The 72,089-nt window shown below is 36.0% G+C and overlaps 1 protein-coding gene and 1 pseudogene across 2 annotated transcripts; one reads left to right on the top strand and one right to left on the bottom strand.

Annotated features, from left to right (window-relative positions):
* Positions 1-36,280: 36,280 nt before the first annotated feature.
* LOC308693002 (uncharacterized protein) lies at positions 36,281-39,987 on the bottom strand. The gene is made up of 6 exons (XM_081369684.1): positions 38,971-39,987; positions 38,823-38,886; positions 37,613-37,689; positions 37,344-37,403; positions 36,798-36,961; positions 36,281-36,675 (listed from the first exon to the last, which is right to left on the bottom strand). The coding sequence occupies exons 1-2, from the start codon at positions 39,876-39,878 to the stop codon at positions 38,877-38,879; spliced, it is 918 nt and encodes a 305-aa protein (XP_081225810.1). The 5' UTR covers positions 39,879-39,987; the 3' UTR covers positions 36,281-36,675; positions 36,798-36,961; positions 37,344-37,403; positions 37,613-37,689; positions 38,823-38,876.
* An 11-nt stretch (positions 39,988-39,998) lies between these two features.
* Positions 39,999-59,716, top strand: LOC308693001 (NACHT, LRR and PYD domains-containing protein 3-like; annotated as a pseudogene). Its single transcript, XR_014032248.1, has 11 exons — positions 39,999-40,217; positions 40,742-40,819; positions 41,130-41,237; positions 44,768-44,875; positions 45,292-45,369; positions 45,585-47,412; positions 50,528-50,701; positions 53,153-53,326; positions 55,592-55,765; positions 57,746-57,919; positions 59,204-59,716. The product of XR_014032248.1 is annotated as an NACHT, LRR and PYD domains-containing protein 3-like (transcript).
* Positions 59,717-72,089: the final 12,373 nt, after the last annotated feature.

A 72,089-nucleotide genomic window follows, 5' to 3' on the forward strand; every position in this document is an offset into this window, starting at 1 on the left:
TTTTAAAAAGTGTTTCAAACACAATCACAATATTAAAAACTGACTTACGTATTTACATTCCCGTTTTGTTGTTGTTGAAAGGAGAACAAGGTGGAGAGAGAGAGAGGTTAGAGTGCGACATCCATCAAACTGACAGTTTTATGACCCTTAAGCCCCGCCCCCTTTTTGACCGTGGGAATTTTCCCACGCTTGCCCCGCCCCTTTCTACCCCCTCCCTCCCACCTCCGGACAGGTCACGTGACCGTGAGAATATTACCACGCTTGCTCCTCCCATATGGGCGTGATCAGAACCAGGGATATATTATAAATTAAATTATATATTAAATTATATATTTAATAATATAAAACGTTGTATAAAGTTAAAATACACATGTGTTCTCACACATTTGTAAAACACATTAGTTGCACATTAAAAACTTTAAAATGTCAATGAAAAACATCTAAAACAACATTTTATGTTAAAACATAAACCGTGGGAAATTTTCATACGATCCACATTAAAATATTGAAAATAAATCATGGTTCAGTCATTTACAGGAGAGTATAACAAGTTAAGAGTTTTTTCATTACAAAAAGATAATTTTTTAAAAATGTAGATCCATAATCATTTAACTTTCACACATTATTTATAAAATGTTACATTTTACATAAAATATCTTTAAAAGTGTGTATTTTCTTAAAGATATAAAAAATGCGTTAGCATTAAAACATCTAAAACAGCATTTTATGTTAAAACATAAATGTTAAAACATTGAAAAATCAATGTTCAGCTCCGGACCGTGGGAATTTTCCCATGATCCCCTTCCCTACAAACACCCCTACCCCTCCCCACATTTTTTAAAAATGTTGATCCATAAGCATTTAACTTTCACACATTATTTATAAAATGTTACATTTTACATGAAGTATCTTTAAAAGTTTAAATTGCATTTTCTTAAAGATATCAAAATGTGTTAGAATTAAAACATCTAAAACAACATTAAACAAATATTAAAACATATCAAATGCGTAAACACATACGTACATTTAAAAACTGACTTACGTTTTTACAATTTCACTTGTTGAAAGAAGTACAAAAGTCTCATTATCTCCAAAGATATATCCAGTTACAATAATGTTTAAACATCATATTGTTTAACAAATAACATTATGACAATATATATTAAAACTTTTTTAAGAAATGTACAATAAAGACATGATCAGGGATGAGATCAGTGTTTTTTATTTATTAAAGAAGGCAGATGTAATTTCATTACATGAAGTGTCCATCACTTTTAAAACATTAATGAAATAAGTTAAAATTGCATTTTTCTCTAAAAGAGTTATGAAAAATGAGTTAGCGTTATTTTAAGATGTTAAAATCAATAATTTACAGAAAGGTAAATGTATCCATCCACACATTATGTGTAAAATGCTACATTTAACATAAAATATCTTTAAAAAGTGTCTCAAACACATAATATTAAAACCACACCATGTTAAAAATCACAGTATCTAAAAAATAGCCTTACGTTATTGTAAATCCGTTTGTTGAAAGAGAGCCAAAAGATATATCCAATGGTGTATTCCACATCAAAGGTATATCCAATGTGTATCCAAAAGGTATATCCAAAACACGAAAGAATAATCCAACACCAAAGTAATATCCTGGGAGCTCAATGAAACATGTCCGAACAGTTACACCCCAAAAGTTAGACTGACCTGTGTGACATCTGCCCAGTAGCCACAGGTAGACCACTCCCACCCTAGACACCTCCCACCCCTAGACACCTCCCACCCCTAGACACCTCCCACACCAAGACCCCCTCCCAAGCCACCTATGTATCTAGTAACAGATCAGTGAGTTGTTTTAATTAAAGAAGAGTTTTGTTTCACCTAATCATTTAAAAACTTTTTTAAAACAATGTATGTATAAAGTTAAAATACAACGGTTTAGTATTCGTACGTTTACAACGTTATCTGAAAAAGCTAGAATTAATAGCTAGATTTTAGTTAAAATTAATAGTTTAAATTATTAGTTAAGTTAGAGTTAATTCATGCTTTAGTTGAGTTATATTCACTAATTTACTGATTTATTCACTACAGCCCAATGGAGAAATCTAATTATTGTTTGAGAATGTGTATTTGGAATAAAAATAACGATTCTGTTCAAAACTATGTCCTTTTAACTTTAAACCGTGAAACGTAAGCGCTAGGCAAACATTTTCCACACACATGTGACACTTTCACATACAATTTTAATAATAAAATAACTTTAACTTTAATAAAATGATACAGACCTTTAAAATACAAAGGTGTATAGGGTAGTATTTAAAACGTTAGGCCTATCAGAAAAATGTAAACAATGTCTTCTTACATATACAGATTTTAAAACACTGTTAAAAACAAAAAGTCAACGTTAAATCATTTAAAACAAGTTATAGAATGTCTTTCACTAACAACTTTTAAAGATAGCAGAAAAATGGTAAATTATGTTTTAAACGTGAACATCATATCAGACATATCAAACAACAGTTAAAAAATAATACATGAAGTGAATCGTTTTTAAGCAAAACTTTTATACATTACAATTCACTATAAACTTTTGTTTAGTTTTTAGCTAAAATATATATCTTTCACTGTCTCACAAAAGCATCCATGCGCTCGGAAAGCAAAACATGAATGAGAAATCCGGTCTGTGAAGCCAAGTCTACGTTGGTAAAAAATACTTAATCAAAACATTGTTTTAAATTTTGTACGTTTTATTTAATTTAGTTATTAATTCAGTATTAGATCTTTTTACTTATGTCTCATTGGAGGCCTCCGGATGACACAGATGTGACGTGACATCACAGTGTTTTCATTAAAGAAGACATATGTGCATTAATTACACTCATTACATATTAAACGTTAAAACAACAGTGAAATTAGTTAAAATTGCATTTTCTCTAAAAGAGTTATAAAAAAAAAAATAGTTAGTGTTATTTTAAGATGTTAAAACATTAAAAATACAACCTTCAGTCATATACAGAAAAGTAAAAACAACTTAAGAGAGTTTTTTTCATTAAAAAAAAAAAAAAAAAAAAAGATCTAACTTCCATACAGTAGGCTATTTGTAAAACTTTTACATAAAACTAAAAGCTTACGTTTTTACATAACCAATTGTTAAAGACTCAGAGTTTAAAAGATATAAAAGTGTTTCCTCAGAAGTCACCGTGGGAATTTCCCACGCCCCCCTTCGAGCTCCCAAATAGAAAAAGCGACCGCGCAGCTCCTTGGCCGGACTTGAATGGCCATAGAAAACCGGTGTAGCGGCTCAAAGAGACCACACCCCCTAACACACCCCTCTCAAAGCTGAGAGGTTATTTTCGATTTAAGAACATCCCTAAAATGACATCACTCACGGGAATCCCCCTCCCACAGCGTCACAGTCACATGACATGAGGTGTTTAAAAAGGAGCGCAAACATGACCCGAGATAGGCTACTTGTGGTTTTATTCAAGTAGCCTAGAACACTATGACTACGTCAGACGATGAGACAACCTATGGAGGATTCGACCTTAGCGCCGTTAAACAAGGTCCATGTGCATCTTTTTTTTTTTCCTTGTCTGGAGGACGTGCGTGTAGGCTACGTATGTTTATGACTAAATCAATAGAGAAGTCAGATTGGTTAACTTGGATAACGACGAGCGATACAGCACAAAATCAACGGACGATCCCAATTTGTTTGTTTTTTTTACGGAAAGGAATTGGATTTTATTTTATACAGGAGTATGGAGAGATGACGGAATGGATATGCCTCTCTTTATTGGCGAGTGGGCTGGATTAACCACGGCTACACGAAACCGATTTCTCGTGGATTACGTTTACATACTTTTTTGGAATGGATGTACCCGAATGTTCGTGGTCTATTTCTGAGGATGAGCACTTATAGCCTACTACGATTTAAAATTCGTGTTTCAATGGAAGGTTTACCTGTGTTGGAACAGATTTTTTCTAAAATCACGTAGGTTTTTTAAATGGAGCGACACATTTGGATCTGTTGATGGATATACGCACCAATAGGATTAACGGCTGCAACGAATGGATACCCACAGAAAAGCATCGATTGGCTGAATACATTTTTGTGATTATTTAATCCTTTCTACTTTGAATTGCCAGTGTATAAATTGTGTTATATAAATAAATTTGCTATGCTTTGCTTCGTCTATGTCACAGGAGAAATTATATTTAATTTACAACTCTGTACACTCAAACACCCACCCCACCCCACCTCACTTTTGGACTGAGCCCTCCAATGTGGGAAAATTCCCATGGTCCACATTTAAAGTTGTACTTTTCACAATCACATACAAAAAAGACATTAAAACAATGTTTATCACTAAAATACAAAGGGTGGTAAACACACATTTGTAAAATGTTAAAAAAGTTTGAATTGCAAACATGTTCTAGAATTAAAACATCTAAAACAACATGTATTAAAATTATATCAAGCAAATAGTTCTATTTTCTAACATACATTTGAAGAAAAGTTGTACTTTCACAATTACATAGTGTTTAAAGGCATTAAAACGTTGTATAAGTTGAAAATACATTTGTAAAACGTTAAAAAGGATCAGGATGTTGAAGTGTTAGTTAAAAAAGGTATTAGTTAATAACAAACAAACAAACATTAAAACAACATGGAACCATGATATTAATACATAAAATATGGTATAATTACATTGAAGCATAGCCCACTCACAGTTTGAAAATGACTTCCATAATATTTTCTTTTAGTAAAGCTATGTGTGGATCACCCAACACAAAGTTTTGCGTTTGTGAGTGAGATCTCACAAAGATTACACCAATATTAGCTTTCTCGAACATTGGATGTTTGCATTATGTCTGAAACTTAGAAATCAACATGCATTTCCTGTGGTTGTTAAATGGCTCAGGTAATTCATATGAAATGTAAGTTGTTCAGAAGAAAAATGGGTTCAGTCATACATTTAAAAAAAAAAGTCTTCTAAGTGAAGATGACGTGTTTGTCACAAACACATCTGAGTTTTTATACGTGTTAGGAAACCTCTCGCAATATTACTAATCAAGTAATCACAGAAATAATGCAGGTCACCAGATTGTTTTAAAGAAATTAAAGTATAAATAAAGGTGAATCTTTATTTAAAGAAAATAGGCTTCTGCTTTTGCAACACACAAATGTATAAATGTTTAAGTCGTTTGTGTCTTTGGTAATTTACTTCCAATCCATACTTTGAAGCATCATGATTTTAGGTCTGTAAAAATAAATAAATAACTATATGCCCACTTTAGGGGTAAATGAAATATTAAATTTTGTGCCTTGTTTTAGTGTAATACCAGTTTTTGTAAAGCAAGAGTTGTATTAATGTTTTTAAAAATAGTTTGAGACATATTTTAACTACTTTTGCATGATATGTTTAATGCCAAAAGTTTAGTGTGATTTGTAATGTTAAAAGGTTTTGCTTAAAAACTATTCGTTTTACGTATTTTTTAACTGTTGTTGTCTGGTATGTTAAATGCTCACATTTGAAACATTGCTTAAAAACATAATTTTCCATTTTTTCTGGTAGGCTATCTTTAAAAGTCGTTCGTGAAAGACATTCTATAACTTGTTTTAAATGATTTAACGTTGACTTTTTTAGTTTTTAACAGGTTTTTAAATCTGTATGTGAAGGACCACATTGTAACTTTTTTCAGATAACGCTGTAAAATGTACAAATACTAAACAATTGCATTTTAACTTTAAACAGTGTTTTTAAAAAAGTTTTACGTATATATGGAAAACAAAACTTTTCTTTCATTAAAAACAAGTCGCTGATCTGTTACCCAATACATTGCTTCACTTTTTAAAAAGTTTAAAGCACATCCTTTTTAACGTTTTACAAATGTATTTTCAACTTATACAACGTTTTAATGCCTTTAAACACTATGTAATTGTGAAAGTACAACTTTTCTTCAAATGTATGTTAGAAAATAGAACTATTTGCTTGATATAATTTTAATACATGTTGTTTTAGATGTTTTAATTCTAGAACATGTTTGCAATTCAAACTTTTTTAACATTTTACAAATGTGTGTTTACCACCCTTTGTATTTTAGTGATAAACATTGTTTTAATGTCTTTTTTGTATGTGATTGTGAAAAGTACAACTTTAAATGTGGACCATGGGAATTTTCCCACATTGGAGGGCTCAGTCCAAAAGTGAGGTGGGGTGGGGTGGGTGTTTGAGTGTACAGAGTTGTAAATTAAATATAATTTCTCCTGTGACATAGACGAAGCAAAGCATAGCAAATTTATTTATATAACACAATTTATACACTGGCAATTCAAAGTAGAAAGGATTAAATAATCACAAAAATGTATTCAGCCAATCGATGCTTTTCTGTGGGTATCCATTCGTTGCAGCCGTTAATCCTATTGGTGCGTATATCCATCAACAGATCCAAATGTGTCGCTCCATTTAAAAAACCTACGTGATTTTAGAAAAAATCTGTTCCAACACAGGTAAACCTTCCATTGAAACACGAATTTTAAATCGTAGTAGGCTATAAGTGCTCATCCTCAGAAATAGACCACGAACATTCGGGTACATCCATTCCAAAAAAGTATGTAAACGTAATCCACGAGAAATCGGTTTCGTGTAGCCGTGGTTAATCCAGCCCACTCGCCAATAAAGAGAGGCATATCCATTCCGTCATCTCTCCATACTCCTGTATAAAATAAAATCCAATTCCTTTCCGTAAAAAAAAAAAACAAATTGGGATCGTCCGTTGATTTTGTGCTGTATCGCTCGTCGTTATCCAAGTTAACCAATCTGACTTCTCTATTGATTTAGTCATAAACATACGTAGCCTACACGCACGTCCTCCAGACAAGGAAAAAAAAAAAGATGCACATGGACCTTGTTTAACGGCGCTAAGGTCGAATCCTCCATAGGTTGTCTCATCGTCTGACGTAGTCATAGTGTTCTAGGCTACTTGAATAAAACCACAAGTAGCCTATCTCGGGTCATGTTTGCGCTCCTTTTTAAACACCTCATGTCATGTGACTGTGACGCTGTGGGAGGGGGATTCCCGTGAGTGATGTCATTTTAGGGATGTTCTTAAATCGAAAATAACCTCTCAGCTTTGAGAGGGGTGTGTTAGGGGGTGTGGTCTCTTTGAGCCGCTACACCGGTTTTCTATGGCCATTCAAGTCCGGCCAAGGAGCTGCGCGGTCGCTTTTTCTATTTGGGAGCTCGAAGGGGGGCGTGGGAAATTCCCACGGTGACTTCTGAGGAAACACTTTTATATCTTTTAAACTCTGAGTCTTTAACAATTGGTTATGTAAAAACGTAAGCTTTTAGTTTTATGTAAAAGTTTTACAAATAGCCTACTGTATGGAAGTTAGATCTTTTTTTTTTTTTTTTTAAATGAAAAAAACTCTCTTAAGTTGTTTTTACTTTTCTGTATATGACTGAAGGTTGTATTTTTAATGTTTTAACATCTTAAAATAACACTAACTATTTTTTTTTATAACTCTTTTAGAGAAAATGCAATTTTAACTAATTTCACTGTTGTTTTAACGTTTAATATGTAATGAGTGTAATTAATGCACATATGTCTTCTTTAATGAAAACACTGTGATGTCACGTCACATCTGTGTCATCCGGAGGCCTCCAATGAGACATAAGTAAAAAGATCTAATACTGAATTAATAACTAAATTAAATAAAACGTACAAAATTTAAAACAATGTTTTGATTAAGTATTTTTTACCAACGTAGACTTGGCTTCACAGACCGGATTTCTCATTCATGTTTTGCTTTCCGAGCGCATGGATGCTTTTGTGAGACAGTGAAAGATATATATTTTAGCTAAAAACTAAACAAAAGTTTATAGTGAATTGTAATGTATAAAAGTTTTGCTTAAAAACGATTCACTTCATGTATTATTTTTTAACTGTTGTTTGATATGTCTGATATGATGTTCACGTTTAAAACATAATTTACCATTTTTCTGCTATCTTTAAAAGTTGTTAGTGAAAGACATTCTATAACTTGTTTTAAATGATTTAACGTTGACTTTTTGTTTTTAACAGTGTTTTAAAATCTGTATATGTAAGAAGACATTGTTTACATTTTTCTGATAGGCCTAACGTTTTAAATACTACCCTATACACCTTTGTATTTTAAAGGTCTGTATCATTTTATTAAAGTTAAAGTTATTTTATTATTAAAATTGTATGTGAAAGTGTCACATGTGTGTGGAAAATGTTTGCCTAGCGCTTACGTTTCACGGTTTAAAGTTAAAAGGACATAGTTTTGAACAGAATCGTTATTTTTATTCCAAATACACATTCTCAAACAATAATTAGATTTCTCCATTGGGCTGTAGTGAATAAATCAGTAAATTAGTGAATATAACTCAACTAAAGCATGAATTAACTCTAACTTAACTAATAATTTAAACTATTAATTTTAACTAAAATCTAGCTATTAATTCTAGCTTTTTCAGATAACGTTGTAAACGTACGAATACTAAACCGTTGTATTTTAACTTTATACATACATTGTTTTAAAAAAGTTTTTAAATGATTAGGTGAAACAAAACTCTTCTTTAATTAAAACAACTCACTGATCTGTTACTAGATACATAGGTGGCTTGGGAGGGGGTCTTGGTGTGGGAGGTGTCTAGGGGTGGGAGGTGTCTAGGGGTGGGAGGTGTCTAGGGTGGGAGTGGTCTACCTGTGGCTACTGGGCAGATGTCACACAGGTCAGTCTAACTTTTGGGGTGTAACTGTTCGGACATGTTTCATTGAGCTCCCAGGATATTACTTTGGTGTTGGATTATTCTTTCGTGTTTTGGATATACCTTTTGGATACACATTGGATATACCTTTGATGTGGAATACACCATTGGATATATCTTTTGGCTCTCTTTCAACAAACGGATTTACAATAACGTAAGGCTATTTTTTAGATACTGTGATTTTTAACATGGTGTGGTTTTAATATTATGTGTTTGAGACACTTTTTAAAGATATTTTATGTTAAATGTAGCATTTTACACATAATGTGTGGATGGATACATTTACCTTTCTGTAAATTATTGATTTTAACATCTTAAAATAACGCTAACTCATTTTTCATAACTCTTTTAGAGAAAAATGCAATTTTAACTTATTTCATTAATGTTTTAAAAGTGATGGACACTTCATGTAATGAAATTACATCTGCCTTCTTTAATAAATAAAAAACACTGATCTCATCCCTGATCATGTCTTTATTGTACATTTCTTAAAAAAGTTTTAATATATATTGTCATAATGTTATTTGTTAAACAATATGATGTTTAAACATTATTGTAACTGGATATATCTTTGGAGATAATGAGACTTTTGTACTTCTTTCAACAAGTGAAATTGTAAAAACGTAAGTCAGTTTTTAAATGTACGTATGTGTTTACGCATTTGATATGTTTTAATATTTGTTTAATGTTGTTTTAGATGTTTTAATTCTAACACATTTTGATATCTTTAAGAAAATGCAATTTAAACTTTTAAAGATACTTCATGTAAAATGTAACATTTTATAAATAATGTGTGAAAGTTAAATGCTTATGGATCAACATTTTTAAAAAATGTGGGGAGGGGTAGGGGTGTTTGTAGGGAAGGGGATCATGGGAAAATTCCCACGGTCCGGAGCTGAACATTGATTTTTCAATGTTTTAACATTTATGTTTTAACATAAAATGCTGTTTTAGATGTTTTAATGCTAACGCATTTTTTATATCTTTAAGAAAATACACACTTTTAAAGATATTTTATGTAAAATGTAACATTTTATAAATAATGTGTGAAAGTTAAATGATTATGGATCTACATTTTTAAAAAATTATCTTTTTGTAATGAAAAAACTCTTAACTTGTTATACTCTCCTGTAAATGACTGAACCATGATTTATTTTCAATATTTTAATGTGGATCGTATGAAAATTTCCCACGGTTTATGTTTTAACATAAAATGTTGTTTTAGATGTTTTTCATTGACATTTTAAAGTTTTTAATGTGCAACTAATGTGTTTTACAAATGTGTGAGAACACATGTGTATTTTAACTTTATACAACGTTTTATATTATTAAATATATAATTTAATATATAATTTAATTTATAATATATCCCTGGTTCTGATCACGCCCATATGGGAGGAGCAAGCGTGGTAATATTCTCACGGTCACGTGACCTGTCCGGAGGTGGGAGGGAGGGGGTAGAAAGGGGCGGGGCAAGCGTGGGAAAATTCCCACGGTCAAAAAGGGGGCGGGGCTTAAGGGTCATAAAACTGTCAGTTTGATGGATGTCGCACTCTAACCTCTCTCTCTCTCCACCTTGTTCTCCTTTCAACAACAACAAAACGGGAATGTAAATACGTAAGTCAGTTTTTAATATTGTGATTGTGTTTGAAACACTTTTTAAAAAAGGATGCTTTATATAAAATACTAAATGTATTTATTTTTTGTAATGGAAAAAAAACTCTTAAACTCAAAAGTCTTTGGGCTGAAAGTTAAAATCATACACTGACAATTCAACAGATTTAGATAGAAAGGAATTAAAAAGAGATAAATGATAGTTATAAAAACGAATTAGAGTAAAATTAATTAAAGTATAAAGATGATACATAGTATAAACTTCTCATTTGACAAAAACACCAGATAAACTTATTTTGCATAGCACTGCTAATGCAGCATGAGGATTTTGAAGCTCTAAACCTTTGGAGATCGTTGAGGTGAATAACTTACCTTGTTCTCCTTTCAACAACAACAAAACGGAAATATAAATACGTAAGTCAGTTTTTAATATTGTGATTGTGTTTGAAACACTTTTTTTAAAGATGCTTTATATAAAATACTAAATGTATCTTTTTAATGGGGAAAAAACTCTTAACTTTTTTACTTCTCCGTAAGTGTGTGTGTGAACGTGTGTGTGTGTGTGTGTGTGTGTGTGTGTGTGTCAGTCTTTAGCGAAGCGTGGGAACTGTTTGTCGTCTTTTCCCACGCCTCTTCACCACCTGACGTGGGAGTGTCTTAGTGTGGGAGGAGTCTAGGGGCGGAGCCTAGGTCTGGCTCCTGTGCAGCGGTAGCTATTGTCAGTCTTGACTCCTTTCTCCCGTGTTCGGACGTGTTTCATTGAGCTCCCAGGATATTACTTTACACAAAGTTGGATAACCTTTGTTCTTCTTTCAACAAGTGAAATTGTAAAAACGTAAGTCAGTTTTTAATTGTACGTGTGTGTTTATGCGTTTGATATGTTTTAATATTTGTTTAATGTCTTAATACTAATACATTTTGATAGCTTTAAGATAATGCAATTTAAACTTTTTCATTAATGTTTTAACATTTTACAAACGCTAAAGACTTGTATTTTAACTTTATACAATGTTTTATACACCTTTAAACACTATGTAATTGTGAATGTACAACTTTTCTTCAAATGTATTAGAAAATAGAACTATTTGCTTGATATAATTTTAATACGTTGTTTTAACGTTTTAATGTGGATCGTGGGAAAATTTTCCCACGGTCACGTGACCTGTTCAGAAGTGGGGCGGGGTGGGGATGTTTTGTAGGGAAGGGTACCGTGGGAAAATTCCCACGGTCACGTGATCTGTCCGGAGGTGGGAGGTATGGGGTAGAAGGGGGCGGGGCAAGCGTGGGAATTTCCCACGGTCAAAAAGGGGGCGGGGCTTAAGGGCAATAAATCACTCAAAGTGACATATAGTGCCCTATATTCTCTCTCTCCTGGCCTAACCATCGTTTCAAAGAATAGTACAACGGCGAGCGCATAAACGCCTCGTCCGTTTGGGGAGGTGCGCGCGCCTTCTGCGGAGACTCGCGCTGCGGAGCCAGGCGAAAGTATAAACAAGGCTTGAATCGTCAGGTAAAGCGCACAGGCTCGCAACTGAAGGAATACATATGCCTACAATTCAAATGCTTTGGTAAATTCACACAAATTAAACATTTTAGTCCATGTTGCACAAAAATAAACACTGAAGTTTATAATTACTATGTTGTTGTTGTTTTTTACAGTGGGTCATAATATATTATATCTTTTAGTATGTCAATGCGTTTTGTGGTGTTAGGAATTGTTTTTCTGCGCATTCCCGCACTCAAAACGTGCGTACACCACCTCCTGAGCTGGCGTAGGATTTGAGCGTGCCGTACGCCAACGTCCATATTGATAAATCTCAAAGTCACCGTGGTTTTGGGTGTACGCCAGGTGTACGCTGGAAATTTGGTGTACGCACTTTTGATAAATGAGGGCCAATGAGTACAAATAGCAATGCAGATTAACACTAGGTGATTTCCTAGGCAAATATTGACTTGGGACTATATTATGGGGAAGCACAGGTGAAGCACTGCTACTTAGGTGAAGCACAACTACTTAGGCGAAGCACTGCTACTTGGGTGCAGAGATATCACACAACACATGAAATCCCACGACTTCCGTCAACATACCGGCGTGAATAGTAACTGCCTGGCTATTTTGGCTATTGGGGGAATATGCCGACTGAAATAGAGTGTCGGTGCTGTGGCGAGTGGGACAAGTTGCTGCCATGAAGATGAGCGTGCCCGCAGTTGTGTAACAGCTACCGAGGATTTCACGGCGCTGATCCATCCGGCAGTACTCGATTTTTTTTTTTCCAGTGTGATAAAGTGAACTGGAAAAAATGCCCCACGCCGAATGGACCAAATGGACAGCTGTCGTGTCCACAGAGTAGGCCTAAGTGATTATTTTAAACATGACACATGTATAGTAAACTGCTTGTAGCCTTCTCCTCTCTAGTAGTTATACTAAAACCCCTGAGTCAAAAGAACCAGGCTAACTCGGTGAGAGAAATATAGCTAACTTAGCCCTCAGTCATTTCATTTTACAGGTAACAATAACAGCGATTTTTATTTTAGTTTGGTTGTTCATGCTAAACAGGTTGAATTCATCAAGAGGTTATACTAGAGGAGGCTAACGTTATTTGAACCGTAGTCTATATACAGCTTCTCAGCATCTATCTTACAACCGAATAAAGACACAGATTAACATAAGGAAGAGTAATAAAAGACAACTTACATGTGCACTTTGTTCTGCCTGTGCTTTGAAAATAGATGGGATGGGACGGCCGTATGTTTCAGACGTAGTACCGTCTTTCTGGACCCATATTCCATTTTTTCAAAGTAACCTAGTCCTCCGGTGCAAAATGCTCTTCGCAAACACGAAACTGTTTGATTTTGCAGAGAGGCGTTGAAGTACAGATCTCCAGAGCAGCTAGCCATTTATTTCTCAGTTCCACATTCGATGGAATTCTGTGAAACATTACATTCGTGTATGTCCTTTGCTTGTTCTCACAACCTTTTGCTACGCAGGTAATTACCATGTTTGCTGTAACTTTTCAAAATAAACAATCCAAAAGCGAAGACACTCGGTGCAGGTCACGCTTGTTGTTCTTCTGTGTTTTGACTCGTTGCACGCCGGTATGTTGACGAAAGTTGTGGAATTTCATGTGTTGCGTGATATCTCTGCGCCCAAGTAGCAGTGCTTCGCCTGTGCTTCCCCATAATATAGTCCCAAGTCAATATTTGCCTAGGAAATCACCTAGTGTTAATCTGCATCGCTATTTGTACTCGTTGTGAATACGCAGGCCACAAGAAGTAATTAGGTGGGTTTCTTTTTTTTTTTTGATCACTTTTACTCAGGACATGCTAGCTGGCAACAAAGGATTCCATTCATTGTGCTAAGCTAAGCTAGCGCCGACCCTGTCAAACTAAAACAATGCATGCACTGAGACAAAAATGCATTTACCCACCAATCTAAATGTAGGAAAGAATGTGAATAAGCCCTATTTCAAAAAATGGTGGAGTGTTCCTTTAAATCTAATTTTCAAGTGCCATTGCATAGGTTACATATCCATGTGCCATCAAATGAACATTTATACTGTTTTTGTTTATATTTATTTTACCTTGCTCTAATGTATTTTCTGCACATAATGGTATTCATAAAGTGTATTGTGTAAGAACAGAGAAACCTCTGGAAAACTACTAAAGGCTGTTCCTGCAAGATCTTCATTTCCTGCTGCAGCAAAGCGTCAGACAGTTCTGTTTGACCCTGGACTGACAGTGTTCATGAGCCATTCCTTCACCAGACCTATGCATGGGTCCAAAAAGTTTGTTCATGTATCACCATAAAAGATTCTTCCAGAACTCCACAGGCCTATCCAAAAAAAAAAAAAAAAAAAAAATGGGATCAATAATTATGACAGCTAAAAAAGCTATTTTTATTACATTACATTATATATTGTCTTTCACTTTCAACTAAACTGAAGTAGAGTTTTTATTTTTAGGGCCCAAGCCCTGAAAGGGCGAAGGCCCTATTGTTTCCGTAAGGATTATTAGGGCCCAAGCCCTGAAAGGGCGAAGGCCCTATTGTTTTCGGTAGGATTATTATTATTATTAGGGCCCAAGCCCTGAAAGGGCGAAGGCCCTATTGTTTTCGTTAGGATTATTTATTATTATTATTTTTTTGTCAACCTTTCGGGCACTTTTGGGGCCCTTAACATGCTCGAAAACTCTTGAAACTTTGCACACGGGTCAGAACCCGCGGCCATCAGGGCTGAGCTGAAGCTGGTACCCGGGCGTGGCAGGGGGGCTCAACAGCGCCCCCTTGAACGAGGTCCGAAAACTTGGTCCATAAATCAGACACTCTTGCATGTAATAATAGGAAACTCAGTACACATATAGATCTCATCGGGCCGAACAACTTTCGTACTTTTACTTTTTACGCCAGCCCAACAGGAAGTCGGCTATTATGGGTTGTTTGGAAACGCATGCTGTGGATTTTGATGTACTCCTCCTAGGGAATTCATCCATTCACCTCCAAACTCAGTCAGCATGAAGTCAAGACATTGAGGATGCTAAATTGCGAACGGATTTTTGATATCTCGAACGGTTTGGCCGTGGCGAGGAAACGTATTTATGGCGAATAATGGAAACAGGAAGTGTGTTATAACTTCTGCATACATTAACTGATCTTGTTGAAACTTCAGCAGTGTGTTCGTTGTAAGAGGCCGATCACATGGATGTGACTATTGTGCGTCAAAGTTATAGCGCCACCAACTGGCAGCAGGAAGTTTGTCACTTTCAAAATGCTTTGAAATCACTGTCTTATTTTTACCCGATTTGCTTCAAACTTTATGTGTATAATGTAGACACACGGCAGATGTAGACCTGTGAAAGGATTATTGATATCTTAGATACTGTTGCCGTGGCAATGCTTCAAACTTTAATATTCTTTTTTTAAGCTTTTGAGACTCTTAACATACTTGAAATTGCATGAAACTCGACAGACACATCACATTTATTATCCAGTAGACATGTGCAAAGTTTCAGAAACGGGCGTGGTGGAATGGCTCAGTAGCGCCACCTTTAGCCAAAAATGGGGGCTTAGTTTTTCCTAGAATCACAAAACTTGGTACGTATATTGTTCTCATCAGGCCGGACAACTTTCTAATTTATTGTCATTAGCTCAGACCAACAGGAAGTCAGATATTTTGGTTTGAATGTGGATTTTCTGGAGAATTTTCTCTCTCTCTGTGTGTGTGTGTGTGTGGAGGGGGTGGGGGGGATTTGTCTGTTGGGTGAGATTTGCTTTTTTGTTTTTCAAGGTTTCAGGGGCTTTTGGGGCCCTTAACGTGCTCGAAAACTCTTGAAACTTTGCACACAGGTCAGAACCAACGGCCATCAGGGCCGGGCTGAAGCTGGTACCCGGGCGTGGCGGGGGGGCTCGACAGCGCCCCCTGGAACGGGATCCGAACACGTGTCCATAAATCAAACACACTTGCATGTATTAATATGAAACTCGGTACACACATAGATCTCCTCGGGCCAAACAACTTTCGTGCTCTAAGTTTTACGCTAGCCCAACAGGAAGTCTGCTATTTAGCGTTGTTTGGAAACACATGCTGTGGAATTTAATGTACTCCTCCTAGGGAATTCATCCATTCGCCTCCAAACTCGGTCAGCATGAAGTCAAGACATTGAGGATGCTAAATTGCGGATGGATTTTTGATAACTCGAACGGTTTGGCCATGGCGAGGAAACGAATTTATGGCAAGAAAAGAGAAACACGAAGTGTTATAACTTCTGCATACATTAACTGATATTGATGAAACTTCAGCAGTGTGTTCGTGGTAAGAGGCCGGTCAGATGGATGTAACTATTGTGAGTCAAAGTTATAGCGCCACCAAATGGTAGTAGGAAGTGTGTCACTTTCAAAATGCTTTTGACAAAAGTGGGGGGGTTACTTTTACCCACAGTTACAAAAATCAGTACGCATATTGGTCTCATCGAGCCAGACAACTTTCTAATTTACAGTCATTAGCTCCGAGCCAAAGGAAGTCAGATATTTTGGTTTGAATGTGGATTTTTTGGATATGTCAGACTCTGAGTTTTTAGCTACTCCTCCTAAGTGGTTTATTTTATTCACACCAAACTTTTCAACATGCTAAAAATACATTAAAGATATATACATATATATATATATATATATATATATATATATATAAATATAGCTGCGAGCAGCGATGAAGGGCCAAAGCTGGGGGCACCGCCACCCCGGTGCCTTTAGGTAACTAAAGGCACCGGGGTGGCGGTGCCACCGGCTTGGGCCCGTAATCGCTGCTCGCAGCTATATTTATTATTATTATTATTATTTTGTCAACCTTTCGGCCACTTTTGGGGCCCTTAACATGCTCGAAAACTCTTGAAATTTTGCACACAGGTCAGAACCCGCGGCCATCAGGGCCGGACTGAAGCTGGTACCCGGGCGTGGCAGGGGGGCTCGACAGCGCCCCCTGGAACGGGATCCGAACACTTGTCCATAAATCAGACACGCTTGCATGTAATAATATGAAACTCGGTACACATATAGAACTCATCGGGCCGAACAACTTTCGTGCTCTAAGTTTTACGCCAGCCCAACAGGAAGTCGGCTATTTAGGGTTGTTTGGAAACGCATGCTGTGGAATTTAATGTACTCCTCCTAGGGAATTCATCGATTCGCCTCCAAACTCGGTGTGCATGAAGTCAAGACATTGAGGATGCTAAATTGCGGACGGATTTTTGATATCTCGAACGGTTTGGCCGTGGCGAGGAAACGAATTTATGGCGAAAAAATGAAACAGGAAGTGTGTTATAACTTCTGCATACATTAACTGATCTTGATGAAACTTCAGCAGTGTGTTCGTTGTAAGAGGCCGATCGCACAGATGTGACTATTGTGAGTCAAAGTTATAGCGCCACCAACAGGCAGCAGGAAGTACATCACTATTAAAATGCTTTGAAATCACTGTCTTATTTTTACCAGATTTGCTTCAAACTTTATGTGTACAATGTAGACACACGCCAGATGTAAACCTGTGAAAGGATTATTGATATCTTAGATACTGTTGCCGTGGCAACGCATCAAACTTTAATATTCTTTTTTTATGCTTTTGAGACTCTTAACATACTTGAAATTGCATGAAACTCGACAGACACATCACATTTATTATCCAGTAGACATGTGCAAAGTTTCAGAAACGGGCGTGGTGAGGGGCTCAGTAGCGCCACCTTTAGTCATAAGTGGGGGGGTTAGTTTTATCAACAGCAACAAAACTTGGTATGTGTATTGTTCTCATCAAGACGGACAACTTTCTAATTTACATGAACCATCTCTGACCAACAGGAAGAGAGATATTTTGGTTTGAATGTGGATTTTCTGAAGAATTTTCTCTCCCTCTCTCTGTGTCTGTGTGTGTGTGAGGGGAGGGGGGGATTTGACTATTGCTTTTATATTGTTAATCAAGGTTTCAGGGGCTTTTGGGGTCCTTAACGTGCTCAAAAACTCTTGAAACTTTGCACACAGGTCAGAACCCACGGCCATCAGGGCCGGGCTGAAGCTGGTACCCGGGCGTGGCTGGGGGGCTCAACAGCGCCCCCTTGAACGGGGTTCTAAAACTTGATCCATATATCAAACACACTAGCATGAATTAATATGAAACTCGGTACACATATAGATCTCATCGGGCCGAACAACTTTACCCCGGTCAAGTTTTACGCCAGCCCAACAGGAAGTCGGCTATTATGGGTTGTTTGTAAAACGCTTGCTGTGGAATGTGAAATACTCCTCCTAGAAAATTCACCGTGTCCCCTTCAAACTCGGTGTGCATGTAGTCAAGACTTTGAGGATGCTAAATTGCGGACGGATTTTTGATATCTCGAACGGTTTGGCTGTGGCGAGGAATCGAATTTATGGCGAGAAAAGAGAAACACGGAAGTGGAATAACTTCTGCATACATTAACCGATCTTGATGAAACTTCAGCAGTGTGTTCGTGGTAAGAGGCCGATCAGATGGATGTAGCTATTGTGAGTCAAAGTTATAGCGCCACCAACTGGCAGCAGGAAGTGTGTCACTTTCAACATGCTTTTGACAAAAGTGGGGGGGTTAGTTTTAACTACAGTAAAGAAAAAATAGTTTGTATATTGTTCTCATCAAGCCGGACAACTTTCTAAGTTACATTCAATAGCTCTGGCCATCAGGAAGTCAGATATTTTGGTCTGAATGTGAATTTTTTTGCAAAATCAGCCTCTGAATTTTTAGCCACTCCTCTTAAACTATTTATTTTATTCGTACCAAACTTTTTCAATATGATGAAACTACATTAAATATGCTAAATTGTGAATGGATAATAAATATCTCAAACGGTTTTGCTATGGCGAGGGATTAAATAATGTCCAAAAAGGAAACACTAAAAATCTTCTAAAAATGTAATCATATACCATTTATTTCTATATAAAAGTATACAAATATCACAACCAAACCCATTTTATTCTGTTTTTGCAATTCAAGAAGAATGAAAAAGTTAAAACAGGCTATTTAGTGCTATTTGGTTCAACAAAAAAAGCAAACATAGGGCTATACTGCCCTCTTGTGTCCAAAAGGACATCAAAATAGTATATAAAACTTTTTACCAGGTAGGCCAATATTGTATTTAAATATACATGTATTAGGTATGTGTCTGAGGATATTTTCCCACCGGTTAATCGACGTGTGACACGAGTGGGTGCTTTTAAATCGCTAATATAATAGTGTAAGAAAAATAATGATAATGTTGCACACACAAATCACACACATGTGGGAAAGAATGATGCTTTTAAACAACACTAAACCGCCATTTTGTGTCGCCAGGCATCCATCTTAATAAGCGAGTCATTGATTCATTCGTTCAAACGATTTGTTCGAATGAGTCGATCATGATTAAGACAGATGTTTATGGATTGATCATTCAATCTTTGAGTCAACCGATTCGTTAAAAATGCTGAATCGTTCAGTTATGAGAAAACACGTGATGCGTGATGGTTCTGCCGTGATCTTTGTTTAACTATTTTCGCTGCTGAAACAGAACAAAAACAGTCAACATTGCATCTAAAATGTAAGTGACTTAATTGTAACTGTTTATTAACCTGTTGTATGAAATCTAGGGGTGGGAGAAAAAAATTATTCTTAGATGCATCGCGATGCGGACGTGGACGATTCTGAATCGATTCACAAATGTCAAAAAATCGATTCTCTAAAAAAATATTTTTCTAATAACGTAATATTGACGGAAGGCAAAAGGCGGAACTCTAAGCGGACGTGCGTGCAGTCTGTGGCGCGCACATAACAGAGAAGTTTCTTCTGCTCACCAAGGCTGCATTTATTTGATTAAAAATACAAACAAAAACAGTAATATTGTAAAATATTATTCCAATTTAAAACAGCTGCTTTCTATTTTAATATATTTTAAACTGTTATTTATTCCTGTGATCAAAGCTGAGTTTTCAGCATCATTACTCCAGTCGTCACTGTCACATGATCCTTCAGAAATTATTCTAATATGATGATTGATACTCAAGAAACATTCATTATTATTTTAAATGTCGAAAACAGTTGTGTACAGTCTTTGATGAATAGAAAGTTCAAAAGAACAGCATTTATCTGAAATCTAAAGCTTTTGTAACGTTAAACACTACCGCTCAAAAGTTTTGGGTTAGTAATAATTAAAATTTTATTTTTTGGGGAAATAAATAAAATAAATCAGTACTTTTATTTATGAAGGATGAGTTAAACTGATCAACAGTTACAGTAAAGACATTTATAATGTTAAAAATATATATATTTGAAATATATGCTGTTCTTTTGAACTTTACATTCATCAAAAAAATCTGTACACAACTGTTTTCAACATTGAAAATAATAATGAATATTTATTGAGCATCAATCATCATATTAGTATGATTTCTGAAGGATCATGTGACACTGAAGACTGGAGTAATGATGCTGAAAACTCAACTTTGATCACAGAAATGAATTACTATGTAAAATATTTAAAAATTGAAAACAGCTGTTTTAAATTGGAATAATATTTCACAATATTACTGTTTTTGTTTGTATTTTTAATCAATAAATGCAGCCTTGGTGAGCAGAAGAGACTTCTCCTAAAAACATTAAAAATCTTACTGACCCCAAACTTTTGAACAATAATATATATATATATATATATATATATACATATATATATATATACACATATATATATATATACATATATATGTATGTGTGTGTATGTATGTATGTATATATATATATATATATATATATATATATATATATATATATACATATATATGTATGTGTGTGTATGTATGTATGTATGTATATATATATATATATATATATATATATATATATAAATATATATATATATATATATATATATATATATATATATATATATATATATAAATATAGCTGCGAGCAGCGATTACGGGCCAAAGCCGGCAGTACCGCCACCACCGGTGCCTGGGGTTGCGGTGCCACCGGCTTGGGCCCGTAATCGCTGCTCGCAGCTATATTTATTATTTTTTTTCTTCATTATTTTTTTTTTTGCCTTTTTGCCACTTTTGGGGCCCTTAACATGCTCAAAAACTCTTGAAATTTTGCACACACGTCAGAACCTGCGGCCATCAGGGCCGGGCTGAAGCTGGTACTGGGGCGTGGCAGGGGGGCTCGACAGCGCCCCCTGGAATGGGGTCCGAAAACTTGGTCCATAAATCAAACACGCTTGCATGTAATAATATGAAACTCAGTACACATATAGATCTCATCGGGCCGAACAACTTTCGTGCTCTAAGTTTTACAAAAGCCCAACAGGAAGTCGGTTATTATACGTTGTTTGGAAAACGCATACAATGGAATGTGAAATACTCCTCCTAGGGATTTCATCCGATCGCCACCAAACTCGGTGAGAATAAAGTCAAGACAATGAGGATGAATTCTTGCGAACGGATTTTTGATATCTCGAACGGTTTGGCCGTGGCGAGGAAACGAATTTATGGCGAATAATGGGACACAGGAAGTGTGTTCTAACTTCTGCATACATTAACTGATCTTGATGAAACTTCAGCAGTGTGTTCGATGTAAGAGGCCGATCACATGGATGTGACTATTGTGAGTCAAAGTTATAGCGCCACCAACTGGCAGCAGGAAGTGTGTCACTTTCAAAATGCTTTGAAGTCACCCTCTTAATTTTACCCGATTTGCTTCAAACTTTCTGTGTATAATGTAAACACAGGGCAGATGTAGACCTGTGAAAGGATTATTGATATCTTAGATACTGTTGCCGTGGCAACGCATCAAGTTTTAATATTCTTTTCGGATGCGTTTGAGACTCTTAACATGCTTGAAATTGGATGAAACTCGACAGACACATAACACTTATTAGCCAGTAGACATGTGAAAAGTTTCAGAAACGGGCGTGAAAGAGGGGGCTCAACAGCGCCCTCTTGAACAGGGTCTGAAAACTTGGTCCATATATCAAATACGCTTGCATGAATTAATATGAAACTCGGTACACATATAGATCTCGTCGGGCCGAACAACTTTCCCTCTGTCAAGTTTCACGCCAGCCCAACAGGAAGTCAGCTATTATGGGTTGTTTGGAAAACGCTTGCTGTGGAATGTGATGTACTCCTCCTAGAGAATTCATTCAATCACCTCCAAACTCAGTCAGCATGAAGTAAAGACATTGAGGATGCTAAATTGTGGACGGATTTTTGATATCTTGAACGGTTTGGCCGTGGTGAGGAAACGAATTTATGGCGAGAAAAGAGAGACACGAAGTGTTATAACTTCTGCATACATTAACTGATCTTGATGAAACTTCAGCAGTGTGTTCGTGGTAAGAGGCCGATCAGATGGATGTGACTATTGTGAGTCAAAGTTATAGCGCCACCAACTGGCAGCAGGAAGTGTGTCACTTTCAACATACTTTTGACAAAAGTGGGGGGGTTAGTTTTAAATACAGTAAAAAAAAAAATGTTTTTATATTGTTCTCATCAAGCCGGACAACTTTCTAATTTACATTCATTAGCTCAGAGCAAAAGGAAGTCAGATATTTTGGTCTGAATGTGGATTTTTTTGCAAAATCAGCCTATGAATTTTTAGCCACTCCTCTTAAACTATTTATTTTATTCCCACCAAACTTTTTCAACATGATGAAAATACATTAAATATGCTAAATTGTGAACGGATAATAAATATCTCAAACGGTTTTGCTATGGCGAGGGATTAAAGTAATGTCCAAAAAGGAAAAACTAAAAGCCTCAAATTTTCTAAAAATGTAATTATATACCATTTATTTCTATATAAAAGTATACAAACATCACAACTAAACATTTTATTATTTTTTTTCAATTTAAGAATGAATTTTAAGTTTAAAAACTGCCAGAATGGTTGTTTAGTCTAAACAATACATAAATAAAGTCAAACATAGTGCTATACTGCCCTCTTGTGTTCAAAATCAGGTAGGCCTATTATATCTATATAAAAATATACTAGGTATGTGACGGTGGGAATATTTTACCACCGGTTAACTGACGTGTGACACCGCTGGGGGCTTTTTTATCGCTAACTTAAAAACGAAAGTAAAATATGTTCGTCCGCACTGACATTTATATTGGTTGAGCGAGCGTTTCAAATGAATTCCTATGGAAGTAGGAATTAACTGTAAAACGTTCACTCTGTTGTGCTCGTTCCTCGCCATGGACGCGCACCATTATGAATGCCCGTGCAGCCATGAGCATTTTAGTTTCATTTTAAAATTAGCGCCTTTCGGGGGGTGGATTGCTTGAAATTATTTTACAAAAGCACAATTTTGTGTTTTATTGCAACTGTACACAAATATAAGTTAACACTTTGCAGTTTGAATGTCGTCCTGTATAATGACGGAGTATGTTTTTATGTGTCTACTGTTCAATCGCGCCCACGCCACACACACACACACACACACACACACACACACACACACACACACACACACACACACACACACACACACACACACACACACACACACACGGTTTACTATCTTTGTGGGTACTCTCCATGGACTTAATGGTTTTTATACTGAACAAACTGTATATTCTATCTCCTCACACTAACCCTACCCCTAAACCTACCTATCCCATAAAACTTTCTGCATTTTTACATTTCCAAAAAAACTCATTCTGTATGATTTATAATCTTGTTTACCCATGGGGACCTCTATTTAGGTCCCCACTGTGACACGAGTCCCCATGAGTCTGTGTGCATTCAGGTTAAAGTCCCCACCGGGATAGAAAAACATGAACACACAAACACACACACACTCCAGCATTACAATCTTGACATCGCAGCCTGTTCATTATAGCCTTAATAAAATATAATAATAAAATAGTCAACCTAACATATAAAAATTACACTGCTCTAAATAGTCAGTAGTACAATTCGTACATTCACAGTAAGCACCGCTCGCTCCACTGTGATGTTTCCAAGCAAATTTTTGCGCATGTGAAGAGGATGATTTTTTCCATCAATATTGGAACACGAGTGAAGAACAAAGCCTATAATAAAGAATAGTTTAGCATCCAAATACATCGCAAATGTTGAAACATTTTGATTCTGATGAGAGGGTTACGTGAGCCCAACACTTCTTACTTTCATTTTTACTTTTACATTAAATTTAAAGGATTTGTTGTGGAATAATTTGAGTGTATCATAAAATCTGAATAATAAAAAAAAAAATAATAATAATAATAATAAAAAAAAAATGAATGAATAAATAAATATATATATGTATGTATATATATATATATATATGTATGTATATATATATATATATATATATATATACATATATATATATATATATATATATATATATATACATATATATATATATATAGCTGCGAGCAGCGATGAAGGGCCAAAGCCGGCGGCACCGCCACCCTGAAGGCACCGGGGTTGCGGTGCCACCGGCTTGGGCCCGTAATCGCTGCTCGCAGCTATATTTTTATTTTATTTTTATCTACTAGATCTACAGAAAAGCTTACATTTGTAGATGTCACGGTTCTGGATTTTGGGGTTATGTTTATTAGCTTTTAACTGATCAGAGGCAAATATCTGTTGCCTGTCCACATTAGGGGTTTCACTGTTTTGTTTTCCCTGTGTTGCCTGCCTGTTTTCTAGTTAGTTTCCTTGGTGGTTGAGTAGTTCTACACACCTGTTCTGTTTTATCTTGATAACTCTCCCAATATATTTAAGTTTATATGTATTCTCAGTTCATATGTCCAGTATCGTCTTTATTTAACATGATTGTGTTAAAGTTTACTCTTACAATTTCCTGAGTGTTTCTTGTGGATTTATTAAAGACTGTTTTTGTTCTCTTTTGTCGTGCGTGTTACTACAATAACCATTCCTGACAATGTAATTTTGCTGTGACAGTTACTCTAAAATATTTGCCTATTAGATTCTCCATCAGTCTTATAGGAATTAAAGACAAAAACAAACTTAGTTTCACTTTCATTATTTGCTTATTTTGGTCACTTGTATTGCTTTTATTAGATATTACAATATGTGCTGTTTTATTTTCACAAGTACTTTTTTAAATATTAAAGGATGTTGTGAAGAACAAAGCATTGAGACTGAGAAACGCAATAAAGTTTTTATTGTTTATCAATTATTACCTGCTGTATGTTGTATAATGTGTTAAGTATACGTTAAATGTTGAAGTGATTTTCCATCACTGTAATGCACTCCCTCTGAATAAAGAAACTTTAAAACATTTATCCATTTAGCAGACCCATAACAATTTAATAATGTGTTTGGCAACAATACCACAGACCCCAGATGTACCAAGCAATTTTTCTGGATTTTGTTTTTAGTTGAGCATGTTTGACTACGCAGTAAAAGCATGTGTGGTTATCAACTGCACAAAATTATATGTTTAAAAGCTAGATAGCATATTCTATAGAAATATCAAAATAAGGTGATTAAAATAAGTTTTTCAATGTTATCATCAATAGTATGGTCTTTTAAAAGATTACATAAATCATATAAAGAACCTTTTCTTCAACATTGTAAGTTTGAAACTGGCTCAAGTAGTTTCCTGATCCTCCTTCCCCAGTTCTCCTAATATTTTCCTGTTATAACTATACTCTTCTCTAGGTAAAGTGTCCAAAATAAGGAAATGATAACAATGAACGTGAAACTTAGTTTGTGGAATTTTAAAGTAGGCTATATTGATGTTACCAAATATTTTTTTTCCTATAAGACTGATGGAGAATCTAATAGGCAAATATTTTACAATAACTGTATATTTCGTTGCTTGCATACTGATGTTAAGTTAAGTAAATGTCTGCCCAGTCTCAGTGTTTGTAGGGTTGGGTCTTTTGTAAGGCACACAGTGTCAGGTAATGAGACAATACCTCACAAAAACATACAAAGCACTTGCCTTTATTCTAGAGGCCCATTCAAAAGCACCACAACCTGTCTTGCTGCTGCAATCCCTTTGGCCAGAATAGCAGATACTGGCTCTGAATAGGCCTCTCTTGTGGTGTGGAAAGGTTGCTGCATCTTACCCAACCAGTCCATGTGCGCTAACACCACTGCACTGCTGTTGTGGTGTACCTGCCCTCACTGTCATTCAGAGAGCAACCCAAATCTACCAAAAAAACCCATCTGGCTAAAAGGAACCAGGTATAAATGGATCTTAAACTGCTCTTTGACATGATAGCTGTGCAATATACATGTATTTTTTACATATTGAATTGTTTTCAGGCGTCATTCAGAACATGGTGTTTTGCATTATGCACTACATTATTTTCCCTGAGTTACCCAGCTTAAATAATTGGTCCCTTGTCAAATAATTGGTCCCTTGTTTAGGTTATTACTATGGAGCTTATAATATGACAAAATGATTTGAATTTGAATTGTATAAATTTGAATTATTGACAAGTGCAATCTAACAAAATTGAATATTATGTGAAATTTTAAATAGTTCTGAATTTGATTTGTTTAAATGAATATTGAACATTTGAAATTTAACGAATTGAAATGTTTTTATGGCTCCATAATAACCCTGTAGTGCTAAAGAGTTAAAAAAAAAAAAAAAAAAAAAAAAAAAAAAAAAAATATATATATATATATATATATATATGTAAAAAGTATATATATATATATATATATATATATATATATATATATATATATATATATATATATATATATATATATATACTAAAACAGATATTATTATTTATGTGCTCAAGAGCGTATTTAAGTAATAAATATTCATATCACTTCTCTGCTGGGTATTTTAAAGGTCCCATGACATGGATTATTTTATTATTTCATAATGTTTCCTGGTGCCCTTATAATGTTAGTATGTTTTTAAGATAAATTTTTTTAATAATTTAGAAATAAAAGGCATATTTCCTAGCCTGATTTTAGCCTCTGTTTTGAACGCTCTGTTTGAAGGGGCGTGTCTGCTGTGAGACTTCAGTGTAAACGCCCACTGCTGTGATTGGCTGACATGCTTGCATATGAAATAGCTAGCATTACATGTGGAACTCTCTCGAATACTTTTACTATTACAGCTATGGCCATGTCCCAAATGGCGCACTACATGCGGACATTCGGTCTCGTGGACTTAAATTGCGCGTGCTCGCCGAGTCTACGAGTCCGGCGTAGGCCGTCCCATTCAGCATTTTAACGCTCTGAAGTGTGCTCAGCAGCGTCCCCTTTGTACCCTTGAAGCGTAGAACCGAATGTCAGGGCTTTACTGAGTCATATGTAAAACATAGTATGAATATTGATACCTGTAAATTCATCTGAAACTCATGCACATTTTCATTATGTGTTAATATTGTAATCTTAGTTCAAATGGAACATTATGTATTATTATGTACAACTGTATACATCATTTAATAAAAGCATGATGTATCTAATGCCCAGGTGGCATGTACAATATCAAAATATAGAACTGTTAAAGGCTGTGTCGTTGACATGGAGATAAGACGTCGGAGCGCAAAAATGTGATTTCTCCTGTCCAACAACAACCAGACCGTTATTTCCGGCGTGACAATCGAGTCTGTCCCAAAAATACCTCTCAATGCGCCCTTGTGGACTTGCGCCAAGGGCCTTAAAGCTCTGCACTACATGACATCACCAAAGTGTGTACTCTGAGGAAGTCCACAAGTCCGGAGCCATTTGGGACAGGGCCTATGTTACGTTTTTACTATTACAGCTATCGAGATAAACAAATCGTGAGACGTTTTTTAAGTATTTAGATCTATTCCCATCACATAAAAGGTTGCAGTGTTGAGCATTGAGCAGATGACAGCCTGTTGATTGCGTGAATGAAGATCTTATCATTGCAACACAGTTTCTACACTCTCACTAATGATTTCATCAATGCAAACATGAGGTAAGTACAGTAAGAGCTTCGTTGTGCAGCGTAACAGCGACATTTATTTCATAACGAGTTTTGGCAAGTGTCCAGATAAACTTGCGCTGTGTGATTGACAGCTTGGGCAATTGGAAAGGGATTGTTCTTTGATCACTTTCTGTATATATTTTAATCACAGTTTAAATAAGATTATTTTCATCCTACCAAGAGAAACGATGTCAAGTTGATATTTTAGTCACCGGCTTTATTTACTGATGCATAAACAGTATTGAACGATTTTGAGAGAAAGATTATCTGTCTGAACTTGAACAATTACACATCAGACTTCACATAACCCACTGGTTCTTCAGAGGCTCGGATGAAGGAACTAAAATAATACTTTTAGTAGTAGTAGTAGCCTTTATTGTCACTTAGTCACAAGTACCAGCGAAATTAGCCATCAACCTGTCCATACAAACATACATACAACATGACAAGGGGGTCATATTTTTGTGTTCATTTGTACATCCAAACACTGAGCAACTGCCATGCTTCACTCAAGCCATGATGTCTCTCGAGGAAAAAACAATATTGCGCTCGCGCAGCTCATTTTCTCATGGGTGGCCAAATTCTCTTTAGAGAAAGGGGAGGTGACCTTTCCCCTTATGACGACATTAAGGGAAGATTCTAGATTTGCCCGTCTGAGCTTTCATTTTCTCAAAAATACCCAATACACCTATCAAAATGTCTAGCCACTGGGGGACCATAGGCAGGCTAGGGGAACTCATATTAATGTTAAAAAACCTCATAAAGTGAAAATTTCATGTCATGGGACCTTTAATAAATTTTTGAAGTAGGCTATTGTTATATTGCACAGATTTACAGCAGTGGTCTTTTTAATAGTTAGGCTACAGCTACAGTATATTAATATTTTAAACTATTTTTATCCCGTTCACGCACATTATAACATAAACACACAATGCGGGGTGGATAAATAAATAATTCGATTTTTAATAACTGATGTCACAGTAACAAATATATATATATATGTATATATATATATATATGTATATATATTTTTTTTTAAAGGTTCAAATGTTCACTTATATCGTACCTTGATGCGATTTTTGTAGCTATAGTGTATTCTTTTTATTATGTACACAAATGAACCATGGTGAACATACAGGTTTTCAACCCTGTTTGAATATAATACCGAATATTGAATAGGCCTATTTAGTCCAGGCGTTTTAAGCCAAAATGGGGGACAAATTGCAACAGAATCAAACTCAACTGATTTTGTATCCTACATATGTCCTGAGTAAGGAAAAAAAAGCCCCGAAAAATCCCGTTATGGGAAAGTTCCGAAAAAGACCCAAATATAGTCTATTCATACGCCTATTCATTCTTTTTCTTACGTGAATAGGGTAAAAAATTTAACCTTTAGATATCACCATGAAAATTACTGTGTTACATCAAGACAAACAAAAAACGTATTACTAGTTTTTTTATATTGTTTGTTAACATGGACAAACGGTGCATAATCTAATTACAGATGTGCTAATTTGCATAAATACCACAACAGATCTAAACATTGGGTCTAGCCAGGAGAAAATGTCTTGTTGAATCTTGTTGACACATAACAGTAAAATACTTGATGTTAAGGTCTGAATGGAACCCATTACGGCTACCCATGAGCATTAAGAGGCAGGAAGAAGTACTTTAGAAACCAGCCTTTATTAATTATTATTGCAGAGATGGGGTTTGGGGCTGGGTCCGTGGGACTGTTTCTGGGGATTCACTTTTTATTTTACTTACCTTTTGTCTTCTGCATTCTCCTTACCATTGTCTCCTGTTCTTCCCTCAGACTCGTCCCCCAGAAACAGTTCCACGGACCCAGCCCCAAACCCAATCTCTTAAAAATTAATAAAGGCTGGTTTCTATAGTACTTCTTCCTGCCTCTATGTATTAATTCTCATGGGTAGCCTAAATTGGTTCCATTCAGACCTTAACATCAAGTATTTTACTGTTATGTGTCAACAAGATTCAACAAGACATTTTCAACTGGCTATACCCAATGTTTAGATCTGTTGTGGTATTTATGCAAATTAGCACATCTGTAATTAGATTATGCACCGTTTGTCCATGTTAACAAACAATTTAAACAAACTTGTAATACATTTTTTGTTTGTCTTGATGTAAGTAATCAACTCAGTAATTTTCATGGTGATAACTGGTTAAAATTTTTACCCTATTCATGTGAGAAAAAGAATGAATAGGGTATATTTGGGTCTTTTTCGAAACTTTCCCCTAATGGGATTCTTCTGGGCTTTTTTTTTTTCATTACTCAGGACATATGGAGGATACAAAATCAGTTGAGTTTGATTCTGTTGCAATTTGTTCTCCCTTTTTTTCCTAAAACGCCTGGACTAATTACTCCCGCTCGTCGATCGGCAGCTGTCAAAGTTTCCGGGCGGCAAAAATAATTCCTCCGGCTAGACCGGTCTGAGCGCTTCAGATGCGCCCTTTGGTTTAAAAAAGTAGTTTAAAGAAATATACTTTCTAAAAAAAAAAAAAACCCATACAGGCAAAAATAAATAAAAAATAAAACATGGGACACCTTCAAGAAAAAAATATATATAAAGTAAGAAAGTTAATACACACGTCTTTGCTGAAATGTATTGTGTTGTTGTTGTTAAAAAGCCATGGTTAATTTGCTCTGCCTTAGGATTGCAAGTGTCCTGGGACAGGTGAGGGTGTGAGTGGGAAACCCACTGCTGAAACTTGGCCCTGGTTTGTCCTCATGGATTAGGGTGTGGGGACAGAGGCATTGCACTAACCCCCCTGTCCTCATTGCCTCAATCCCTGAGGACACACCAGGGCCGAGTTCAGCAGTGGGTGCCCAGACTGCCCACGGTGAGGAGGAGCCAGCGGCAGCACCAGCAACATTTTGTGCAAATAATGCACAAAAATTCTGTGCATTATTTATTTTTATGCAATACATCGGCTTTGTCTTTCATCTTTTACATTGTCTACACTAATAAAGTGACATTGCCTATAGCCAACAGGTCATAAACCAGAGAGAGCGTGCATTTAACATGTATACAAAGATAGCACTAAAAGATGCTGCATTTTAAAACTATTAATTGCGACTATTGCTCAATTGACTATTGCAATCTCACTATTGCGTGTATGAAGCCACCCTTGAATATACTGCGTCCTGTACCTCATTTATTTTGACGGTAATTTTGCTTAATCGCAGACGAAGGCTTGGGACCAAGCAGAACGGCTCATAATAAATGATTGGACTGGTGCGATTTATACGGCACTGTTTTTAGATTAAATGGGATTCTCCCCATGGCAGGACCCATATTCGTGATCATAAAGCTACCGGTCCGCACTTGCATGGGACAGTGCGACGCAGATAGACCTCTTCCTGTTTACATCAACACCGCTTTCCTCTAGAGAGTTTTTTTTTTTTTTTTTTTTTTTTTTTTATTTTTTTTATTAAATGAAAATAATTACAAACATACAAGGCATTAATCAGTTAAGCATATTATCATATACTACAGTAAAGATTGAGCAAAATCAGCAATAACAATACAATATAAAGCATACCTGAGATTATAAATACAGCTACAAAACAAAGCAGTAAAAAAAACAGCAACAAAAAAGAAAAAAAAACGAAAAACAACAACAAATGAACCAAACTTACCGGGGCCATTTCAAATTAATTTAAATGTTTCAAGTAAAGAAAACAATTTAAGGGCTTTCTTTTCCTCCACAAGTTTAAGAGACTTACTTAAAAGATTCAACTCATTCTTCCAATGAGTCAAAGTAGGTTTGTTTTTATAATACCTGCATTTATGAATGAAAAACTTTCCGAGTAATAAAAGAGAATTAAGTACAAAGTCCACATTCTTATTTTCATCAAAAACACCAAAAATAATTGTTTTCACAGATAAAGACAGTACAATTTCCTTGGACATTAGCCAGCTCTGCATTTCTCTCCAAAAAGATTGGACTGGGTCACAGTAAAAAAAAAGGTGTTCTAACGATTCAATGTTTTCTACACAAAAGACACAATTATTTAGATCGAAATTGAATCTCAATCTCAAGAATTCTTTTGTTGGGTAAATTTCATTTAAGATTTTGAAGTTGACTTCTTTTACTTTAGGTGGGAGGGGAAATGAAATGTAATTTTTCCTTATTTTCTTAATTTTTTCCACTTCAAAGTCCTTAAGTATGTATAATCTTTTTACTGGGTTGGGATAAAGTTCTTTAATCAGAAGATTCTTAATAACTTTGTTCTTGCATTTATAATCACAAAAATCCAAACCTTCAATGCAGAACTGTCTAAGGTCAGGGGAAACGGCAGAATATCGAATGTCTTCTCTAACCATTGATCTCACGGAACTTGGTATAGCTTTTAGAATTCTGTCATAATACTTAACATTACATTGAAGTTGGTATTTTTTACAGAATTCCTCATGTTGTAACATGTTTCCAGTCTCGTCCATAAAATGTGCAACAGCCCAAATGCCCTTGGATCTCCATTCCTCTATATACACAGATTTTCTGCTGAGCCGTATGTACCTGTTATTCCAAACTGGTGTATTATGTGGGGTAAAATTATGATTGTAAATTAATTTCCAATAAAGAAGTACTTGCTGATGGAAAGCAGAGAGTTTGATCGGTAATGAGTTACATTCAAAGTCACAGCGCAGGAGAAAGTCTATCCCCCCCATTTTTTTAAAAATCATATCCGGGACAGTAAACCAAAAGGAATTGCTATTTGTCAGAAAAGACTTTAACCACTTCAGTTTCAGGACACCATTCATAATATCAAAATCAATCGCATTCAACCCCCCCTCCTCATAGTTTTTAACCAAATCAATCTTTCTTATATATTGGCATCTATTTCTCCATATGAACTTAAAATTAACAGTGTTTATCTTTTTAATCATTCTTGTTGAGATGGGTAATGACAAAGCCGGGTAAATAAGTCTAGACAAACTATCCATTTTCGATAATAACACTCTTCCAAAAATTGAGACATCTCTCTGCAGCCACCTGTTAAGAATAGACTTACATTTGTCCACATTGTTGCAAACATTCATGTTTTCAGTTGTTGTTTTATCTTTAGAGATAATAATCCCTAAATATTTAACTTCCTTTTTAATCTTTATGTTGTATAAGGAATGCAAATGATAATCATGTAATGCCAGAATTTCACATTTATTCATATTCAGCTGCAAACCAGATGCCTTTGAGAATTGATTAATAAATTGTAGTGCTAAGGGAATTTGCTCTTCATTTTTAAGAAATAAAGTTGTGTCATCTGCTAGCTGACTTATTATTATTTGTCTGTCCATCACCTTTAGACCTTCAATATGACTAGTTTTAATTAAAATAGCTAACATTTCAGCAACCATTATGAACAGTAATGGTGAGCTACTACATCCCTGTCGAATTCCCCTCCTAATCTCAAATCTAGAACAGGTGCCATGTCCTAAAGCAACAGAGCTATTAATCCCCTTATATAACATTCCAATCATATCTATAAATTTTCTTCCAAAACCAAAATGATCTAAAGTTTTTAAAATAAAAGAGTGTTCAACAGAATCGAATGCTTTATAAAAATCTAGAAATAAAATAAACCCCCTTTCTTGAACCATCTGATTATAATCAAGCAAATCTAATATAAGTCTAATATTATTATGAATAAGCCTCCCTTTCAGAAAGCCAGATTGTGTCTCACTAATTATAGAAGAGATGCCTTCTTTTAGTCTTGCAGCAATCACTCCTGAAAGAATCTTATAATCTATATTAAGTAAAGTAATTGGTCTAAGGTTGTCTAATATCCTTTTGTCTTTCCCAGATTTAGGAATCAAGATAATCAAACCTTGTTTCATGGTTGCCAATAATTCTTTTTCCTCTATACATTCTTTTATAGCTTTAAAAACTAGATTTCTTACATCCTTCCAGAAGAATTGATAAAAATTTGTTGTAAGTCCATCTGTCCCTGGGGATTTATTTAAGGTCATCTTGGAAATAACTGAATCCAGTTCCTCGATTTTAAAATCCGATTCACATATGTCCCTAAAGGAGTCATCAATGCAAGATCTAGAGTTCTTAATCTTATCAAACAGGATGTTGGTATCGACTGCCGAATAACGAGAGGAATATAATTCAGAGTAGAATGAGAAAACCTCTTTTTCTATACTTCTAAAATCTATATTTTCTATTCCATTAATTCTTAGACTTGTAATAGAGTTTTTTCGCTGTCTACTTTTTTCCAAATTGCTGAAGTATGCAGAGTTTTTTTCACCTGCTTCAATCCATTTTGCCCTTGATCTTATGAAGGCGCCCTGAGCTTTTTCCAAATAAAGATCATCTAATTTAACTTGTAACTCCATTAGTTTATTCTTCTCTTGAGAGTTTAATTCTACTCTACTACAGCACATATTTATTTCTCGAAGTAAGTTGCTTTCATATTCCCTTTTTTCCCTACTGAGTTTTTTGCTAAATTTAATAGTAAATTGTCTTATCTTAAACTTAGTAAATTCCCATCTACCCATATTATTTCTGAACGATTCATTATCTACATTTTCTTTTATCAATTCTCTAATCTGAGCACAATAGTCTTCATTCTTTAGCAATCTGGCATTAAATTTCCAATACCCTTTATTTCTAATTTCTTTCAATGCGGGTCCTAAAGCTAAATCTATGAAACAATGATCAGTTAAGGGTGCTTTAGAGATTCTAGAACATAAAGTATTCTTTAAAATGTCATCACTCCCCATCCAATAATCGATTCTGGACTTGTTATCCCCATTGGGCTTAAACCATGAGTAACTTTCGACATCTGGGTTGAGACACCTCCAAACATCAGTTAAATTATTATCTGTCATAAAACTTTTAATAATCTCATTACACTTTGGTTTGCATAGTCTTGGAGGCATCCTGTCCACCCATTCATCCGGAGTCATGTTCCAATCTCCACCTACTAAAATATAGCTAGTGGGGTACCGCACTTTAAGCTCTGATATCACATTTGTTATTTTTTCCATGAGTTTCTTGTTTTGTCCGACATTATTATATCCATAAATGTTTGTTATAATGAGAAACTGACTTTCTACCTTTAATACCACTGTTAACCAGTGACCATCTCCATCGTTTCTATGCATTATAATTTCTCCAGGGCATCTATTAAAACAAATTGCCACACCAGCCGAGCGATTAGAGCCATGGTTAAATAAAATCTTGTCTCCCCATTGGTTAGTCCAAAAAGCTACGTCCACATCAGCCGAATGAGTCTCTTGCAAAAATAAACACTGAGATCTTTGCCCTTTACAAAATAAAAAAAGTGCTTTCCTTTTCACAATGTCTTTCAGGCCCCTAACGTTTAATGAACCAAAAGAAATGTTAACATTATCCATGAACCGTAACAACAAAAAAGAAAAGTAAACGGTAAATGTAACCCTTGTTTACTCCGTCCAGTTAGTGATTTAACTTAAGCCTTAATAGAGTTATAATGTCCCTTTACAAACGTTTCCATTTTATCACAGTCATATTTAACTTCTTCACCTTTCCTCTCCAATCCGACGTCCGTCTACGTATCCATGTGGGCCCCGAAAAAACAAGTATAGGTCTCTGCGGAATAACAAGAAGGCGTTTCCCAATTATTGGGCGTTTTCAAACCGGTCTAGGCATTTTCCAACCATCCAATCAAAACCGTACGGAAGCCCTATCAGAAGCGGAAATGCGTTATTATTATTTCTCGTACGGAAGCCCTTTCAGAAACGGATATGCGTTATTATTTCTCGTTTTTTCCATGTTTTTTTTCTTGATTTTTACTATTATGTCGATATCGCGACAACATGTATGTCAAAATAAAATATGTGTATATAAAATACAGGCTACAGTACCTATTTTCTTAAAAATAAATTTTTTAAAAAGTGTTACATTAAACTACGGAGAGATCTTTAATATGGAATTCTTTCATAAACCAAATTTCCCGTTCTTATGTTATAAGATACAGATCTTGTATAATAGCCTGTGAGTGTGTATTATATTTTATAATCTCTCCTACCTGCATGCAATTTTTCTCTAAATGTAAACCTTAAAAGCTAAAAGTATTAAAAATTACTTTATTACTCAACTATAATTACATTAGTTTTATTTTCGTTTTGTGTGTGTGTTAACAACACAACATAAATCAAGTTGTAACAGTGAATAACAAGGAAAATTAATAGCAATTTCCAATAAAGTTACCAAATCCTACAGTAAAGCAATGGTGAAAATGATTGTATTGGTCTTTCTCACCTGTGTTTTTCAAAATATGATATTTATATGTAATGACTGATATTTAAGTGATATTTGTAGCTTAGATTAAATGATATATAATGTAAAACGTATTGACCTTTAAATTAAGGTAAAATGTGTTAACTTAGAATAATGACTCTGAAAACTTAAAACATTAGCATCACTTTATTGACCGTATAGATACTGTACCAATATGATGAAAAACTATATTGATAAATGCAGCATTCTCTACTTAATGTAATAGTAAAAAAGAGAGAATCCAATAAAATAAAATAAAATAAAATAAGCAAGCAATAAATGTGGCAAGTTCAAACATGAGGAACACATTGCATGAAACATTAGATGCTTCCTCCAGCCTCATAGAAACAGTCGTCTCCGCAGTATCCTTGGAAGTCATCAGAGCCAAAGAACCCCAGCATCACACCTCTTTGCCCTCTTCCTCTGTAGCCTTCACCACAGTCTTTGTATGTAGTCTCACAATGGAGACATCTGGATAGACTATGGAACCCTGTACAGGTTTCTGAAATTTTCCAGTTCACGACACCTGAAAAAAAAAAAAAAGTTGTCAGCTGACATCATCATTGTCTTAATATTCAACCATACATAACTGAGAAAAAACAGAGAGAGAGCTGTGATTAACTAAACAGTGACACTAATAAAACTTACTGTCCAACCACCGAAAGTGAGCCTCTCGGCGGAAACTATCCATGCTCACAATGCTGTTGAAGCACCTGCAGGTGAGGGCAAGGGAGCCAATTGCAACGTCACCATCTTGAAGTAACAACAAATACATGCCTCCTGTATGTTCAGGGGTTGGTCAACGGTTGCCACTATGAAGGGACAAATGAAGAACATCAGTAAATGACAGTCAACATTTACTATAAATAATAGAGCACCTCAAACAAAATAAATCATAGCAGTTTTGTGTGGCTTGTCAATCCGCCTTCTCTTTCTTTGCTGGATTTCCATGACCGATTTTGATAAATTTATGACATAAAAACACATTAATACAGTATATCAAGTTTCATTGCATGAAGATATGAAAACTAAAAGTCACACTAACTGTAAAGGCATTTTGCAATCCTTGTCATTATTTTTTAGAAAAGGACTAATAACAATAAAAAAGAAAGAAAGAAAGAAAGAAAGAAAGAAAGAAAGAAAGAAAGAAAGAAAGAAAGAAAGAAAGAAAGAAAGAAAGAAAGAGTCAAACACCTTGGTGGGAATTTCTCCAGCAAAAGGACAGACCACCATCTTCTTACTTGGTATGTCTGACTATAGTTGGAAAAAGCACAAGTTTATCAAGACAATTCTTAAACTTACAGAATGTTTTTTAATGAGCTTGGAAAACACACCTGTGAAAAGTCAAATGTCCCCCCCAAGATGACATAGAGAGCATACAGCAACATGAATTATGTATTAATAACTGCACATGGGTTTAATTCTGACATGGCACCTGCAGAACCAATAGCCATTGATCCTACCATTAGAATGAAGACTCCACCGCTGCAAGACAGTGCTGTGGTTGAGGCTCTTGTCCTCTCCGCTGAATTGTGATGTGCTGAATAGACAACGAATTCATCCATTTTAATTTAAAAAAAGTTTCCTCCTCTGTACATAATCATTTTACATTTTAACATTCATCCATTATGTTAGTCTATAGGATTGACTACACATGTGAGGTATTAATGCCTGCACTGATATAATGAAGAGTGTTGAACATTGACTAGTGAGCTGATCTCACTGCTAAAAAAGGTCAAATCATGTTTCTATTTAAATCTAGTGGTCTGCAGAGGTTTTTGTTAGGGTTATGTTTAGGGGTACATAATGGGTTATGAGATATAATATAAATAACAGAAAAATTATAAATATTACATTAAAATTGATATTAAAAATAATAAACTTAACAAGCAATGCTTTTTCAGCTTTTCTGTGGAGCTTTTCTTGTTTTCTTACAGCGCACCTCACACTCAAACACCATTTCATATATAAAGGGAGTGTGTTCTGGACTTAATGAAAACGTTATTTATCCAAAATTATTATAGTTTTTAATAATTTTTTAATTAGATAAAATTTTCAGTTAGATTAATGTGCACAACACTTTCCTTAAAATGTATTTATAGTTATTTTTTTGTACATATTAGTACCTATATACCCCCCGGTTTCACAAACAATTTTAAAGCCTAAAATGTAAGTCTGAGCTGTTCCAACTGAAATAAACTTGCACTGACTGATCTTAAAATATATCAGTGCCTTTGTTTTGTCTCTTTTTTTTCTAAGCATGTTTATGAAAATTATTTAAATGTCCTAATTGAACTATGGACTAATCCTGGTTTAGGCTAAACCCTGTCTGTGAAACCGGGCCATAATGTCCTGGGGACATAAATGGCACCTATTCGGTGGAATAGTCCATTAACATTTGTTTACAACTATTGTTTTCTAGTCTGACAAGCTAACTATTTTTTTATATTAGAATACTCCGACAGGAAAAAAATAAGCAAACTACCACTATCAACACTAAAGTAACAAACTTATGCACCAAAAAGTTAGCGAATGTTTGCTAATGGTTAGCGATAGATTGTAAGTGGCAGACCACTTGGAGCTTTTTCTGTCTAATCATGTTGCAAGCAAATTTACACAAACTAATTAAAACGTTAACTTAGACAAAATGAGAATTTACAAAAATCCACTTACATCCATATGCAGGACAGGTGATCTCTCTCCTCATTTCACCGCTTTCTCGCTTTATCACTCATATCTGATGGGAAAAGCATATTCAAGTATTTAGGAATCGCCCACTCAAGTTTTAGCAAACCAGGCACAGAGGTTGTAAAACGCCTACCCAGTTGGAAAACGCCCCAAAATTGAGGAACGCCCTTTTTTGCTCTGCAGAGACCTCATTCTCCGAAAAAAAGCCACTTTTCCAGCGCGCCTCGCTTGTTCAATTTGCGGCCGCAGGCGTCTTCTCTCCTCCCAATCCTCTCGTGGCAACATTTCAGCAAAGCGGATGCCTTTATCCTTGCAGACCTGCGAGTTCTTGGTCCGACGCCAGATTTCTTCTTTCACCCATCTCTTTGCAAAAAGAATGACAACGTGTCTGATCTTGTTATCCATCTTTCTCCCCGTTCTATGAACGACGTCAACTGCATCCTCCACCTTCGACTCAAGATCAGGTGCGATTTTCCGGAGGATTTCGGTGACTTGTTCTCTAATGTTCTCATCTCTTTTTTCCTCCAAACCTTTAATCTGCAGACACCACCTCATCCTGTATCTCTCTTGCTCTCTCACTCTATTTTTAAGATCATCGTTATCTTTGCAAAGCTGGTCGTTTTGTTTCTTCAAATCTTCAACTTTCTTTTTGCATTCTTTCATTTCCTCCGCGTTGAACTGGACAGCTTTGGCTAAACTAGCAATCATGACGCTACTTTGTTTTGTCTGCTCCTTCAGATCAGCTAGTTGCACATCCACTCGTTTTTCAAGGCCCAGTATTGCCTGTAAAATAGCGTTGTTGGAAACTTCACTATTCTCACCGTCATCCGCTGGTTTGGGCTTTTTCCCTGCAGGATTTTTATCTGGCGTAGTTGGTAAGGAGTCGATAGTACGGTCCCTCTTGTTTAGCTGAACGGTGTCCATAGCATAGTCGTGCACCGTAACACAAGGGTCATCTTTCCCACCGACTTCCCGCGGAATATTCTTTTCTTTGGAGCCCTTTATCAACTTGGCCGGTTTAATTAGTTTCTGTGCATCCATGACACCTCTTCACAATGGACTTTCAACTACTTCAAATTGACTTTGGGACTAACTTAAACGAGTTCCGAAAAAAGCGACTGCTCAATCCGCCATCTTGCCGGAAGTCACCTCCTCTAGAGAGTTTAGCGGTTGCTACAAAGGTTTCTCTATCTATCTCTTTCAGGTTACTATTCGCTCTCCTGTTACTTTCGAAATGTGTCTTTTTGTAATTTTACTTCTAGGCGGTAGAAATGCTGGCCAGCAAAACAAAGAGCAACAAACACCGCAATGTTTATTGTGGCCTAAAAGTTTATGAAAGCTTTTGCAACAATTTGTCTACCGAAATAGCCTACGACCAAGGTAAGTGTTATGGCGAGGTGTTAAAAATGGTAGATTATGATCTAGTATACCGCGACTCAGTCCTTTGTGTTTTTGTCAGCTGCAGTTTAAACGCATTTAGTTAATTTTAAGTCTCATGAATCTTTCGTCTCAGTGCATGTGCAGTGAATCTTTTGTCAAGTCTTTTGTTTGGATTTGTTATTATGTTTATTTTATTATTAAACTCACTGCAATTGGATCAAACTCTCCTTTGTTTTTGAATTCACCATACAAAACAAAAGGCACAGAACCTGGATCGTGACAGTACAATTGATATTACTTGGCATTTATAAACATTTATATGTTTCAAAATGTAAACTTTAACTGTTTAAAAAATATATTTCGTAAAAAAGAAGAAGAATATAAAGCATAAAAGCTAAAATACGACTAAAATGATGGGCATGCAGGCTCTCATGAGTGTATCTATCCAAACAGAACACACTCAGGTTCTTTGTCTCTCCTTATTTAACTTTCAGTAATCATTTTGTGGCTTTTTATTTGTGTAGTTGTTTCTTGGAGTCAGCGGTGGAGTCCTTCATGAGGACGACAAACAAACATTTAGAGATGGAGAATTCAGGAATCAGGTATAGCTACTCACATTTAAGTCACTATTAAAAGATCTAATGGCATCTTTTCATATAGCCGTATTACTAAATACATACATTACAAAACATCCACATAGAGATCAGAGCTTGAACTCTGTTTTCACAATACAGAATGTTTGAGTGCCTTATTGCTTTTATAAACTTTGAAACATTTTTATACAAATTCATTAAGTGGCATGTTTCCGTTAGATGTAGTTCCAGACATAACAGCATGTTGCTATGCAACAAACATGGCATAACATTAAGTGACTTCTAAAAAATATTATTTTATATATTTATGATCTTTAAGGCCCGTCCACCAAGACAAATCAGAGCCCAGTTGTGTGTCCATGAAAAGTGAGCGGTCAATGGGATGCCCTCCAAAATTCAACGGTGAAGCCTTTCCTCCTGGTTACAGGTAATTAGATGACCTACAAATATAACATGGAAATTGTGAAAAGTCCCACTTTATATTAGGTGCCTTGAACTACTATTTACTAACTAATTTAATTTAAATTAATCTTTTTATACTTTGCACTTATTGTGTACACACATGTTTTTACATTGTACTTATATTCAAAATACCTGCATGTAATTACAGCTGTAATTCATTTCTGTTATTACATATACAATTACACTGTTAAGCCTTCCCTTACACCTTAACCCACCCTTAAACCTACCCATACCACCAAACCTGTCCCTAACCTTACCCATATCCCACCTCAATAGCAGCACAAGTGTTTTGCAATACAAAATGAATACAATAAGTACATTGTACTTATTTTTTTTATGTAAGTACATAGTAGTCAGGGACAAATAATATAAAGTGTGACCAAATCAACTAAGTGGATGGAGTTGTTTAGAGACATAAGGCTTGTTTGAGATGAGCAAAATCTGCGCAGAATCGATCACCGGTGATCAGCGCGAGATGCATGCCGGTTAGAAATGTGTCCGAGTGCGGTCCGCCTTGCTCTGATGTCATGCTGACGTATGTCAAAAAACTCTCGCGACCGCAAGGCGCACCTGTCGGATTCTGCAGTCGAGCGCAGTTGCTCTCCACTGACTGCGCTGATCAAAAGCATGATGGGAAACTACTTACTGACGACACAGCTTGATGTTCATTGGTTTAAACAACCGTGATGTATTGTTCTCTTTTAAAATGTTTGATTTTAAAACTCTGATATCATGTTTTTTGTGTATACGTTATGTGTGAATATTCCCAAACTATCTTGACAATGCGATCTCTATGGGTTATGCAATGTAATTTTTATTTAAAAAAAAACAACAAAAAAAAAAAACCACATATGTCTGGCTTCTTCGCCCGAAAACGGGCGATAACTTGAACGTTTCGAATTGTTTAATTTTTTTGCTTCATCGGATGGGGGTGAAACTTGGTGACTTGTGTTTTATTACCTATATGAACACACAAAAAAATCAAGGAGATGATTCTGATATGTTAAAGGGTCGTAAAAAAAAAAGTCACACTTAGCTTCCTCCAGCCCGAAAACGGGCGACATATGAAAATGAATGGGAAATACGAAAAAATAGGAAAACTCAGAGAAACTTTTGGTGGTACAAGCTACAGATCAGCCACTGTGCTGAAAAAAGTGTACAGCAATGAAGGGGTGACACTCTAGAACATCAAGAGTGCAAATAAGACACCCTCCCCCCCCACACACACACCCACACACACAAACACACAGAGAGAAATGAACTGGTAAGACTGAAACAGCCAATTTTGCCCCAAACTATATAAAAATTATATAATCATAATAACTCCAAAACTATAGCAAGGAGAGTCAAAAGGTAGGTATCGTTTGAAAGAACTCTTTTTAAATTTTTTGAAAATATAAATTACATTACTTTTGGACATTGTCCTGCCAAGAAACAACGGATAAAAGACAATATATATATATATATATATATATATATATATATATATATATATATATATATATATATATATATATAATTTTTATTATATATATATATATATATATATATATAATTTTTATTATGATTTTGCATATCTTTCTTATTTGTCATGGAATAACTCAGGAAGGAAATAAGGTAGGAGGAAAATTCTTTTTTAGTGAAGTCCCCCTACATGTTAGCTGCATCTGGATAAAAAAAAAAATAAAAATTTTGGATAAAGGAATCAAAAGTTACAGCATTTGGAAAAGAGACAGCCTTTTTGTACAGTCTTTGACACCCCCTCATGGGCAATATTTTCTCCATGAAGAATATCTTGTCATAAAAGCAATAGATTATGTTAATTTTGCGCTCATTTTAATTGTAATAATATGCTGTAAAAAATGAAGTGCCATTTTCAATTATCTGAGAATGTTTCATGAGCTGTATGATGTTTTTGACACATTGCAGTACATTATTTTATAGATTATGAAAAAAAGGAAATTCTATTTATCAGCAAATAACTCAGCAATACTTAAGAGTTTTTCAAAGTGGATACATTCACTGTAAAGTTCAGACTCTAAGCTTTCAAATGACATCAACTTTGTGTTAATCAAGGCAAGATTTTTTAAAAATATGGTAAAGAATATTTTTGCAGCTAGGTGGCGCCTGCTGGCGGTACACTTGGTTTTAGAGGATAATAAATGTATCCTAAGCTTTAAAATGATATATAATTTGTGTTGTTCCATTCAGTGGTTGCTTAGTAATAAAAAAAAATTCTTTCCGAATGGGAATAAATCAAATAAATAAATAAAAAAGCTATAGGCCGCCTATAGGCGGTTATAGGACATGACACAAATGAATACATTTTGAAGCCACTAGATGGCGCTCTTCTCAGTTGAACATTTTTTTTTTTTGGCCTGCACTCTATTTTGATGTGAAATGTTGCATTTATTGAAAAATAAAATAAAATAAATAAAATAAAATGATATATATTAATTCTAATGGAAAACATAGCCCATAAAAATTATACAATTAATGCAAAGTATCATAAAAAATTCTAAAAATTCTAAATAATAATCAGAAAACATTATAGAACAAAAATATATTTGATTGGTTATCCTGGGAAAAAGTAAAGTAAAATTTTAAGGCTTCGCCCGTTTTCGGGCGGGAGGAAGCTAAGTGTGACTATTATACGAAGAAGCCCAGAGGGTTAAAGAAAAAAAGATTGATAAATACTTGGAATGGAATTAAATAAGTAGGCTACTTGGGTGTCATATGTTCATTATATTTATTTTCATATAAAAGCAACAGAACTTAAATTCCATCCAGTATATTAGCAACACTGTGCACGAGCGTGAATCCCGCGATATCCGTCTTTGATCTCGCAGGTGTCAGATCCACTGCGAGAAGAGAGAACTGTCCGTATTGCCTGCGCTTTTTTCACTCCTCTCTCACTGCAGCCGCCTACTCTCGCATACATTTCAGGCGAGGCTAGGTGCATCTCAAACAAGCCTATTGATTATCTTTGACACATTATGTTCTCCAGCAAGTGTCACAGGTTAGTCATAAAACCTGGGGATTTTGATTGGGAGGCTGTTGATTTATCTGTCTTTTTGGCATGATCACATGCCTCTCATAACCTTAAACAACCCCTGCAATCACATCCTTAGATAGAAAACAAACACAGGCGGTATGTTTTTCCTTGAAGTTTAAGCTCAGCACCTCAGTGGAACACAGTGTAATGTGACTTTTTACCAAACTGATTAATTTGAACTGATTAATTTGTGTAAATTCAGTTATTGTTTTGTCTTGTGGACTGCATGTATACAATTGTTATGTAAAATACTGTAGTTTATTCAGGGCAGTCCTAAAAAAAATGTTTTTAAAAAAATGTTATGATCCTTATTTAGTTTTATTTATTAACATTTTGCAGACTGTACAAGGGTTATGTTAACTTATGACCATACCTGTGTATATTAATTATTAAAATGACTGAATGACCTCTGAAAATAGGATAATATCTTTCTTTTTAAGGTCAGTCAACAAAGATATATCAGAACCCAGTTGTGTGTCTATGAAGAGTGACCGGTCAATGGGATGTCCTCCAAAATTCAGTGATAAAGGCCGCCTTCCTGATCACAGGTAATTAGATGGCAGTATAATTCATAAGATGAGGGGTCACAAACTTTTGCACAGTTGCACTACTGTGTCCACTACTCATATTATATACAGCTTTCACAGTCAGTCATTTCACACGGACTACCTTACTTTTTACTGTTTACCTTACTAACTGTTTTTTTATTGTCAACTGTGTTGTAATTTGAGAATTAGTTGGTATTGATTGCCTCATTTTAGCAGACTTTGTGTTTAAGGGTTGTTACAAACGTGTAAGATCTTCTGCACTATGGTTTCTGATCACAACATTTATTCTCCTATGAATGTCATTATTACATATTATTGTTTTTTTTATTTCAGTGATTCAGCCTCCTCCACCACCAGGCTTGTCTGAAGACATTTTCATGTGTAAGACTTTAAAAATATGTTTAATGATTTTTCAGAGTCCAGCAGGAGTCAGACAGAGAAACTGGACAGATCAGCTGGAAAAATAACCAGACCATCAGTATCAGAGACAAAGAGTGAGACCATAATTCCCATCTAAAAACAAACAGCATAGAACAAAAGTTCATTTCTGATATTCTCACAAATAGTGGCTTATTAGAGCCACTGAAGTTTTTTTCCAAATCTCAGTAAACAAATTGTTACAAGAAAGATTATTTGGACTGTATACAATGATCAATTTGAATTCTGTATATGTTAATAATACTAATAATCTACTATTTAAAATTTATAGCAATGAATCTCAAGTCTACAATGCAGTTAAAACAAAACTAAAAATGAAGTTTCAGTGTCTGTATGAGGGAACCGCAAAGCAAGGAAACCCAACATTCCTGAATGAGATCTACACCGAGCTCTACATCACAGAAGGTGAAAGTGAAGACTGTAATGAACATGAGGTGAGACAGATTGAGACACAATCCAGAAGAACACCTATGGAGGACACACCAATCAAATGCAATGACATTTTCCGGTCTTTACCTGAACAAGACAAACCCATCAGAACTGTGCTGACAAAGGGTGTCGCTGGCATTGGAAAAACAGTCTCTGTGCAGAAGTTCGTCCTGGACTGGGCTGAAGGGAAAGAAAATCAGGACATCCACCTTATATTTCCACTTCCTTTCAGAGAGCTCAATTTGATACATGACCAAAAACTCAGTCTTTTAGATCTGCTTCACATTTTCTTCACAGAAACAAAAGAACTGGATATTTCCAGCAGTCAATATAAAGTGTCATTAATTTTTGATGGTCTAGACGAGTGTCGTCTGTCTCTGGATTTTCAGAGCAATGTGAGGTTGTGTGATGTGACTGAATCAGCCTCAGTGGATGTGCTGCTGACGAACCTCATTGCGGGGAATCTGCTTCCCTCTGCTTTCATCTGGATAACCTCCAGACCAGCAGCAGCGGATCTCATCCCCTCTGAGTGTGTCCATCGAGTGACAGAGGTACGAGGCTTCAATGAGCCACAGAAGGAGGAATACTTCAGGAAGAAAATCAGTGATCAGAGTCTGGCTGACAGAATCATCTCACACCTGAAGTCATCAAGGAGCCTCTTTATTATGTGTCACATCCCAGTGTTCTGCTGGATCTCAGCCACTGTTCTAGAGATGATGTTGAGTGGAGCAGAGAGTGATGAGATTCCCAAGACTCTCACTCAAATGTACACACACTTCCTGATCATTCAGACCAACATCAAACATGAGAAGGACTATGAGAAGACAGTGAAAGATGAAGACATGATTCTCAAACTGGGGAAGCTTGCTTTTCAGCAGCTTGTGAAAGGAAACCTGATCTTCTACGAGGAAGACCTGATTGAGTGTGGCATTGATGTGACAGAAGCATCAGTGTACTCAGGATTGTGCACTCAGATTTTCAGAGAGGAGTTTGGCTTGTATCAGGGGAAAGTGTACTGCTTTGTTCACCTGAGCATTCAAGAACATCTAGCAGCTCTATATGTGCATCTGTCCTTCATAAAATATAACACAAATGTATTTGATCTGGTTTACAAAGGAAGATTTTTGTCCAGATATTTTAACTTTGTGAAATATATATTTTAACTTTGTGAAATATAAATCATCAAAACAGATTTCATTATCAAATCTCCATCAGAAAGCTGTGGACAGGACATTACTAAGTAAGAATGGACATTTGGACCTTTTCCTTCGTTTCCTTCTTGGCTTCTCAATGGAGTGCAATCAGACTCTTTTACAATACCTTCTAATAGAGACAGGGAACTGCTTGCATAACAAAGAGAAAACAGTTCAGTACATCAAACAGAAGATCAAGAAGAATCCCTCTCCTGAGAAATTCCTCAATCTGTTTCACTGTCTGAATGAACTAGGTGACTGTTCACTAATGGAGCAAATTCAAGATTATGTGACAGCTGGAACAGTAAATAAAATGAAACTGTCCTCTTCACAGTGGTCAGCTTTAATTTTTGTTTTGTTGACATCTGAGCAAGAGATGAATGTGTTTAAGCTCAAAGATTTTGTTGGATCACAAATGAAAGCTGATGAAGTTCTTCTAAAAATGCTGCCTGTGGTTAAAGCATACAGATTAGCTCAGTAAGTAACTTTATACAATTATTTAAATTGAGTTCTGTAGAGTTTGTTAAAGTCTAAGACATCAACATTTTTGCATGTCCATGAGTTTAATACATTACACTTGATTAACATTTGCAATAATATATTCTGAATGTCCAGTTCCATTTTGAAGTGTAACTTTAACGCTGTGTCTTAGTGTTGGCGCTATGGGCAACGCCCTCGGCATGACCGATGTTTGAGCACGTGTACACACACCCCAATCCATTGGCAGACAACAGTCCATGACATCACACGTGTAGCATCCATGCATATAGAAGGGTGCCTAAATTACACGTCATCAGCTTTTTGTCTCTAGTAGACGTTTGTTTTTGTAGCACATGGCAATAGAGAACAAGATTTTCAGGAAGTTTGTTCCTCTGTGTCCTTGTTTTATGACACAAAAGGATACACATGAACTCTGTGTTATCTGCCTAGAAGCGTGTTCAATTCTCGAGGGAGCTGAATGAGCTCATTGTAAAATTTTTTTAGTGAAGAAGCTCTGCTCTCACTCTGTTTATGATGGCCACAGGTTGAGGTGGTGGAGGAGTTTGGGTGGTGTCAATTTCCCTGATGTCCTCTCACCAGTTCAGGCAATCTGCTGGATTCAAAAGCCTGCTTGGAATGATGCGCCCTCCTCTTCACAGTTGCCTTCTTCATTTTAATAGTCAATCACAAGTCTTGGGGTTGGTAATGATGCAGAAAAAAAAGAAAATTATCATCAATTCCACTCCAGCATTTCGGCTGGGAGGTGTCGGAGGTATTACACTTACCCCCAAAAGCCCTTGTTGGGCTTTTTGCGCTAGTTGTAGCGACCTTTGCCGAGCGATAAGGACAGAGTTAGAGGTTAACGTTTGTTTTAAAAAAAAAAAAGTAGAGAAATGAGCGGAAACCACTCACTCTGTTGCCTGTTTCTTTATCAGGCTTGGAGCAGTGCTGCCTATTTTATGCAAACAGTAGCTATAATCGGCATGAAGCATGATGTATGGGGGTTTCGTTGGGCAAAATGCTTTGCATCCCACGCTCCTGTTTACCACCCTCTCTGTTTATTCATATCGAGTTTGAATTAGGTTTGCATGCTTATTTCATATGCCTCTTCTAGTATGATCTGTGTAGAGTAGGGATGACAGTAGAGGTAGATCGCCTGGTGGCGTCCGTCTTATCTTTGCCCCCTTTTGTGCAACGCTGGAGGTTGCTGGCCATAACAGGTCTCTGGAGAGTACCTTGACTTAGTCAGGGTATGAGCTGGGTAAATAAGAGTTATGAGAACAGACCACATAACATCCCTTTCTTTTAGTTCCGCACTCCCCAATTATTATTGAGGTTTCAACTAGGGTTTAAGCTCCCCTGTTATTCTCTTGAGGGTAGAGAGCCTGGTAAATGAGAGTTTCTAGGCAAACCACAATGTGTCCCATTTCTCTCGTTTGTCTCCCTCCCTTAATAATTCTATTTCAGGAGGAACATTGCTCCCTTTTGGATGGTGGCATACCTCTAGGTTGTTTCCTGCCCTTCTCAGTACTCTCAGTTCGAGGTACTGACTGCTAATGCCAGAAAAGCTTTTCATGCTTCCTTCATTAGGCTGCTCCCTATGAGCCACTTACACCAAAATATGTTCTGCTTGAGGCACTGGCTTTAGGGAATAGAGCCACTGTGTAAATTTCCACACAAATCACATAGGATGTGCTTGACATGCTGGTTGACTCTGACTAGTTCCTCTGAGTCACTTAAGTTATGTTACTTTGTTATATTCACATCCTGTGGGTAGTCATTTCCTCAGGATGGTGTAGTGGATATAGTGATGTTACATTTGACACTGAAGCATCAAAGCGCGTATTGAGTACAAAGTGCAATTTCTCATGAAGCTCAGTGCCGGAGCGCGTATTGTTTTCAGAGAAACACTTGATCAATGAAAAACGAAGCCTCACTTTCTTTCCAGTCACGTGAATGCTTCACTTTGCGTGTCGGAATGTTTGAACCCAGACCACTACTCTACAGGTTTTTGGGAGTTTAAGTCCATTTACTAACATTATAACTAACATATATATAAGCCTACAGCCTATTTTACATGATCATATATTATGACACATAAACAGCATAGAAACCATAAAATAATTAGACCAACATTTACTTATTTTTATTTCTGTATAGTATTAATATAATTGTTATTTATTTTATTGCCATACTTTAATATGTGAATTATATTATCAGAAAACTGAACATTTAGCGTTGTCAGGCTTTTATTTGTGTTTAATGGATAAAACAACGGTGTTGCGTACATAGCTGCTCATAAACATGGTTGCTATAAATTTGACCTGCCACAAGATGGCGCTGTTTTCGACACTCTAGATGCTTCAAATCTTTTCCAAAACATTCAGGGGAAAGCCTCAGTGCTTCATGAGGCTTCATTTGCCCATCCCTAGTTCCACATAACGTCAACACCAAGACACAGCGTCAAAGTTCTACTTTGAAAGGGAACGTTTCAGTTTGCGTATGTAACTTGGTTCCCTTAGAAGGGGAATATGATGCTGTGTCTCGTTGCCATACATACCATGCTTGCACGTCCCCTTCAGACAAAAAAGTTGATTCGGTGTAACTTAGGCAGCCTTTTATATGCACAGGCACTCTGCTTGCGATGTCATGGACTGCGGTCTGCCAGTGGATTGGCATGTGTGTACATGTGCTCAGACACCGATCACACTGAGGGCATTCACCATAGTGTCAACACCAAGATGCATCATCGCATCTTCCTTTTTAGAGAAAAGGAAGACAACCGGGTTGTATACGTAACCTGAGACGTTTTTTGCTGAGTCCTGAGTTTGTCTGTAAACTGAAATAGAAATGAAACTCTGATTGTCAACTTGATCTGAAACTTCTGAGAATGAACTACAGGATTCAGGAGTAAAGCTTTAACGGTGTAAATTCAATCAATCTCAGCAATGTTTTGAAAAAACATGAACTTGTGATCTCACAGCCCTGATTGGTTATCAAACAATTATATCCGTTAGGTTATTTATTTTATAGGCAATTTTAATTCTAGAAAAATACTGTGTTCTTAACTAAGAAGAGTGTGTCATTGTTCATGTTTCATTGTTCTCTACAGGTTGAACAGTTGTGACATCACAAATGAAGGTTGTGCTGCTCTGACTTCAGCTCTGAGATCAAACCCCTCACACCTGAGAGAACTGAATCTGTCTGGGAATAAACTTGGGGACTCAGGAGTTAAGCTGCTTTCTGATGGACTGGAGAATCTACACTGTAAACTGGAGAAACTGTGGTAAAATAATATCTCTAAGAATTATTATGAACTAATATTACTGAACCAGATTTTAACTTTGACTTGAAAATAAGCATAACACTCTATCAAAGATCAGTTATTAGTGTCAAACAGACCAGTTTAGGAAAAACTATGCTTTCATCATGAGTGATTAAACAAAAAACATATCTTTATGTCACGGCCCCTACAAATAACCATAACTTATGTCACAAATAACAGGGACCAGTTTTATGTGTCTGAAATAAAATCTAAAATATCTTACAAAGATTTGATGTCACAAACATTTTTTTTTCCCACAAATCCCTGTGATTAGGTCTTCCTCTGAAGTGTAAAAAAAAAAAAAAAAATTAAAAATGAAACGCTTCAGGTTCATCCAGTGTTTGAAGTTGGCTGGTTCTATTATATAATTTTATATTATAATCCATCCATTTTTCAAATGGCCATATCTGAATGGTCATGGGGCTATTGTAATCACTGAATATAACACCAATACTATTTCCCCCAAACATTGGAACAAGATTTATTATAACTTGACATTTTACTGGTTAAGAAGAAAAGTATTATACCGGTTAACACAGCAGGCATTAACAGTGCCTTAGCTAATATATATATATACAGTCAGGTCCATAAATATTGGGACATTGACACAATTCTAATCTTTTTGGCTCTATACACCACCACAATGGATTTGAAATGAAACGAACAAGATGTGCTTTAACTGCAGACTTTCAGCTTTAATTTGAGGGTATTTACATCCAAATCAGGTGAACGGTGTAGGAATTACAACAGTTTGTATATGTGCCACCCACTTTTTAAGGGACCAAAAGTAATGGGACAGATTAACAATCATAAATCAAACTTTTACTTTTTAATACTTGGTTGCAAATCCTTTGCAGTCATTTACAGCCTGAAGTCTGGAACGCATAGACATCACCAGTTGCTGGATTTCATCCCTGGTGATGCTCTGCCAGGCCTCTACTGCAACTGTCTTCAGTTCCTGCTTGTTCTTGGGGCATTTTCCCTTCAGTTTTGTCTTCAGCAAGTGAAATGCATGCTCAATCGGATTCAGGTCAGGTGATTGACTTGGCCATTGCATAACATTCCACTTCTTTACCTTAAAAAACTCTTTGGTTGCTTTCACAGTATGCTTTGGGTCATTGTCCATCTGCACTGTGAAGCGCCGTCCAATGAGTTCTGAAGCATTTGGTCACAACATGCTTTTCTTCGCAACATTTGGCCAGATCAAGAACACTCTCCAGGAGGTAGGTGTATGTGTGTCAAAGTCAAAAATCAAGAGAAGACTTCACCAGAGTGAATAAAGAGGGTTCACCACAAGATGTGAACCATTGGTGAGCCTCAAAAACAGGAAGGCCAGATAAGAGTTTGCCAAACAACATCTAAAAAAGCCTTCACAGTTCTGGAACAACATCCTTTGGACAGATGAGACAAAGATCAACTTGTACCAGAGTGATGGGAAGAGAAGAGTATGGAGAAGGAAAGGAACTGCTCATGATCCAAAGCATACCACCTCATCAGTGAAGCATGGTGGTGGTAGTGTCATGGCGTGGGCATGTATGGCTGCCAATGGAACTGGTTCTCTTGTATTTATTGATGATGTGACTGCTGACAAAAGCAGCAGGATGAATTCTGAAGTGTTTCGGGCAATATTATCTGCTCATATTCAGCCAAATGCTTCAGAACTCATTGGACGGCGCTTCACAGTGCAGATGGACATTGACCCGAAGCATACTGCAAAAGCAACCAAAGAGTTTTTTAAGGTAAAGAAGTGGAATGTTATGCAATGGCCAAGTCAATCACCTGACCTGAATCCGATTGAGCATGCATTTCACTTGCTGAAGACAAAACTGAAGGGAAAATGCCCCAAGAACAAGCAGGAACTGAAGACAGTTGCAGTAGAGGCCTGGCAGAGCTTCACCAGGGATGAAACCCAGCAACTGGTGATGTCTATGCCTTCCAGACTTCAGGCTGTAATTGACTGCAAAGGATTTGCAACCAAGTATTAAAAAGTAAAAGTTTGATTTATGATTGTTAATCTGTCCCATTACTTTTGGTCCCTTAAAAAGTGGATGGCACATATACAAACTGTTGTAATTCCTACTCCGTTCACCTGATTTGGATGTAAATACCCTCAAATTAAAGCTGAAAGTCTGCAGTTAAAGCACATCTTGTTCGTTTCATTTCAAATCCATTGTGGTGGTGTATAGAGCCAAAAAGATTAGAATTGTGTCAATGTCCCAATATTTATGGACCTGACTGTATATATATATATATATATATATATATATATATATATATATATATATATATATATATATATATATATATATATATGTATGTATGTATTATAGTATTCTCTCTTTGGTAATAAACCCTCTGCTTAATCTGTGTTATGAACTGAAAGAGTTAATATAATGTCTTTGTTCTCTGCAGGTTGAGGTATTGTGAAATCACAAATGAAGGTTGTGCTGCTCTGGTTTCAGCTCTGAAATCAAACCCCTCACACCTGAGAGAAATGGATCTGTCATGGAATAAACTAGGGGACTCAGGAGTGAAGCAGCTTTCCGTAGGACTGGAGAATCATCACTGTAAAATGGAGAAACTGTGGTAAGATCATGTCTGCAAGTATTAAATTTGAACTGGTCTTCAGATTCATCTTCACTCTTATTATCACATCATAAGACATCTTATGTTCCCCCCTTTTTTTCCTTTATTTAAAAACAATTGTATTATGATAGAAAATTTACATAGAAAAATGTGACAACTGATAACTGAAGAGTTTTCTTGATTTATTCTTTATATTGATGTAGTTCTTGTTTTCTCAATGTCTTGCAGTGTTAATTTCGTTGACGAATAATTTTCGTCATTATTTTCGTCAACGACATTTTTTCAAAGACGAAAACGAGACGATAACTAAATAAAAACTAGTTTTGAATGACAAAAACTATGACGAAAATCTATTGACATTTTCGTCAACGAATAAAAACTAGACGAAAATGTTAGATAGTGACGATTTGGAAAGCGATCCGCTCTGATGTCCTGCATTTGTGGCAGCCTAGATGCACACATTTGTTCTGTGACGTGCTGATCTTCCCAGCGGCACACGAGTTGGCATGTCTCATCAAACGTTAAAACATGTAAACGTCTGGGAGAATGAGTAGAGCAGACATGTAGATCTGAATAAGAGTGACGACGCAAAAAATAGCTACATATTCGGTACGGTTTTCTGTGCGCACACACCCGACCCGAAGCGTGCAGCCATTCACAGACACCTATACAGCGCGCGAGTATGGAATTGAGCTCTCTTTCGTGTCTGAATCGACAAATACACACAACATTATGTCTAAATGTCCGTTTGTGAGAGTATTCACGTAAATAATGTGGGTTATGTCTTAAACAGTTGTGAATGTATCATATATGCATCAGTGCAATTGGATCCGCATGTCATTGGACTGACATGATCCAATGTCTTAAAGTGACAGTGGGTAATAAACCTAATGCGGTCTGTGTCCTTAATATTGATCAAGCAACAAAAGAAAAAGAGAAAAGCATCCACTGCTCGTTAATAGCTTTAAAATAAGGATTAATTATATTTAATTCATACAAATAAATATGTCTGTTTGAAAGAATAGAGAATGATGTATGCAAGTTATAAAGAATTCATATCTATCATTCATTGAAAAGAAGACTGTGTTTAGGAAAAGTGGTTTTATTTAATTTTAAGACATTTTTTAAGTTACAGTAGTTAAATCTGTATCTGTATTGCACGTTCAAACTTTAAAATCATTCATATTAGCAGGTTAATGTTTTCTCCGGGAGTATATGGGTTTGTAAATTTTAGAGAAATTCTAAATGAATGCATTTCGATTTAAACCCATTATATTTTAAATCAAAATTTGCTGTCAAAATTAACACTGATGAGATTATCTTTTGTGAAAAAGCTACAGTCAGTGTTTTTGACATTAAGAATAAAATAAAATACATATTTTGTATTACAGCCGTTAAATCTGTGTATGTAGGCCCTGTTGCATATTCAAACCTTAATACCATTCCATAACAGACTGATGGAAACATTTAGTCAGGTCCACTGTCGACTAGATTTAGTCGACTAAAATCTGCTAATATTTGTTCTACTAAAACAAAACTAGACTAAGACTAAAAGACTTAAGACTAGACTAAGACTAAAACTCTTATGATATTTAGTCGACTAAAACTAGACTAAGACTAAAAGATTTTAGATGACTAAAATGTGACTAAAACTAAATGGTGTGTTATTCAAAAGACTAAGACTAAGACTAAATCAGAATTTGCTGTCAAAATTAACACTGATGTCTTGTTTAATAATTATACTGATTGTGTAAACATGATTTTATAATATAAATACCAGTTAGTGGATAATTGTCCACATTAGTTCTGTGACCCAAGTTCTGTGAGCTGAGTGACATTATCAAGAACTCTGCTGTTCCATTTGCAGAATTACCAGCCTTGTGTCCTCCCATTCTCGGGAGTTTGTGCGCCTGAGTTGAACTTGGCAAGTCCGAATTACTAAGGACACAAATTAAAATAATTAATTTTAAATAAATTAAATAAATTATATTTTAAAGTATATTAAAATAGAAAACAATTATTTTAAATTAATAATAATTCACAAAATTACATTTTTTTCTGTATTTTTTAGTAAATAAATGCAGGCTTGATGATCATAAGAGACTTCTTCCAAAAACCTTAAAAATAGTAATGTGTCCAAACTTTTGACTTATAATTTAGAAAAAGAACTGAAGCATACTTTTGTCTTTGTTGCATGGTTTAAGGTTGCTATTAGTTTCTGATAATACATTTACTCCTTATATGGCATGTCATTGTTCTCTGCAGTTTGAGCAGTTGCGATGTTACAGATGAATGTTGTGCCGCTCTGGCTTCAGCTCTGAGATCAAACCCCTCACACCTGAGAGAACTGAACCTCTCCTGGAATAAACTAAAAGACCCAGGAGTGAAGCATCTCTCTGAAGGACTGGAGAATCCTCACTGTAAAATGGAGAAATTGTGGTAAGATTCACACATGACAAAAGCGTGAAAGGAAAGATGGGAGTAACAACCCTCTACAATGCGAGTAAATCACTCGCTTATGCGACTAAATCTTTACTCTGGGCAACTAAATAATGTCTACCATTGGCTAATAAATTCTTAGTTTACTTGCCGGTGTGAGGCTAAGTATAAGTTTTGCATATAAATATTTTTATTTGCTGAACACTCTGACTGAGCGCTTGAGATTTTTTCTCTCCGTCAAGCGATCTGTACTATTTTAATGCAGCTCAATGGAGGTGCAGCATACCTGTATTTGACGTACCGTAAACTCTAGTGTGAAGGCACATGACTCCCCAGCGCCTTGCTGTGAGTACTGTGTTTCTCACACACACGCAAAAAGAGAGAGAGAGCAAGAGAGCCTTACATGACATGCAAAATCGACATGCTACATGTAAACGTGTAATTTGGAATTATTCAGCTTTTAAGAACAAGCAGAAGATATGACGGTTTCTCCGGTAGTGAGCGAACACTGACAACGTTACAGAAACACTGAATGACCAACAATATCTTAAGCACCACCACCAGTCCTAAATTCAGTTAAAATGACAAATATGCATTCATGCATGGATACCAAATTTTAGTTCTAATAGTTTTATTTAGTTCTGATAGTTTTATTTAGTTTAGTTTAGCTCTACTAAAGCTCTATCATTAAGGCGAGACACTACAGGTGAATAGGGTAAAAATTTTAACTAGCAGATATCACCATGAGACTTTTGCAGTTGATTACCTACATTAAGATGAGAAAAAAAATGTATTACAAGTTTTCTGTAATTTAATGTTTAAATATGCAAATTAGGCAATATCTAATTAAATATGCGTTAATTTGCATATATTTTAAAAATATAATAAAAAATCGGAGTATTGGATAAAGCCAGGTTAAAAATTATTTTTTCATTGTGTTCACATATTAGATGGGAAAAAATTACAGAGGGATTTATGGATATCTACTTTTGTTATCCTGTTAATCAGAATATACTGTCAATAGCCTTAAAAAGATTTTCGCCATAAAATGTTATATAAATCAGGCTAGGAATAATATATTTACAAATCCCTCTGTAAATGTCCTCATAATATAACTAGGTACAAGACTGGAAAGTTTGGTGTATATAGGTGCTACTGAAGTGGAGATTTCGGACTTGGAGTATGAGAGAAAAGTCATTTTGAGAAAACGGGCTTTAAAGATTTATCATCAGCCAATGAGATTGCGCATTCAGCCCTTTTACTTTCACGATTGGTTGCTGATTAAATGGAAATGACCATATTTGGATCCGACAGTGTTGTACAGGAGAGAGAGAGCTTTCCAGTGGTGCATGTGATGACGGTGCAGACAGCGATCGCGTAGCAGCATGTTGATTAAGAACGCCAACTTTTGTTGAATTTATGAGAAATCTACAAACGCAAACAGACAAAGTGTAGTAAAATAAAGACCTAAATGTGTATTTCGGAAGTCTGAAAGAAGACATGTTATTGAAGAAAAATATCCAAAAATCTTAAAATTGACCAGTAAAAAAAAACGATGTTTTTGCCTGCCGTGTCTCGCCTTGATTATCATAATATCATAATATAATGCTAGATTGACTGATGTTAAGAGTGTACGTTCATATATTTAAAAAGCTGTGCTATTTTACAAAGATAATCTGATGGAGGAATATATATATATATATATAAAATATATATATATAAAAAAAAAAAATACTAGCCAATGGCGATTCTATTGCGAAGGTTTACGTAGAGGGTTGAGTAAGAAAGCAAAAATTATGGAAACAATATATTTGAAAACTTATTTTCAAATTACGGTTCTAATTTTTCGCTCTTTTTACTGTTAATATAAACATGATTGGATGAAAATTAGCTATTTTCATACCTAACAGAGATATTAGTAAATGGCTTTCTACATACAGAAGGACACAAAATTGAGGAGAGTGTCATTGTTTTCTGCAGGTTAAGTGATTGCAGTGTCACATATCATGGTTGTGCTGCTCTGGCTTCAGCGTTGAAATCAAACCCCTCACATCTGAGAGAACTGGATCTGGCCAAAAATAAACTGACAGACTTAGGAATGAAGCTGCTTTCTGATATAAGGAATGATGCAGATTATAAACTTGAGACACTGCGGTGAGTAGTAAAGGAAACACTTTACAACAAGCTCTCGCTTGTTTACATTAGGGGTGTGACGAGATCTTGTGCCATGAGATCTCGCAATATTAATACCTGATGATATTTCTCATCGAGGTGAAAAGCTATCTCGTGATATCAACATGACAGATTTTGTGGCACAACCTTTTACAGTGCTTGCATTATACGGTTCTTATATTGTTCTTTTACTGCAAATAATCATTTATATTTAGAAATTAGAACTGAAGTGACATTCATTACAAAATGATTATTTGTTGAAACATTTCAAAACACACCTGCATTGTTTTGCTTTTTTTTTTTTTTTTTTTTTTTACTTTTAGTGGAATAAAATACAATTTTTCCTCAGTCATATTTTTCATCATTGAAGATTTCTTAAAAATAATGTTAAAAGTCTTGTTCTCTTGAGCCCACTATCATGTATCATCTCGTCTCATGAGGTTAGTGTTTTCGTCACACCCCTAGTTTACATTTGTTAACGTGTTAATTTGGTGCAATTCATTTTATGGAATAAAACACACTTGCTTTTAATGTACCGTCCCAGTTCAGACTTGTATGTCATCTTACATTGCATGCAGTTTAGTTATGAACATGATGCAGGGCAATGACTGACTGCATGAGGAAGTCTTTTAGTTTTTGATATAATTTAGCAATATCACATACAAGTGTGATGTTTTTTTTCCTGAATATTTGCATGATTGCAAACGTGTTGATTTTATACAACAGTTCAATAAACATGAAGTTAATATGGTTGAATTCTAAAAACAATATTGTTTGTTGTTTTAGCTCAATTTCACCAGTGAAATAGAAATTTTCCAATTTAATATAATCTAAATCCATTCCATAGAATTTCTCAGACAATCAACATGTGCAAAGTTCCATACAAAGCCACATCAGAAATGTACAGGTCTAGGCCGGGGTGCGGTGCGGTGCAGTAGAAATGTTAATAATAATAATTATTTTTCTATATAAAATATCACCAAATTAACGTTTCATTACAGAATGAATCCGCAGTTTTCAAATAATCAAGTGAGCCAATGATTCAGTGACCCATTCATAAAGACATTTGTCCATATTCTAAAGTGTTACCGTAGAAAACTAATGTTGCTAATATGTGACTTCATGAACAGTATTTCCAATATCTATGGTGTAAATTAGGATTCTATTTTATATGGTTATATTTTTAAACAGTTTGATAAATGAGACTGCTTATGGGATTTAACAAGTTAAAGCATTAAAGTAAATGTGATTTTTTTTTTATAACAGGTTTTAGATGGCAGTGTAATCTCATCAGAACTAGGTAATGGCGAATAAGAAGGCACTTCAGAGAATTTGGAGTCAACAGAATACACTGGAGGAACAGTGAACCCATTGTGTGTGTGTGTGTCTGTGTAAGACTAAAATCTCAAAAAGTTATACACTATTATTGTGTTGATCACAAGGTGCAAGTCACTTCAAATTTCATCAATGCAGATCGGGTTTCTTGTGAAAATAAGAGGCAAATTCTCATTTTTTTAAATTGTAATGTACATTTATGTTCTAGTTTCATTTTTTTTAGCATACTTATATTTATTCCAAAATATTAACTGTAAGAATGCAGTGACAATTTTCATATTTTTTGTATTTTATTTGTGTACTAGAGTTCAGACATGGAGATGTGTTACCTTTTAATTTCCCCAAGCTGAGTCTTCAATTAAATCGCCCCACTCACAGATTGTTGATTCATGTCATTTAAAATTCCTTGCCAATAAAGTTGTTCAGACATGACAAAGCAGTGATATCCAAGTGTGTGAGTTATTTACTAGTCAGGTTCATTTGTGGATCCAGAATGTTTATGTTGCTGTGGACAGTGTCACTAACATAAACAGTTTAATCTCATATTTCTAAATATTTGCTTTGATTTTTTTATTATTATTATTTTCTTATCCAAGTATTTCAGGAGGCTTTGCCTCTCTTGTCTCCTCGGAGAGAATGTCCCTGCATCAATGCGATCACAACCTGAGCTCAGTTAACACCAGAGGTGTAAATACCTGACAACCATACTTGAGTAAAAGTACAGATACCTTACATTGAAAATTACTCCATTACAAGTTACAAGTTGCCAATTCCAATACGACTTGAGTAAAAGTCTAAGAGTATCTGATTTTAATAGTACTTCAGTATTTTATTGTTACTGAATGTTGGCTCAGATATGCACTAATCCTCCAACACCTGAGAGACATGCCAGTGAAAAACAAGAAACAGCTGATCTGTGAGGAGAGCAATCACGTTTGTTCTCTAAAATCTAAATAAAACTGAACACCTAAAAACTGCAATAAATCCAGGTCGATACAACAACCTCTTAAACGTCTACAAACACTCAAGTCTCAGTTAAGCTCAAGTGCTCTTTTGATCTTTCAAAAGGTCTCTTCAATATAACAGATAAATAAAATAGTGTTACTTAAAATTAAATAGTTAAAGCCTACTTGCACTGGACAAGCTGGTTTCAGCCTCATCACCAGCTGCAGTCATATCCTCATCTCTTATATGAAACGCCTGAGATTCAGCAACTACCTGCTAATGCACTCGCATTCATGAAAAGTAGCCTTGATGACAAGTTTGGGTGAGTAAGAGCAAAACACACAAGATAGTACCTTCAATGCCCTGTAGATGGCAATATTTCTTCTTATGTAACAGAGAAAGACTGCTGCAGAAAAAGTTAGGTGCCATGCAAAAGTAAAAGTAATTGCATTACTCATCAAAAATGTATTGTAGTAAAGACTACATACTTATTAAAAAATGTAGTCAAGTAGAAAATAAAAGTTGCTAATATCTTTGATACTCAAACTACAAAGTGGCCCAAAATATACTTAAGTGCATTAACTAAATACATTAACTCAAATAACACAATTCTCACCACCATGTATAACACTAATAAGCAAAATTATTCACACAACAGTCATAACATCATGAATTATAAAAAGGAAACGGAAAAAGGGAAGAAAAAAAGCACAAGAAGGTGGAAGTGTCTCTGTTATGCAATGCAGACACTGGAGAGGAAGATGGAAGGTGAACAGTGAGTTTATTGACAATAATAGGACTGTGAAAAAGTGAGCAGCTAGGTTATGGCGAGTTCAGACTGCATGATTTTAGCCCCGATTTTGGCTCGCCGACAGGTTTTGAGAAATCGCCGACAAATGCCCGAAATCACAGGCAAATCGGTGCTCGTTCACGCAAGTGACAATCACGCAGTGTGAATGAGCAAAGACACGATCAAAGTGAATCGCAGATGAGTCACCGACGCCCGTGAGATATTTGGCATGCTAAATATTCTGGACCTGTCGGCGATTAAAAATCCTGCTGTGTGAAAAGTGTTCTGACTGAAAACTACATCGGCGATGACCGACAGCCAATGAGAGAGCAAGATACAGGGCAGCGGGGAGTTCGGGGAGGAGTTATAGGCCACAATATCAGTATTATAATAGATATATTTACAATTATATCAAACAAAAACAAAGCACAAACATTTGCTTGACCAGCAGCACATTGCAAAATTATTTATTTACCCCCAACTCTCTTTGCAGAACACACACTCCTTGCTCTCCTTGTCTTCCCAGTTATTTCCTCATGCTTATGTTTTTCTTTTTCTCCTTTTCACTGCAAATCAGTGCACAGACAATTTGGATCGCAAGCTTCTTGCAGGCTATAATTTTTAATAACAATTTCAGTCTCGCGCGAGAACTGCGGTCTACGTACGCGGGATTTTGCGCTTTTTCCTTAACACTTCTCGTGTGTGTTTGGCTGCGAAACGTAGTTTGCGGACCAGACAGAGGTTGTCGGCGATTCTTCCTCCTGAAAGTCATGCAGTGTGACTCCTGTCGCCGATTCATCGTGCAGTGTGAACACACCAGCAACTGAATGTTACCCTAGATAGTCACGCAGTGTGAAAAGAACAATGACCCAACTTTGAAAATCGTGCAGCCTGAACTCGGCTTTAGAGTCCAAAGGATGATCTTTCGGGAGACACAGAGGAATGGAAGACGCTGGAGACAGGGAGAATAGTCCACTATGTGTAAACGAGACCGGACTATTGGCTGGGGTGAGATGTCTGTAATTATAGAGGCGGTGATGATGAGGTGCAGGTGTGAGTGATTGGGAATGACGTGCAGGTGGGAAACAAGGAGAGTGATGGGAGATGTAGTGCAGATCTGTGACAGTCACCGAGAACACTTGTCTCTGAGTGTTACTGCCCACACGGGAAACTGGACCGCAACTGAGCTCTGTTGACTCACAATTCTCCAATGAGTCTATTCAAACTATTTATTTCAGAAAGTGCTGTCAACTCTGTGCCACAGCACAAGTGCTCAGGCTGCCAAGGCAACTTATGTTTTATATTAAATTTAAAATAGCCTAACTGTTTGACTATTTGAATGTATTGTAAAATCTTTAAATTTACTTAATTTCATTGATCAAAGCTGAATTTTCATCATTACTTCAGTCTTCAGTGTCACATGATCCTTCAGAGATCATTCTGATATGATGATTTATCATCAATGTTGGAAACAGTTGTGCTACTTAATATTTTTTATAACCTGTAATAGTTTTTTCAGCATAAGCTATTGGCTTCCAACCTTCTTGCCACCTCTGCATAAGGTCAGCCCCCAGTTCGTAGGACGAAGCATCAGCTGACATTTTTTGGCCAGAACGGGGGGACGACAGTAAGTCTTTTAGAGCCTGGAATGCATTGGCTTGTTCAATGCAGACGAATGTCATGTTCCTCCATTGTTCTCCCCCATACCAGAACATCATCAATATGACACCGTGCCTTCCAGCCCATAAGTGATCTCTGTAGCCATTCTATTCTGGAAGTGTTCTGGAGCAGATGTTATTCCGAAAGGAAGCTGTTTGAAGAAGTTATGGCCGTCTGTTCAACTGGTGGCAAAATATAATTTTCCCTGTGAACTGACTCATTGAACTTGGAGAGGTGTAAATATCCAAATAGCACCTGACTTCTTTGGGACTACAACCATGCAGCACACCAGTGTGTTGGTTCCTCCACCCTGCTAATGACCCCCAATGACCCAGCTCCTCTTTAACCTTGTTCATTAAAGATAACGGGATTCGTCTTGGGGTTTTAAGAGAGAATGGAGAAGCCCCTGTTTTAAGCCTGATAACATATGGCTGTCGTACTTCTCCCAGACCTCTGCAAAATTTTGGATAATTCATCTTTAGTGTTTCCATATCAATGTTATCTAATTGTGCCACAAGCTTGAGCTTTGCAATAGCCAGTCTGCCCAGAAGTGTGGAGATTTCTGATTATGTACACATCTTCCTCAGACTGTTTTTCACCTCTCTTTAACAGCAGACTAGTAACCCCAACAACATCTAAGGGGACTTGACCGGGACCCAGCAACAGCGTTGTTGCATCCTTGAGGGCAGGTAAGTCTTTGTTAAAAATCTCCTCAAACACATCTACTGGAATGACAGTGACATCTGGACCGTTATCAATCTTAAACGGCACATGTTTGTGTCTAATGTCTAAGTCCACCGTCCATGGTTCGCCAGTGAATGTGATGCTGCAATTTTTGATGATGTGCACACCCGCTTGTAGAGACCTTTTTTTCCGCAGGAGTGACATTTTACGTCATTTGCTGGACAGTCATGCTTTGCGTGTGCTGGGGAGCTACCACACTTATGGCACGGGTTCATATTAGAGTGTGCCATGTGTGATTTTTGTTTGGGACAATTTCCTTTTTGGGGTCTCCCGATGTTACGGTTTCCTTTGTACACTCTATCGACAGAGCCTGTCACACTTCTCAGCGCAGCTTGCTCTCTTTTCACCTCCTCACTTTGCCATGCCATTGCAATTGCTTTTTCCTAGGTCAGCTTATGATCCAGCTGCATACGCTTAGAAAGCCGTTTGTCCTCCAACCACACGACCACACAATCTTCCCAACGTATCCGTACTTTGCGAGCAAACTAAAACAGGTAACACATCAAACTACAGCACTTCTGACAGCATGCCATGTCTTTTGAATAATGACTCTGGATTCAAACTGTATAAATGCGTTTCTTTACTTTCTTTAGGCAACATATACAGTACATACATTCAACTTACTGGTGCTTCATTGTCACCCTCTCATGACATCATATAACTTGCGCCAACCTAGAACACCATAGCAACAACACCACAATAAATAGTATTTGATTGCTTTCTGAGCTATATGAAGGTAATCAGGAATAACATTAAAGATAATTTAGTATTGATTAGAATATTCTGGTAGGTCCTATATGGTTGTAATTTTTAAAGTGTGACTATCGTTTAGAGAAAGACCGAAATGCGAACTAGTGTAAAGTATTTTGTAATTTACAGGTTCAGGTAGCTTCTAGTTTTCCTAACATTTACAGTCATTATGCTTTAAACAGCTCATTGATGCTTAAACGACTAATCTAAAACAATAAAAGCAAAGTTCTAACCCAAAGTATGTACTGTTTTGGATTATGGGCTTTGGATTATCAGCTGCTATGAGGTTAATTTATGCGGCTTCTAATAACCAAAACACGGAACCGCAGAGCGTCAGCTGAAGAAAAGTACACCTGGCTGTAGCCTACAGATTGCTTACTCTGATTGGATCATTTGTCTTCAATAGGCATACATGATAAATGTGGATGTAGTTGGTGTTGGTCAGACATAGATATATACACGTCGCCTTGGCTACGGCAGTTCCTTGGAATCCATCTTGGAACAGGGGAGCCCCTCCTCTTTAATGCATCAGCGTTAATGTAGGCAAAGGTCTAACAGAAATAAAATCACCATAAATCGCCATGAATGCGATTTTCTAGTTTTTTTAGTTTGTTCCAACGGTCAGACATGTATTTATCATTGAGTCCAGAGAAAATTTAAGGTTTTGATATTAAGATAATCTACTTCTATTTCAAAATATAATTCATAGTGCTAGTAGGCCTACGTTTATTAGTCACATTCTTCCACTTGAGTAAACTTAAAATTAACTATCGCTACTTACCTTAACCTACTGCATGCAAAATGGCTACAATGGTGTGACTATACATGTTAATTTAAACATTTAAATTGTATTGGTTTATTAAATATGATACACAAAGCAATTTGCAGGTGGAAGCAAATCCAAAATTTGAGAGGAACATAATGTGAAAGTTAGATAGATAATGTGAGGTGCCAAAGACCGTATCATCTTTTCTTTATTCCTGTCCCACAATACTTTTGCCACATTAAATAAGTATGTACTAAAGTATAGTAAATACATCTTAAATAGCTAAACAGCTGACATTTTCAGAAATTCCAGTGTCCTTCCACACCTCCATCCCCAGTTTGCAAGGAAGAAACAAGCCCTTGAGCCCACTGTATCCTGGTGCAAAACTCACACATACATAATATTTGTGGAATTCTATGTATAACAATCATGGATGTACTGTTTGAAGATTGACATGGAGAGGACAAGCATACTATTAGGACTTACAGGTTACAAGCGCCACACTGTTTTATTCCATTAAAAGGTTTGAGTACAATCGGTAAAAAATCAAAGTTAGGAACAATACAGCCAAAAGTGAGTATTGAGGATCAACTCCTGCATATTGTACATTTTAAACACAAGGGTTATTTCAAATAATATCTAAAGAGTACAGCACACTCACAGTTAATTTTCTTCCTCCAAGGAGAGAAATGTACACTTAACTTAAAAACAACTTGAAATGTAATCTCACTTGTGAAATGTAATCCCTTGCTCTCTGGTTTTTAGATTTCGTTCGTGTGAACATCCATACGCAGCACAAAAGTCCGGCATCATCCATGAATTCGAAGTACAGGCGGAGATAGCAGCGTTACCTAGCTACTTCCTATGACAAGACCCCTGTTCAAAGATGGCGGCGGTTTTGACGCATGCTTAGAACCCCAAAGCGACATCTAGTGTATATATATATGTTGGTCAGAGTAGTGCATGGATTGATGACCGGCGAATGCCATCAATCAAGTTACAAAACTGTAAAAGAGAGGTGTCTAATGCTACAGAGATAAGATAGAGATGAGGTTGAGCTCAGTCTAAAGCACACTTAATCTGAGAATCTAAGACAAATTCAGTTGTTTTTTGTTAAAGCGCTATGGCCGTATCATTGAATCACTTTTACACTGCCTACAAAGAGCTACTGCAAGTTAATCTTCTAGATCAGTCGAATTCACAAATGAATGCTATTTATTGTGAACCAGTTGATTTAAAATAATCGTTTCAAATGATTCGGTCACGAAACAGGTCTTCATAAAGTGAAACACAATATTTGACCGAATATTTGAGATTTTTTGTCAATTAAACATTTACTAGAAAATTAGTCAATGTGATGTTTTCAGTATGTGGCGCTGTAATTCTGCCACAGAGATGCACTAAAAACGGAGAAGAGGACTTGGAGCATGTGCATAACCCATATACAATAATAGGCTCAATGGCTTCTTCTGCTTCTTTTTTTTTTCTTCTTTTTTTCTTTTACCAAGAATTGAACAATACACTCACCTAAAGGATTATTAGGAACACCTGTTCAATTTCTCATTAATGCAATTATCTAATCAACCAATCACATGGCAGTTGCTTCAATGCATTTAGGGGTGTGGTCCTGGTCAAGACAATCTCCTGAACTCCAAACTGAATGTCAGAATGGGAAAGAAAGGTGATTTAAGCAATTTTGAGCGTGGCATGGTTGTTGGTGCCAGACGGGCCGGTCTGAGTATTTCACAATCTGTCAGTTACTGGGATTTTCATGCACAACCATTTCTATGGTTTACAAAGAATGGTGTGAAAAGGGAAAAACATCCAGTATGCGGCAGTCCTGTGGGCGAAAATGCCTTGTTGATGCTAGAGGTCAGAGGAGAATGGGCCGACTGATTCAAGCTGATAGAAGAGCAACTTTGACTGAAATAACCACTCGTTACAACCAAGGTATGCAGCAAAGCATTTGTGAAGCCACAACACGCACAACCTTGAGGCGGATGGGCTACAACAGCAGAAGACCCCACCGGGTACCACTCATCTCCACTACAAAGAGGAAAAAGAGGCTACAATTTGCACAAGCTCACCAAAATTGGACAGTTGAAGACTGGGAAAATGTTGCCTGGTCTGATGAGTCTCGATTTCTGTTGAGACATTCAGATGGTAGAGTCAGAATTTGGCGTAAACAGAATGAGAACATGGATCCATCATGCCTTGTTACCACTGTGCAGGCTGGTGGTGGTGGTGTAATGGTGTGGGGGATGTTTTCTTGGCACACTTTAGGCCCCTTAGTGCCAATTGGGCATCGTTTAAATGCCACGGCCTACCTGAGCATTGTTTCTGACCATGTCCATCCCTTTATGACCACCATGTACCCATCCTCTGATGGCTACTTCCAGCAGGATAATGCACCATGTCACAAAGCTCGAATCATTTCAAATTGGTTTCTTGAACATGACAATGAGTTCACTGTACTAAAATTGCCCCCACAGTCACCAGATCTCAACCCAATAGAGCATCTTTGGCATGTGATGGAACGGGAGCTTCGTGCCCTGGATGTGCATCCCACAAATCTCCATCAACTGCAAGATGCTATCCTATCAATAAGGGCCAACATTTCTAAAGATTGCTTTCAGCACCTTGTTGAATCAATGCCACGTAGAATTAAGGCAGTTCTGAAGGCGAAAGGGGGTCAAACACAGTATTAGTATGGTGTTCCTAATAATCCTTTAGGTGAGTGTATAAACAACCATAAATGGCCTGGTACAAAATATAAAAAGTGTCTTAATCAGACAGCAGACAAGCATCATAGAATAAGAAATAAAATAAAAATAAATTAAAGTAAATATTAAATAAAGACATTTCTGACTAGGGTCTATACATTCACTGTAAAAAAAAATCCTGTAAAAAAACGGTAAATCTCTGGCAGCAAAGTTTCCAGACGGGTTCTGTTAAATTACAGCAAATAACCATTTCACAAAATTACAGGCAAAAACCGTAAAAATACAGAATTGACTTTACGGTCAAAATTAATTAAATTACAGTACATTACTGTTAATAATGGCTTATTAAACCGTGGAAAAACAGATAAATTATGTCAAATTACATAAAAAGAACATTTAACTTTAAGGTCAAACTGTAAATTTAGGGTTTTATAAAGTTATTTTATAATAATGCTCTGTCTATCTACAGTAATTATCTTTTAATATATAGTTTTTCTGTGTAAAATAACTATGAAGTTATGTATAAAAATGTAATAAGTACATAAATTCAAATACAAAGTTTGTATATTTACAGTTTTAATTTTTTGCAGATCCAGTTTCACAACTTTGACCAATCTCTAATTAAGTACTTAATAATAGCAAATGTACAGTCAATTTCTGTTAAATTAACAAAACATACAAGTACGGAATACCTGCACATTTACAGTATTACTCATTAAACAAACATTGAACATCAAGATATGTGAATGATAGGAAATACAGGCTTAGTATATCATTTAGAACATGTAAAAATATCCACATTAAAAGACAATTGCTGTATGCCTTTATACTCTAATATAACTTATTTCAAACATTTACAATTACATTTTATCCAAAGTGACTTAAAATTAAGAGAACAATAGAAGCAACAAGTGCAGTGACAAGTCCGAGTTAGTGTAGCACTGTGCACATTTTTTTTATTAAAACAAAGATTTAGTATTATTGGGTCAAGTGTTTATGAAAAGATGGATCTTTAGCGGTTTCTTGAAAATGTGTTGAGTTGGGCAGGTCATCCCACCAGCAGGGAACAGTCCAGGGAAAGGTCAGTGAAAGTGATTTTGTGTCTCTTTGGGATGATGGCACCACAAGGCGCCGTTCACTTGCAGAACACAAGCTTCTGGAGACACACAGATCTGAAGCAGTGAGTTTAGGTCTTGCTGCAGCATCTGGATCAGTTGCAGAGGTTTGACTGATGCTGGAAGAGCTGCCAGGAGAGCATTACAATAGTCCAGTCTGGATAGAACAAGAGCTTAGACAAGGAGTTGTGTGGCTCTGATAGGAAGGGCCGGATCTTTCTGATGTTGTATAAGGCAAATCAGCAGGATCACACAGCAAGGATGGTTTGGCTGAAACCATAAGCAGTTCTGTCTTGGCAAGGTTGAGCTGAAGGTGAAGGTCATTCATCCAGCAAGAATTTTCCATCAGGTAGGCTGAGATAACCGTCAGATCCTCTGGCTGGAATGAAAGGTAGAGATATGTGTCATTAAGTGATAGGAAAAGTCATGTTTCTAAATGACAGAGCCTAGTTACACTACAAAAAAAAAAAAAAAAAAAAAAAACAATAGATGGGTGGAATCTAACACAATCGTGGTCTTACTGTAGTAAAACCAAACCTTGTGCAGCTCCAGTGGCCTCACAAGGATCAAAAGAATATTCACATGGGAAAATACAGTATAAAACAAATTAAATGTTCTGCCACTTTTAGTGCAATCACATGGAATCAGATGACTCAGCCATTACAATATTTTAAATTACTTCTTCCCATACCTTGTTTGCCATGATCATTCTGCTTTCCACTTGACCTGAAATCACAAAAAAAAAAAAATGTTTTAACAACTCAGTATTACATTTACACATGTCAGAATATGTTCCACTGGGACAATGCAAAACCTCAAACGACTATGATCTGGAAGCTGAGCAGGAAAGGCTAACAGTGATGTTTTGAGCTGAGACACCTAACGTTAGGGGTGTAACTTTCTGTTCATCTGGATCAATGCAATTTTCATAACCAATGATCAAAAGTATCCTATGAAAAAGGCTACTATGATGACCCCAGGTCATCCAAAATGTAGATAAGTTCATTTCTTCATCAGAACACAAACATTCTATCAACTTTTATTTTATAAGCCTAATATATGCACATGTATGCATTCTATAGCTAACGTTAACGTTACGTGTTGGCAAGCAGATGCAGCCAGAATATGCAATTTATCATGTTGTGTTCATATTCTAGTCTACTATCGCGTATTAACGAATATTTTATATACAATTAAACGGACTTGTAAACGGATATGTATAACATGTCTACGAAAGCTCGCGTTAGGTCTTTTGAGGTGTGGGTTCAACTGATCTTTCTTAAAACAGACGCATGCTACATTTTCAGTGTTTTGCCCTCCAGCTCTCGCCTGTTAACTGAACATCATTTAAGAATGCTAACGTTAGCTTGAAAACTGTAAACTTAACACAAATGGAATATAAAATATCGTTCACATCTTACCTCAGCCGGTGATCCGTTGGTATGATGTCCGCTCGCTGTGACGAACAAGGCTCACTGAAAAGGGCGTTATTTCCGAAGAATCCAAACGGACTGACTAAAAACAGCTCCTGCTCACGGCTGCTCTTGACGAATACGATTGCTTTGAACCACTGTTGATCTCACAATCCACTTCAAGAGAGTAGACTGAATTCAAATCTCCCGCTTGCCCAAACTCGACTGATCAGCTAACGTTAACCGTTGTGGGCGGGAGTAAACAGCGGAAATGAATTTGAATCTGCGTCATCGCGCGCGCACTCAACACACACACACACACACACACACACACACACACACACACACACACACACACACACACACACACACACAAAGCCCTAAATGTGAAGCAACGGAGATTTTGGAAAAATATTCATAAAATACATGAAATTATGGGAGAATAAGACAATGAAATAATGATCAAAATGAGTATAAAATAAAATGTGAAATAAAAAATAATTCAGGCCTACTGTAGCCTATGTAGGGTACTGTATGTACAAATCACAGTCTATGGTACTAATAACTTTTATTTAACCTTAAAAAAAAACTCACTTTAACCTCCACGTGCTTAATAATCTGATGCTAGGGGCGCCACTCATCCATAGGGGCGCCAAAATGAGTAAACGAGTGATTTTTTATTTTATTTTATTTTTTCATAAAAAAAAAAAAAAAAATTAAATAATACTATTTAAACCATTACTTCGAAATACTACCAAATAAAGCAAAAAAAGTCCGGCACATCAATCTTCCCCCGCCCAGCGAGTGCTTAAAGTGCGTCAGAAAAAGTGCGCGCGCGCGATCAGTTGTTGGTAATTTGTTGTGTAGCGTGCGCGACGCCGCATCCAATATAGACAGCATTGCTTTTGGTTTGCTTTTGTTTGTTTTAACACACTCGGGCTCCCCTGTAGAAATGGACCTGGCAGCTCTAGACACGGTGAACGTTTCCTGATTGTGACGGATGGCCAAATTTACATGACACATTATAAATTACCATTATAGTCTGCAATAAATACAGTGTCAAAAAGAAGAGAAGAGGATAAAAGGGGATAAAGACAGGTAAAGAGCATGATGTAGTGAAATTGCATCTAAATTTATCTAATTGCATAGTAGTAGCCTAAGACACTATAATTTAATGGCATTTATTTTAACCTTAAACTTAATGTTAGCAGTTGTGAGTTCTCCAGAGGCCACAGACAGTGTGATTTTGTATAACAATCATGTCAGTTTTAAGACGCATTTTTTATCACTTTTTTAATTAATGTTTTACACTACAGTTGTGCAGTTTTGGGGGATATATGGCATTTTTTAAATTTATCTGCAAAAATTAGTAATGATATTTATTTACAGGATTATTAAAAATAGCAAAGTTCACATTAAATCTGTATTGTAAAACGCGCTATAAAAGATAATGGGGACTTGACTTGAATGCTAGATGTAATACACTACAGGCCAAAAATTTGGACACATTACTATTTTTAATGTTTTTGAAAGAAGTTCTTCTATCATTTATTTCTGTGATTCTGTGAATTTTCAGGATCATTACCCCAGTCTTCAGTGTCACATGTGACATCCAGTCTATCACATGATCCTTTAGAAATCATTCTAATATTCTGATTTATTGTGAGTGTTGGAAACAGTTCTGCTATCTAATATATTTGATGAATAAAAGGTTAAAAAGAACTGAATTTATTCAAAATAAAAATAAAAATATTTTCTAATAATATAAATCTTCTTTACTATCACTTTTTATCAATTTAACACATCCTTGCTGAATAAAATTGATTTATTTCAAAAAAAAGAAAGAAAAAAATTACTGACCCCAAATTACTGACCAGTAGTGTATATTGTTGTTAGAAAAGATTTCTATTTTT

The sequence above is a fragment of the Scardinius erythrophthalmus genome, assembly GCF_964197995.2.
Source record: "Scardinius erythrophthalmus genome assembly, chromosome: 7".
Classification (NCBI taxonomy): domain Eukaryota; kingdom Metazoa; phylum Chordata; class Actinopteri; order Cypriniformes; family Leuciscidae; genus Scardinius; species Scardinius erythrophthalmus.

Excerpts from the sequence above, each read along its gene's own strand:
- LOC308693002 (XM_081369684.1), bottom strand. The coding sequence starts at position 39,878 with ATGGATGCACAGAAACTAATTAAACCGGCCAAGTTGATAAAGGGCTCC.